General features: G+C 40.6%; 2 protein-coding genes across 2 annotated transcripts; one reads left to right on the forward strand and one right to left on the reverse strand.

Moving 5' to 3' along the window:
• Nucleotides 1-19,319: 19,319 nt before the first annotated feature.
• On the reverse strand, nucleotides 19,320-28,350 carry LOC133262461 (1,25-dihydroxyvitamin D(3) 24-hydroxylase, mitochondrial). Its single transcript, XM_061441656.1, has 12 exons — nucleotides 28,105-28,350; nucleotides 27,811-28,001; nucleotides 27,372-27,465; nucleotides 26,615-26,711; nucleotides 25,347-25,438; nucleotides 24,457-24,568; nucleotides 22,895-23,040; nucleotides 22,400-22,566; nucleotides 22,134-22,212; nucleotides 21,524-21,718; nucleotides 21,302-21,413; nucleotides 19,320-20,445 (listed from the first exon to the last, which is right to left on the reverse strand). The coding sequence occupies exons 1-11, from the start codon at nucleotides 28,324-28,326 to the stop codon at nucleotides 21,303-21,305; spliced, it is 1,506 nt and encodes a 501-aa protein (XP_061297640.1). The 5' UTR covers nucleotides 28,327-28,350; the 3' UTR covers nucleotides 19,320-20,445; nucleotide 21,302.
• A 12,799-nt stretch (nucleotides 28,351-41,149) lies between these two features.
• On the forward strand, nucleotides 41,150-43,769 carry PFDN4 (prefoldin subunit 4). Its single transcript, XM_061441655.1, has 4 exons — nucleotides 41,150-41,261; nucleotides 42,146-42,253; nucleotides 42,896-43,039; nucleotides 43,351-43,769. The coding sequence occupies exons 1-4, from the start codon at nucleotides 41,238-41,240 to the stop codon at nucleotides 43,480-43,482; spliced, it is 408 nt and encodes a 135-aa protein (XP_061297639.1). The 5' UTR covers nucleotides 41,150-41,237; the 3' UTR covers nucleotides 43,483-43,769.
• Nucleotides 43,770-72,089: the final 28,320 nt, after the last annotated feature.

A 72,089-nucleotide genomic window follows, 5' to 3' on the forward strand; every position in this document is an offset into this window, starting at 1 on the left:
GAAAACATGTGCTTCTGCTAGTTATAAGTGAATGATGTAGGCAGCTGAATTACAGGTGAGGATTCTTGGAAGCCAAACCCTTGCTTCAGTCTCCTGCTGGCATTTCTCAGTGTTGGTGTTTAAGCCCAGCCAGTAACTCAGAACCACTCGCTCACTCCCTCCCTTCTTCCTCCCCCTGCTCCCAGAGGGGTGGGGAGGAGAATCGAAAGAACGTCAAACCCACGGGTTGAGATAAGAACAGTCCAGTAACTAAGGTATAACACAAAACTAATACTGCTGCCACCAGTGATAACAATGATAAGGCAAACAACTGGGGGAGTGAACACAGTTGCTTGCCACCTGCTGACCAATACCCAGCCTTACCCAAGCAGGGATCTGGGCCTTCCAGGTGACTGCCCCCAGTTTTTTCACTGGGCATGATGTGCTGTGTTATGGAATACCCCTTTGGCTAGTTTGGGTTATGTGTCCTGTCTCTGCTTCCTTCTGGCTTCTTCTGCTCTTCCTCACTGGCAGAGCATGAGCCTGAAAAGCCCTTGATTGGAATAAACATTTACTTAGCAACAACTGAAAACATCCGTGTGTTACCAGTGTTGTTCTCAGACTAAAGTCAAAAACACAGCACTGCACCAGCTACTGAGAAGGAGGAAAATGACTGCTACTGCTGAACCCAGGACACTCAGTTACTCCATAAGCTGGTGAGAGCTGTAGGCAGATGACTGACAGGAAGGAGCTATTCAGTGGAGTACGTGCAACATCATATGAAAGAATTGTGAAGAGCAATGTTAAGGAAGCAGTATCTGGGGAAAGAATGGAAAATTGGCAATCAGCATTTCTCATTGATGCTGTCTGCTGCAACAGTGACTCACTGGGGAGTGCCTGGAACACTGTGTCTCGTTTGCATTTCACTTTCCCCATCTATTGGATTAATAAGGTCAGCTACGCATTTCGTGGGGTGGCCCATCACAGCTAGCATTTATTATGGACTTGGGGGTTTTCGGATTTAATGATTAGAGTGCTATTTCAGTTATATATATCTGAGTCATTGTTTGGCTCCTTTATATCCCTGATAAGCTGTAGAGCTTATCATAGAATCATAGAATAGTTAAGGTTGGAAACGACCTTAAGATCATCCAGTTCCAATCGTCTGTAATGGCCAGGGATGCCTCACACTAGACCATGTCACCCAAGGTTCTGTCCAATCTGGCCTTGAACACCACCAGGGATGGAGCACTCACCGCTTCTTTGGGAAACTTGTGCCAACGCCTCACCACCCTCACACTAAAGAACTTCCTCCTTACATCTAACCTGAACTTCTCCTGTTTTAGTTTAAAAGCATCACCCCTTGTCCTATCACTACAATCCCTAATGAAGAGTCCCTCTCCAGCATCGCTGTAGGACCCCTTCAGATACTGGAAGTTGCTCTGAGGTCTCCATGCAGCTCCTCCATTCTGAACAATCCTAACTTTCTCAGCCTGTCTTCACAGGAGGTGCTCCAGTCCCCTGATCATCCTCATGGCCTCCTCTGGACTTGTTCCAACAGTTCCATGTCCTTTTTATGTTGAGGACACCAGAACTGCACACAATGCTCCAGGTGAGGTCTCATGAGAGCAGAGTAGAGGAGCAGGATCACCTCCTTCGACCTGCTGGTCACACTTCAGTTTGGCAAATGCCATTCCTGCTGCCACACCTGACTCCTTCAGAACCTCACACCATGCATTTTTTGGTTTGGCATCTCCTTTTTTCAAATGCTGGTGTGTTTGTGAGCACAGTGACCACCACAAATGGCAAAGGTTGAACCATGGTAGTTATTAAGTTATTTTATGATTTAAGACAATCCCTTAATAGAGAATAAGAGATGTTTAATAAGGAACAATGCCTTTGGTACCTAGCTAAAACCATCTTGCTTCTGCCTTGCTTTGAAGGTCTTGAATCATTCCTGGACTCAATGGGATAATTGACTGACCAAAAGTCTCACTTGGAATAGGAATTCTAATGGTCAATCTTCTGTTTGTTCAATAATTTAGATGACATCTTGGTAACTATAGCAAAGAAGAACATCTCTAGCAACAAGCCATTTTCTTTCATGTAATTTCCTCTAATTGAGACTGCTGTATCCATCAGAAAGTTCCATTGTTCCAGCAAGCTTCAATGTTGTCCATTATTTGGTATTTTCTTCCAATCCAGGTTCAAGTTCCCAGAGAACATTACAGTGATTACAATCTGAACATGGGGACTTCTGGCCTTCTCAACTCATCCTGCAGGTATGACTTGGGAAGTTTGTCTTTCCAAATCTGTTTGGTCTGGCTCATAGCTGCCCACTGTGTTTATCTTTGTGTAACTGTTTTGCAGTTAGTTTATGAACTCTGGATTAGAAAGAACTCAATGCCTCGAGTGAAGTCCCATTAAAACCACCAGTTTTTTTGCAACCAGTTCATTTGCTTAATTTCCCCAATGGAAACCCCCTTTCAGCCATATGATGTACTTGACACCAAGCTAAAGGCCACCTGAAATACCAGACTGAGGATTATCAGGAACACAGATTTGGACTGTGTGAGAATTAGGCAGAGGTTTACCTTGCCATGGGATCTCAACTCATTTGGCAATTGGTATAGGGGAGTCTGAAACTAAGTTTGCCTAATCTGTCCTCAAATCTGAGTGTCAGCAAGGGGCTGAGGTTCAGGACATGCTTATTACAACTGTTTCTGGCATCTGTGTCCTGCAGCTTCCATTGCCAGAAAACAAGCCGTCCCCTGCCTTGCCTTTTCCTCATGGATAGCAGGTGTCTTGAGGTAATCAACCTCATTTTTAAGTTTCTGAACATTTCTGTGACTCAAAATGGGGTATTCTTATCCAGTCTTGTGGCTTTCCAGCCACTTCCTCCCTCCTGCAAGAGAATTTTCTATCTGTTCTCTTTTGCCTTCAACCAAAGACAAACATGCCTCATTTTAATTGCACCAGTATGTGCATGTCTGTATGACTCCAACTGGAAGTGATATTTCTACTATTTAATTGCTGACCCTGAAAAAGACTCTGCTTTTTCTTTATGCTGCTACAATGCCCGTAGTTTCCCTTCTGTTATTAAAATAAACAAATTGTGGTGGCTGAATAGAGAGTTTGACTGCAAAAGAGCTGTTCTTGTCATGACATACTCATGGCCAGGTCCATTTTTAGCATCTGTAGTAAAATCGTAAGTCACAGCTGTGAAAATAATAGGTAGGTATCATCAGGTCAAGGACATAATCCTATATCCTTAAAAAAATTAGGTACTCCCCACAGAATGTTATAATTTTAATTGCATTTTAAAAAAAACCCAAAACCCAGGGGAAGCTCAGAATTTTCTTTTACACTCAGCTAACGAAGACTAACTTAAATATTGCTTTACCTGACTGTCAGATTTCTCTCTAGCATAGACTGGACAGGACATGAATGCACCAGCTGTTATGATCAACCCCTTGGGCAGCCAAACTATTTCCTATTCTTCATTCCTTTGTTCTCATTTTGAACAAAAACTTCAATTTAGGAATGAGAAAGCTTCTGAAGATGCATCCACCCCCCTGTCTTGTCATGCCAGGTCCCACTGTGCATAAGCCAAGCCATGACTCAGGCTGTCTCTCAAACCACAGGATTGGCTATGCTTGGTCTGGACTAGTCTCATTCTAAAGTTAGCTTTTTTTCAGATCAAGTTTTTGTGTTGTTAAATTTGCTGCCTGGGGTCATTGAGTCCACGCTGATGTTTTCAGGTGGGGTTAATGATTTAATGTGACTCATATGTCAGAGCTAACTCACTGAGCTCTCACAACAAACCGAACTGATGACTCAGGAAGCCTTTTTATCATTGTATTTAGATGATGTTTGCTTACAGTGCCCAAGGTTTCTAAAAGAAAGAGAAGTTATATATATTTGGCAGGGTTTTTTTGTCTCTACTGTCTCTTTTCAACTTTGTGAAGTGATTAGATAGCCCTTATCAGAAGCAGACCACATCACCCAGAAAACACCAGGTTATGGCCTCCCTGCTGCTGATAGTGGTCTGGGTTTAAAGAGGACATCATGGTTAATGGTTTTGCAGTTAGCATGTGACTTCAGCCAGAGGGGACACACAAGTAGGAAGAGAAAGGGGATCTGGGTATCATGTAACACCATCAGGGTTGCTGAGTGCAGAAGACAGAATCATTTCAGGCCTTATCCAAGCATATTCAAATCCAATAGAAAGGAACCCACCAATTTTAGCAAGCTTTGGACACCACCTCTAATGTGCACGAGGATTAATACCAAGAACATTATAGAATAAATACTGTTGTGTTTTGCAGGCGATGGTGTGCACAACTTTGGTATTCAGATTTGTACTCAAACACAAGAAAGAACGGCCTCCAGCTTAGACGGATCTCAGGTCCATGCCAGGATGAGGCCTTTGCACAGTTCCTTTCACCCTGCTACTGATTTCCCTGGGGTATGGTACAAAAAGGAGCCATAGGCTATTCCAGACGGATGTAGTTACACCTGGCTTGCAGTTTAGATGCAGCCAGTAAGAATTCCAAGCTCCACTGGGGAATCACTTATATGGTTTATGGTAGAATACCTTCAAGTATATTTCCTGCTTAATTTCTGAAAATGAGCTAGAATAACTTTTTCTGGACACAGCCAAAAGGCTATTGAATGCTGCAACTAGACACTGAAAGCTTCCTTAGCACTTATCTTTTGAACAACTACAAAGCAAGAACTTGGTTACAAAGCATTGAAATCAATTAATTCTCAATATGGTGCTGAGTAGGGATTATGGTAGATATGACTGCCATGTATCACTGTCCCTGTTGCTTTGCCAGAGGCAGAGATAGTACAAATAGAAGCTGAAGTTTTGGTCAAAGTTAAAGAATGAGTTTGAAATGTTGAGTTATAATAGATACCACATAGGAAAAGTATGCACACATGGCTGAGACATGGGGGTGGCTCACAAAACAAGACTTCCATAGCAAGTATTAGTAAAAGCTTAAATATTGTGTTATATAAATATAATTCTTTGTGATGCTGGTGAGAGATTGGGAATAATATTATTCCCAATATTATTTTACTGGGAATAATAAAAGCGTCCTTATTGTATTTGTGCATCCTGCAATTTCATATGAAAACACTTCCGAAGGATGGCCTTGATATTTACCTAACTGTGGATTTTTAAGAGTTATAAATAACTGGTAGGAAGTACTACACGTACCACTAGTTTGTGTAATATTTAAACGAGGTCAGTGTGCAATGAACTCTTCAGGTAACGGAGTCCAGTAGACAATTATTGCCTGACACTTCAGTTTTCTATTTGGATAAATTGACCTTTTAATTGAGCACTTAACCTGAAAGTTTACACAGTTTGGGGCCACTTTCAGGGAAAAAAAACCCTCTACTATCTATATTCTTCTCCAGTTTTCCAATTAAAAGGAAAAACAATTGAAAAGTGCAAAGGTTTTCATTTAGCTGATGGCTGGTGTTAAAGCTCATGTGAAAAATACAGGAGTGTTTTTAACTTCAATTGGTGTTGCCCATGTTTTCCAGCAGGGCAGAGTGGGTCACGTACTCGTGTCAGTGTTGGGATAGGCTGCACTCTCTGGCCTTTCCCTTATCGCATGAAGGATTCATGCTGTCTATTTGTTCTGCACACACATAGTAGATCCAGTGTGAGGGGGGTTTGCTGTGCATACACAACATGGCCATATTTCATGTTTTCCCAAGAGGCAATGGTTTCCTGGAAAGACTGGATTTGCTCTGTGTGCGCAGTTCATTCACTCAGCATATTCTTAAGGCCATGCTTGGAAAAGGCTTGAGGAGGCAGCGACCGGGACTGGGCTGTTCCTACTGCCCAGGTGATCAAGCCTGCCTGCAACCTGCTCTCTTCACTTCCCAGACTGCTCCCCAAAAAAAGGCATTTCAAAGACTGGGCTGAGTACTCTTTTAATTGTCTTGATGATCCAGATACTGCTTGCAAGTTGTAGGCTGAGTTGCATACCTAAAGATTGAGACTGGTTATAAAAGACAATTCTGCTGAAAACATTGTTTGTTTAGGAAAGCCACATCTTGATAGAAGAAAATTCAATCCTTCTTGTACTCTCTGCAGCAGCTGGTTAATTTTACAGCTCTTACGGACTGCCCAGGGGGTAAAATGGGTTGTAACTCTATGAAGAACTAACACGAGGTTTCTGACAACTCAAATTCCAATGCTGGTGGTTTTTTCTCACCCTCAATAGTGTCTAATAAAAGATAAAGGATGAGAACCAAACTGTTTTCCTTTAGATCAAGGACTGCTGAAAGCAAGGGCAGTGCTCTTACTCATAAGCAAGCTTGATAATCCCAGCAAACTCATTCATCCATTCTCTGGGACAAATATATTCCAGTTCAGATCATGCAGTTCATTTCTGGTAAGAAGGTGGGACAAACTTTTGCAATAAATTCCTATGAGCTGATCACCTTTTTCTACTCATTTTTTTCCTAACAGGTTGCCCAATAAAATTAAAGGTAACCCCAACTAGACTTTGAACATCACTGACTACCCAATGCTTTCGTTGGCTGCAACAAACCTGGACTTAGAAGATTTCGTGCAACAAATAGGTGGAACGGGTGGTGGGGAGATAACTGAAAATGCAAAACCAAACTCAGCATTTAGGATGTGGGATTTAGGATGCTTCTGCTTTTGGTAAGAGAGGGACAGAGAGAAAGAAGTTTGACACAGAACTAGTTCTAGAAAAAAATTCTCAGTGCAATTCTAAGGAATTCAGGAAGAAATGCTTGTGGAAGATAACTTTTATAGCAGTTCTCAAAACATTGGCATGGCAAAAATAAAACAGTGGCTATAAAGACTTTCATGTCTTTGTTGCCAGTTAGGCTGATTATTTCAAGCATCCTCTGTGCAGTAAGAAAATGGTGTTGACTTAAACCTCCCTGAACAAGGTGTCCACAACTGTCCTGATTGGCAGTTCTAGCTAAAACAACAAGCAATTAACGTGCAAAATTAATGATAAATTCTCTTCTAGAACAAGACTCTTGAGCTAATGGAGTTTTTATGAAGTCTGTCTGGAAATGGTCATTTCCAGCAGAGCCAGACATATCCCTTTTACCATCAAAACCAGGAAAGTAATGTTGTGCATTTGGGATCTTGTATGTCGTCATAAGATGGAGATATACAATTAATGGAGACATAAGCTTTAAATCAAGGTAAATGTAAAGAATCTTGTTTAACAAATATAGCAACTGGAAGCTCCTCCTGCTGTGTTGGTGACAATGATCAGACACATTGCCTTGCACTTGCCCCGTTTTCTTTCATAATAAACCATCCACTAAACCATGAGTGGAAAATAAACAAAAATGGCAGAAAAACACTTTTCAAAGAACAGCACATAGCTACATTCCTTTTTTCACACACCACTAATAAATAACTTGCACTGACTTTGAGTTGGGTTCCTTGGGCTGGATCAGAACAGGCAGTTCTGTCAGTTCTCTGGGTGAGGGCTAAATCAACTCCTGCTTAATTGATCAGAGGTGCAGGAGTTCATATGAGCTAGCAAAGGAAAGTCATAACCTGCATGTGTTTGTTGTGCGGTCAGTCAACCCATTCTGGCTCTAGCATTGCCCTGAGACGCAGCCATCCCAAACCTCGTGCTCCCTCTGTTCTGGCTGTAAGACCCTTTTCACCTTTACCCAAGGAATGGTATCTGTGTGCTCTGAACTGATAAGGTAGAAATCTTGCTCTGGCAGTGCCCGTGAGAAGGAATGTTTAACTTGTAAGAGCAGGGAAGAGCATTCTGTGTGTTTTTATTATTTGTGTCTTAATCCTGTCCAGTTTGGAAAGTTTAAAAGCAAAGGATACTTTATTCCTTATGTGAACACAAATATAGATTAATCCCTCTGACCTTACAGGAAAACTGGGGGGTGCTGAGGGACCAAAAGGAGGGGAAATCCGTATGGGCCTGAAAATACATTAACATTTTTGCAAGTAAACATAATGTGTAGTCAGGTAATAAAAGCTGCTGCATTAGTTCAATATTATTTTTGGAACAGAGTAGCAAACACTCAATTTCTGTTTCTCACTTAACCTTTCAAGTAAAAATAACGTTAGACATGAGAGTGTCATATATTGCTGTGACATAAATGCAGCCCTCCTGGCCTGGTTTTCCTACCCAGATTTTCCTCCTTTCTTCCGAGCTGTGTCACCTGCACACTGACACTGACTCCCACCACAACCCATGGTGGCATTTTTGTTTTACACACATGACCCACAATATTTTTCTGCAACAAGGCATCTTAAATGATCCGGATCTTTTATTTCCTCTTAAATCAGGACTATTCCCTGCTTTTCAGACTCAAACCAGCTCCTGACGCACTTGTATTAGGGCATCTGGGAAAAAACATTCAGCGGAGACTTGTGATCCCTCATCTGCCACTTGTCCCTGCATCCCTGTGAGACATTCCATCCCTGTGCTGCTGCCCTCCTACATCAACAGGCGGGTTGAAGCAGGCAGCTTGTGGCTATTGGCCCCGGTTCTGACTATTGAGGCTGTGGATGCTCGGTCACCAGCCAGGAGGAAGCTTGTCACCCTGGGAGCAACAGCCACCCCCCCCCCTCCCCAGCATGGGGGTGAGTCCTGGCTGCACAAGGCACCTGCTCCTTCTTGCTCAAGCATCCTGGCAGAGCCCTCTATTGTTTTTTAAGTGGGCATCAAGTCATAAGGTTCACAGAAGCAAACTGCAAAGCAGTGGGAATGTATTGCCATGCACTGTCAGACTGGTTACTTATTGAGACCTTTTCTATTAATAGTAAAACACCATCCAGAGGTCAGGAGTGCAAGTTCAGTCGGTGCATTTTTCAGCTGAAGGATGCCAAAAATAGACACACAAAAGTCCAATCCTGATGAAATTTTAATTGTTTTTGGTACAAAACACATACTACACTGACTCCGTGAGCCCTGGAGGCATTGATCCCTGATACTCACTTGCTACTTCCGCGGAAGTTACTGAGTAAACACTACGTTAAAAAAAGCAGGTGAGCATCATCTACTTTATTTGTAATCTCTCTTTTAGTAGTGTTTACAAATTAATATAGATCAAAGTTCATTTCTGCTTTTCATCTGATGAAATCCTCGATGTTAAGTTCAGGGATTTTTAAATGTATTTTATAAACTGCAGTCATTAAGCAACTGTTAAGTCAATTCTAAACCAAGTAAGGTATTGGATTTCAGATTAAATGTTATGAAGCTGCCAAGATTCATCTATGACTGCAGTCACCCCTAGTTTAGCACATGCTGATGTATCTAAGAACCTACCCGTTCCCAAAGATATTCCACTAAGGACCCAAACCTACATTTCTTGAACTTACAAGAAATCTAACAGGCATTTTCAGCATTCAAGACAGGATCAAACACTGCAGTATCTAAAGACAAACCAGACTAACCAAAAAGTTGTTCTCCATATCTGAGGAGCTGTTCACCCTAAGCAGCAGAACTTTCAGGGATTAACAGTGAAGTAGTTAAACCTCCTGTTTCTGGGATGTGCTGAATAGCAAAATATTTGGTATAAGAGCTGCTCCAGATCCCTCCAAACACAATCCTAATTTTTCTCCATGCCCTTCCACAGGGAGAAAGAGTGACAAAAACAAAAAGGAGAAAGGGCTTAAAAGAAAGGAGTCGTACGAGCTATACCCTGTCTCCTCCCCAGCACTTGTAAGACATTGCAGAGATTATGAATCATTGCTTTACCGCCTGTAAATTTCTCTTCTTGAAGCAGATCAGAAAAGATGCTATGTGGCATAGTCCACCCTTTTTTCACATCTCACCTACCGGATGCCATTCATCAATGGCAGCAGGTTCATATTCTTTTGCAGTCGCCCTCCACAGTGTCCTGCTGGGGCAATAGCTGTGCTAAAACAAGCCTTCTGGCCATCCTAAAGTAGCTCAGTCATGGACACTGGCAGAATATGTTACCTTCATTACCCAGGCTGGTTTTGCTCAGCTTGTCTCAATGAAGATAGGGTGCAGGCTGAGAAAACATCACAGGGAATGCTAGGAAGTGGGTAGCTGGGTGGGGATTATCCAAGAGCAAAGGAGAAAGGTGTCTGACAGGCTGAGATAAGCACCGAGGGTGAGAATTGATGGATTCTCCATTTCTATCCAACAGCATGAGATAAATCTCGAAAGGTGCAGCATGAAATGAGTGCTCTGTGGAGACACAAAAGAGATAGCACCTGCCCGCTTTTGAGCAAGTATGGTATTAACTTTCAGTCAAATGCTGTTACCAGAGCTTTTAAAACCTCTTCCTGATTTAAGTCACTAATAATAAAATATTTATGCTTGCTCTGCAAGCAAATAATATTATGAAGTCCTGCTCAGAGTGTTGGAAAGGTCTCAGAGGACAGGTTTCCCCCGTGAATGACACTGCCTAACTAAAGTGTGGTCCTCCAAGGCAGGTGTCACAGAAGCAAAACTCTAGCTCTGGGTTAGCAACCAAAAATAAACTAATTGACTCTTTGTGCACATGCTAAGACAAGAGCATGTAGGAAAGGGAACAATGGTTGTGTATTTCTGAAGACTTCAATGTTATCCACACATAAAATAGATGCACCCTTTGACAAGTCCAGTGTAAAGTTTTCTGATGACTACTCAGTTATTCAATGGGAAAAATCTTTGTCCTGGCATAAATTCTTGTAACAGCCCTGCTACTTCTTAAAAACAATTCTAAGGAATTGTTTTCCCTGGAAAGGAATCTAAAAGTTTCCTACTTCATTTTTATTTAATCCCATTTAAATTTCCAAACACAGAAGAATTTTGTATTTCAAGATTGGCCAAAATAAATATCAATGCTATTTCCCATTCTCCTTCAGCTGCAATGGAAGTCACCAGCCCTATGCAAGATGTAAAGACAAAGAGCTGTCAGCTTCAGGACACGTAGCACGGACTACAATATCCCTCCAGAAAGAAGAATGGAAAGTGAAGGATTTTGAGTGTGGCCAGTGTCAGGCATGTTGTAAGACTGTGAGCACCCTGTAAGACTGTTGGGGAGGACAGCACATGTCCGTGCTTTGCGTAGTGCGTTTTGTTGTGGTTTTACAAGCATGCTCCTTGGCACTGCAACTGTCCCTGTATGTTTGTGCCATGCAGGTCCAGGACCCATCTCCCATCCCTGGGCACCCTGCCCTGGCCATGATGGTGCTGGGAGATGGGAGCTAGGGGATGTAGACCCTGGAGGTAGCTGTGCCCAGCACAAGCACTCAGGCTGCCAAACACAACATCCACTTCCTGTCATAATCCCCATCAGCTTTGTACCTGATCTGTTAGTGACTGCTGTGTGACCTGTCTGAACACCCTCTACTTTAACCTCCCTTATGAGCATGTTGATTCCATTCTGCAGGATTCACGCCTTTGTTTATTTGCCCAGCAGCTCTCATTTTCCCCAGAACTGCCAGTTTCTACTTCAATTGTTTGCCCTGGATCCCACTGACTGCTATAAATAGCACAGTTCCCTTCATGTTCTCAGAAATCTTTTGCCTTTTCCAGTGAAGCACGTTGGGTGTCAATCACAACCCAAGAGGGCTTGGAGGAAACAGTGGCTTCCAAGGGGTCACTGAATATGCAGAAAAACGTGTGCTCTGTTTTCCTAAGGGCACCTGCCAGAACCCTTTTGTTGGATCAAAGCACAGATCAAATATTTGGCATCAGCAGGTAGTATAATATGCTATTTTTTAATATTTATTCCATTCATTTATATCTACACGTAAACAAAACTTCTCTCCCTTCCCGCAGTGCCTGGTGAATATCTGCACACTGCTGGCTCAGAGCTACCTCTTTGATTCTCTAGGACTGAGCTGATCTGGTTTCTCTTTCAATTCTGACTTTGGGCAAGAAAAACTTTGCAGGAGTTATGAGTCAACTGTATTTGAAGCCAGTCTCCTTTCTGGAAAATGTCCTCAAGCACATCTTCCCATGCATTAGTTGCCAGACTTCCTGCTGTGTGTGCCCCTTTGCTGGAAATCTGTTTTGCCATGGTTCAGCAACAAGAACAGCTTTCACAATTACTTCTTTTCTGATTTGTTCAAAACAGAAGAAAAGTTCCTGAGTGAAACTTTGGCATTTAGGGTAAAAAAATTCCATAAACCCCCAAATGAAAACATCCTCCAGAATTCATGTAAATATTTAATAATCTGAGGGGTTGCTTTGAAAACTAAATGATTCAGCATCCGTATTTCTCTTGAGTGATTTTGGGAGTCAACTGCAACTACAGGTACAGTTATATGGTTCTTTTGAGTACTATAAAGCTGTGCTGCAGCTCAGACACAGTGGTCTTGCCCTTTACAGCTCCGTGGTGCCATACCCCAGATACGTGTTCATGACACTTTCCTGCTGTTGACTCCAGCAGTTTTGTAGCTAAGCGGTGAATCAGAGCAGCTCTCTGATCCTACCTGCAAAAAAGGGCTTTGTTTGGATCAAAGTCTCCCGGTTGAGAGAGAGCAGTATACACGGTCATGAGAGGGGTGGATGATGACAACCCATGATTAGTCTGTGAACCCACAAAGTTCTCTTGGGGTGCAACCTCCATGGGGCTTTTATTGGAGGTTAGCTAACCACACCTAAAGATCACACAACTACCCTACCTGCTCTTTTGAATTGGTGTCAATGCCTTCTAGGGACAAGTCCTTTCCATTTTCAGAAGAGGCTGAAGAGTTTTAGCTCTGACTGAGAGCTGATACAATGGAAGCCCTAGATGGCTATATCAATGATGAAAGCATCATTTATAAAGACACCTCAAAAACCTCCAAAACTATCCTTATAATTATGGGCCTGCATTCTTCTTGTAACTCTACTGCAGTTTCTCTCCCTGAAAAGTCTTTTACAGTCTGCATGTAACCAGGTATTTAATAGACAGGCAGGTTGAGCAGAAGCCTCCACAAAGGTGCAGCATTGCTTCTGGACGCAAAGCAATTTTGACAAAGCAATATTGGATTTCACTGCAAATGTTTCCCTTAGTATGCACTTTTTATCAGTCCTTTCAAGAGAAAGCGCTTAGACATGAACCTTGAAATATTACATTTTCTTAGGAAAAGCAAATACCTGCTATGGAGCCAAATTCTAATAATATGAACATAATCTTTTATTTTTCCTCTTTTCTGGAAGTTGTTGAGGAAAAAAATCTTAGAGTTATTCTTAGTCCAATTAACATTTCTTTCTTTTATTCAAGTGTTATAATGGATAAGTCTTGATAACTGAACATCTTCATGGAGCACTGTTTTGAATTGAGCTGGTTGCCATTAATAGCAAAGTGCACTTGGACTCTTGTCGCTTAGAACAATAGCATCTTTTTATTAAATAGATCATTCATGGAAAGAAATTACCTTTTTCTTCATAAAAGTCCAGTATTTATTCTAAAGTGTCTCTGCAGGGATGTATACTTTTGATATGTACCCAGACATGATTTTTTAATATCTTCCTTGATGACAACCCAGCATTATTTTGTGTTAGATACAAATTTCTGTTCCCCCATTGATTTATGTTCTTCAAAGCTAAATGTCAGACACTGCCGTATACCTCCCTTCCTAAAAGCAAACACCCCCAAATTCCTTTACTTTTCACCTCTCAAGTAACATCTTCCTCATTTACTGATGAATAATTTGTATTGGAATGTAAAATTGAAATTTCTTAGCAGAAACTCAGTTCCATAAAGAACTTTATTTGGTCACTAACCTTGCGAAGAAAATATCCTGAGTTTTTACTGAGTATTTTTAGAGATGTTATCAATGCTGATTATAGGCTTTTGAATTTTTTTTTATACACGTAGTTGAAGACCTCCCTGCTTATTGCAGGGAGGAGGGTTGGACTAGATGATCTTTAAAGGTCCCTTCCAACTGAAGCTATTCTATGACTATGACATACCCAAGTGTTTCATTCACTGCGATGACTGAAAAATATCATCAGTGAAACACTGCTGTGAGAAAATACCTGTCTGATTCATCCTGTGACAATATCTAAACAGAGCATTGCATTCAATTTAATTTTCAAGGAGAAAAACTTCTATTATGAAAAATTAGCACCCAGAATCAGCTGTTTAATAAAGGTATATTGCTGTGGGTCAGGTATTATGAGCAATTCAAGTATGTGAAGTATGTTTAAGGAGCAGCTAATTTTTCCTTCTTTGAAGTTATTTAAGGATTTCACAACTCTGCAAGCTGCACAACCTGCTTCCATCGGGTAGAAAATCCAAGATGCTCTGGGGTTTAGTCTTTAATGATTAAAACCAAATTTCAGTGGCATTCCAACCTCTTGTACACTTATTAAAAGGAGAAGCTACAGTGGAAGCTCCTGATAAGGATTTAATAATATGTCCAGGTTGCTCAGTTACTTGAGAAATTTAAATCAGGGTGTTCAGTGACTACATACAAGATATCTCATGGTTTGTTATCTTTGGTTTGGTTGGGTCCTTTTTAGCAGGGTGTGCTTTGAAGCTTTTCACTTGCACTGAAATGAGATACTGAATGTGTGTGTCACAAGGAGCAATGCATATTTATAGCTTTTCTTTTCTATTGCTCTGACTTTCAAACATAGCCAGAGGGAAGACAGACTTGTTCTGGAGTACCAAAACTTGGCATCTCCTGAACAGAGCAAATGATGTGTGTGAACCCGACTACCTACAATGTTATCCTGCCCACAATCTTGCTCCCAAAATCTTCCTTATTCAATTTATGCTCTGCAGGCCGTATTTAAAATGACTAAAACCTGGGTCCCAGCCGAGGCCTCCTCCTGGGCCAGTTTAATCCTATCCTAACCTCAACACAGTGAGTGTGTTGACAAATTGCAGTTAGGTATCTGCAGCCTGTGGTTGAATGCCCCTGCCAAAGCAGCTCCCAGTTTTAGGACTGAGGGTGTCCTTTGCCCATGGATCAAGCTGGCTCTTGGCTGACACACCTGATCAGATATGTGGGTACCTTTGCCTTGAACCAAGTGGGACTGTGCTTGATTCAGGCATTGACTTCATCTGCAACACTATTTGTGATTCCCATTGGTATAACTGAGATAAACAATAAGGTTTTTTTTGTTTTTTTTTTAATGGGAACTTGAATGTCTAGGTAAGCGCAGTCCACACTGCCTGAGCTGTGAGCTTTTCAGACTTCCATTATTTACATTCTTTCATTATTTACATTAAATTTGGGTAACATTTTTCCATTCTTCACCTTGAGCCTACTCTGTGCCACTGGAAGTCCACCTGACTTTAGTTTAAAGTAATCAAGACATGCACCATTCCCCTGCTTCTCTCCTGTCTCCTCTTATGTGGAACACAGTTCAATTGCAGTGTGAATCAGACGGGATTTGTTTGATTTACAATCAAGTTTCTGGGTACCTAAGTTGATAGCGAAAGGTAAAGTGTATCATAAACACGCATACGAGTTGGGGAAGACCAAGGGGTAACTCTCGTACTCAGAGTTCCAATTATTGCCTTGTTGTGCTCCCTGCCAGCAGCAGTCTCCACTGCCTTCCCTTCTCCTCTGACACGTAGTGCCTGGAGTTCATTCAACAGGCTGAGCAATTAGAGGCAAGGAGTTCGAACTTGCCGAGAGGAACATGCTCATGAAAGCAAAGTATAATTTACCCTGATTATAAACTGCATTCCATTCCACACCTGTTTTGACACTGTCCCTTGGAGAGGAAAATATTCTACCTCATAAAGAAGTCTCATCGTTGTTTTCCTTGTCAGGAGGAGGATTGCTGTATAAGTGTTCAGCTCCATCCAAAACCCATGATGTAAAGATTTATAAAATCTCCTTCTGAACCATAATGCTATAGCTAAAGTTTAACTTCTTTTGTTGTTCTAAAGCCACAGGCTACTGATCTTACAGCTGAGACAAAAAATATGGACAAGAGATGGAAGTCACTGTAGTCCTTCCTCTGCTAGCAAAGAATATAGAAATATAGGGGTTTAGGTGCAGATAGGTACAGTATGATGTGATAATGCACTTCTGCAAAAACAGACAAGAAAGAAGTGAGCAGTAATATTCATATGGAGAGTTGGGCTGTCTTGGAAAAAGAACACTGTAATGTTGAGCCAGATCCCAAATGCGGTCTCCATCAGTACCAGTGACACTACCCTGCCCAAAAATTGTACTGATTCTGTCGTGACCAATACCAGTTTTGTGTTAGTTTACATTTCTCAGTGTCAACAAATGTATTCCTGGTTTATATCTCAATGTATGAAAGGGATTTAAGGCAGTGAGATTGCAGCCCTGAGCTACAGTACAAGAGGGCTGAGAGTTAGGAACATCAGCAGAAAGGACAGGACATGTGCTGTTTCTGTGACAAAACAACTCAGCATCTCTCTATTTTTTACTCTCTTGAAAGCTGACGCTCAGAAATACCCAAGATTAAACGTAAGTATAATGCTCAGTTTCATAATATAACATTAATGCTTTTTCCCAAGCCATGCCTAGGAGGACACACCAAAAAAATTTGAATACAGCCACCCACACAACGGTATATCAATCCACAAGTTATCAGAACAATACAGGGCAGGAGATTAATGAGACTGCTTGTAGTTCCAATCTCAACAGGCCCTTCATTTCAATTATCTGAAGTAAAAAGGCAGCTTTTTCCTCTAAAGCTACAACCCTTACATGAATTTTGAGCATGTGTGCCACAAATGACATGCTGGAAATAACGATAATACAGTAAACCCCCCACATGCGCTCATACAGCCTCACTGAGGTCAATGTGATGTTTCACATAGTTAAAGCTAAGCATGTGCAAAGTTATTCTCCTACAGTTTGTTCTAGAATGAACTTTAGCTGTGAGCATCTTGCAGAGTTATTTTTTCAGAGCTTGGGTTATTTTGTCCCATCAGTTAAAGTCAGCATTGACACAGGTATGAATCCTACCTCTAGCTGTTGAGAACAAAGCTTTTTCTCAGTATACAAGAAGGCAAACTAGAACACCTTATCTGTCATCTAATCACAGCACTGAGAGGTGTATGCAAAGACTGACTCAGAGCAGTGTGAAACAGCGAGCTTATAATGAGCAGGACATGTATGAAAAATGCCAGCTTGTCAGTCCTGAAAACTGACATCCTCTGTTCATAAAAATCCCCACAGATAAGTTGGCTCCAACTTCATTTTTATCATTCCCACTAACCTGCCTAAAGCCTGAACAGAATTGCTTTCCTTTGGGATAGGTAAACCTTGTTCACTTCCTTGTTGAGAAAGTTAATGTGGAGGCCAATTAATTCCATTCATTTTACAATCCAGCTATTTTCCTCTGAGGAGTAAGTGTAGGAAACTATAACAGGAAGTAGCTGTGTCATTGTCATTCTCGTAAGTAATTCTGAATGAGCAAACCATTTCAAAGAAGCAAAGAACTGAATGTATCCAGCTGACCACAGATGAAAGGTTTCATGGACATTTATTAATCTCAGAAGCAGCATCCTGGATTTCTGAAATACAAGAAAAAGCAAGCCATATGGGTTTCTCAGTGTTAAAGTCTGGCTTGGTCATTCATTCTCTGTGTAGTTTGATAATTACCTATTTCCTAGCTAAATTGCTTTGGACATTTACTTTGAGGTAGCAGATTAATGAAGTTCTTTGAAAACTTCAGGAACTTGAAAATCTACAAAGCTTCCGGAACAAGATTTTCCAGGTCAGTGGATATTGTACTTTTAGATATCCAGAAGACAGCACACATTTGTTGCTCAAAACCTTAGAGCAACACTTGTGTAGATCTTTGAGTCCACTAAATTTAAATAGTGAAAATAATCAGTATTCCAGTAAGCATGAACCTGTGATTTACTATACAGAAGCAATAAAGGATTTCAAAATAGCTGATAACTAGCCTGTCAAGGTCAGTGCAACTAGGTAACAGCTCTTCTCTTTGGCTGTCTTTAAAAGTTAAACTGTTGGAACATTTGTGTGCAGTGTGATGTGCCTGGAATTGAACAATAGACCTTGCTTTCTGCTAATGCTTGTTTCACATCATTGGCTCAAATCCATTGGCTCTAAGGAGTAATATTCATTTATAATACTATATACTATAAACAATATAACAAGAGACTTAGCGTATATTATTGTTGTAGCACCTGTGTAGATCGTCTTGCACCTTAAGGGAGCTGCCAAAGCTTCCCATTGATCGTGTGAGACCTATGGTCTCCCAGCCCACCCAGTGCTCCCAGCTCTCAGATTAGTTTCAGCAACACAACCCACAGTCACTCCAAAGGACACATTGCAATATGATCTTCAGAGAAGTGACATGCTCACAGAGTGCTGTATGGTTTCTCTTACACCACCACTCACTCAGCCAGAGGCAGCCTTCACTTGGCACAGACAGCACGGTTTTGATAACTGTCAGATTTGCTCTTTGCGTAGCCACCCAGCTGTCAGTCACGGTGCTGGGTCAGTGGCACTTTTTCATATCCATCATTTCTTTTGATCCTGCAAAGCTTCAAACTATTTTCAGCCTTCCTCAAAACTTTATATTGATTTTATCTTGTCATAATGGCAGAGAAATGTAACAGTCTCATCCCTGGAGACCTCAGTACTGTGCCTGCTGGGGAGAAACATGTTCAGACTGTCCTGTGCATGCAGGAAGCCTCCTAACATTATTGTTCATTGAGGTTTCATAGGATTAGGGGTAAACAGGCTGTCAGCATGGATTTAACACTTTCCCAAGTAGTGGGGCTAGCCTAGACTGAAGGAATAGCAAGACTAATGGCACAAAAGGAGTCTGGCATCAAAGCTCCATGCTGCAGGGCATTACATCCCTGCAATTGCTATGCTGGGATCCACCACACCAGAGCTGGCCAGGTGCCTGGCAGTGCACACTGCAGCCTCCTACCAGAACTGGGCTTTGCAAACGGTTTCCCAGCTAGGGTGTCATTACAGGCACAGTGAAGCAGCTTGGGGGTACCATAAAGAGGAATTTTTTCACTGTTGCATTAAAGTAACTGCATTTTGTATAATTTCAAGTCCAAGCCTATGCAGGAGATTAAGCAGAGGAATGAAAGCACCACGGCAACTTGATGCAAGAAGTTACCACAAATGACAAGGTTTTTGTAATGCTACGAAGACTTTATAATAAACTATGGAAAATTATTTATAGACAAAAAAATAGAAATCTTTATTTTATTATAAAATTTACTATTACCAAATTGACTAGAAAGGTTCAGATAATGCACAAATCGCCTTACACATTGTAATACGGCAGCAGCTTACAAACAGCAGAGGAAAACTAAAAAATGCAGGAGACAGACCAACAAATGCCATGAAGTTGTAACATTTCAGAGTGTAAAAAAAATAAAAATAACCATTCATGTCATACATATAAACTGCATCATGGGAAAATACACTAATGGCTGTAACAGCTAACATACAGTATGACATGCAGGGCAGCGACAACTTTAACCTTCAGATACAGATATTGAAATCACCACAAGAAATAGACCTCTTAAAAATATTTAGGATCCTTATTTCCTGTGGTTCTTTGAAACACATATTTTATATTACTCATTGATAAAGTAACTATCCTGTTAGGATAATCATAATTTTAATAGTAGCAGAACCCATAGGATTCTAGTGATTCTATTTATGGATAAGGCCTTTCATGCAATAAAAGACCACTAAGGTTTTGCAATAAAGTAATGATAAAATGGCTTGTGTGGGAGTTGGAGGCATGAAACTCTAAGGGTAAGAGCAGAGTATGCAGCAGTATACTCTGTACTCTATAGTACTGCAACTGTTGGAATCAAAATACTGCACAGGAATGAGGAATAAATCCTGTTATATCCTTTTGTCTTTCTTTCCCTGTTATTAAGGAAGTAAATAATGTTAGGGAAAGTATATTTCTTTGACTATCCTAATTTTTAAGCCCTGTTGTTACCTTTGCTACAGACTGCCATCTTACTTCTCAGTTTAATTCGTGACATTGGCAATTTGATAAAGACTAAGCAAGTTTCTTTCCCCTTAGGCTGACTTCTCAAAGCTCCTCAAATCTGAGCTAACAGGGCCGTTCAGACGGGGCTGTTCCCCAGGTGTCCTGTATGATACCCACAGACTGGAAGCCAGCTCTTTCCAAGCCCGCCTGTAGAACAGCTTGAGGCTATAATAATTTCACTGGTCACTAATAAGAACTGTACATAACACTGCACATCTCACTGTCAAGCTCTACCCTGTACAGTCCCTCTCAGCTGCACTAAATCAGTATATTTGCATAGGTATATGAACGTGCATGGTATTTTTCTTTCCTTTTAACACTGCTAAGCACAGCTGAACTAACTAACCACATTCTCCCAATAAAACAGTATGGGAGATTTTCCTGGTGCTGTTCCTGGCTCAGCAGTTGTTCAAGGGATGTGTGTAGCAGTTTCTCCACTGGTTAGCATAGGCTTTGACTTTCCCAGTTGATATGAGTTTTTTCAGAGAAGGCAGCAGCACGGGTGTCATTTATTTTCTGCAAGCTGTATTCAACAGAAAAAGAATCTACAGAGTGATCTATTATTTAAAAGCAAATAGCTCTGAACAAACTTCAGTTAAAGGAATTAATACCCTTATTCAGATTCTGCTGGGGGATTTTTTCTCCTGTGGTGTTGGCCAGCAAAAAAAAAATCTCTCTCACAGTATTTAAATGTCACTTGCTTTCTAATTTGAGAACTTCATTCTAGACCAAAGACCCACTTTTCCCATTTAGATTTTTACATAAATAAGCTTTTTTATTTGTTTTTTCTTATTTGTATAAGCTTGTGAGCAGAGAAAATCTTGCATTCAAGTTTTTGGAAGCAAAACCTGTATAATAAGTTACACCATTGCACTGCTATTTACAAATGGGTATTCCTTTTCTCTGCCCTTCTGCCTAAAATATTTTTTTCTTCTCAAAACTCTGTTGGTCACTGATGCATTCTTCCTTCACTAGGGTATTTTCTTTTTAATCTGTGCACTGATGCTCAAAATCAAATGCCATTTTCCGGGAAAAATCTTCAAGAAATGCAGTGGAGAAGGTATAATAATAGCCATTATTTTGTTTTCTCCAATGGTATGTACATTTTGATTTCTCTGTTTCTGATCTGCACCATGCACAGAAGACATGCTCTCATGAAGTTTAAAACTTGACAGCAAACTTCAGAGCTGTAAGTACAAAACCTGTGTTCTTAGTGCATGGAATATTTTCTGTTAAAAATAACAGAACGTGATGGTGTTTAATAAATCTCACATTGTGAGAGTAAAGTTTAGACAGACATTTGCTCTGTGATCCTATGAAAATTCTAAATGAGGTTCAAAGAAAAGCCTCCTGCACTCAAGAGACCCTTAGACACATACCTTATCGTCTGTGAAACGCAATGGGAAGCTCCCGGCTGGGAATCAGTATTCCTGAATGGAGTGTTTCTACTGGTTTGTCATCAGTTGCTACAATTTGGTATTTGCGAATGAGCTGAAACACAGACATTTTGGTCAGCGTGCTATGGCTTCTAGATCTTCTCATTAGGTTACTTGTTCAACAACCAGGCACTGTCTATGAAATGCCATTTTTAGAGTATTTACCCAACAAAGAGCCAAGTGAAGCTGTAGCTCTGCGACGCGGCGTCCGATGCACATCCTCTTCCCAATGCCAAATGGAACATGAGAAAATGGATTTATTAAGTTTTTCTGAAACCAGCGCTCTGGTTTAAACTGAGTCCAGCTATTAAAGTACTCTTCATTGCAGCCCAAGGCATGGCTATTTATCATTAGTATGGTCTATAAACAAAGCAATAGAAAGAGAGTCTCATTACAAATTGGCTTCGAGCTACCAAGGGAATCAGTTTGTTAATGGAACAAAATAATTCAACAGTAAAGGTGAGGCAGTTTTCATAGAAGATGTTGTGTAATTCTCCTAGGATTAATTCCAACACCAAAAAGGTCATAATTTTCTAAGAAAATCATGGGAAAATTTGACAAAAAATTTTAAATGGCACACAAAACTATTTTTGTCTAACTGCAAAAGCAGTGCAGGCAGGTATGCTTTTCCGTTTATGGGAATTCTTGGTGCAAATTCCAAGGGATTCGTCCTTGGGCAAAGTAATTTTGAGAATGAAATATGACCAACTTCAGTGGTTTAAGGACAGTAAAGCAATGACAACATATTCTAGTAAGGTGAATTAATTTGACTTACCCCTTTGGGCAACTGATAATCTCCCAGAACCATATCTGTGTCGATGGTGCGAGTGGTAAATGGCACCGATGGTGTTAATCTACAGTGAAAGAAACAAAATGGGTTAAATTTCCAGCATTTTTTCTTCCTGTATTTATCATAGTTTCCCTTAACCAGAAAGGTGAACAAAATTATATATACTAGAAAATTCTTTCTCCCTAGTACACACTGGCTGGTAAAAACCTTTGTGATCATTTTGATTTTTGCAAGTTATTTGAGAACTTTACCTCATGGATTCTTTCAGACATGCTTTTAGGTAAGGCATATTTTTCAGGTTCTCAGCACTTGGACCCTTATTAGCAGCCAACACACTCTGTATTTCCTGGAAAAGCTTCTGCTGAACATGTGGATTGCGTGAAATGTTATACAAAGCCCATAGTAAACTATTGGCCGTCTGAAACAAAGCAAAAAGAAATGCAAGACCTCCACTGGTGGTGACAGAAACATGAAGTTGCCAAAAGTTCAAAGCAGCCTCTATGGCTGGTCGCTGTTTTGCAGTATTTTGCAAGCCTAAGGGGTTATGAGCCATCCCAGTTGTTCTTTAGGAGTACTGAACAGAAGGAAGAATTTAGTGACTTAAGGTAAAAATTTACTTGGACGTAGGCCACCAAAGGTACTACAGGGTGAGCTCACTCTCAGATGTTGTGATGGTTACGTGATGGAAGAAAGCAGGGAGTTGGAAGGGTGCTAATTTTAGCGAGCTCTTGGAAAGGCAGGCTTACCGTTTCAACTCCAGCAATCTGGAGCTCTGCAATGGCAGCATACAGCTCCTTCTTGGAAAGTTGTCCTCCAGAATAGATGTCACACAGGAAATCCTCCTGAGGGTTTGCAGAGTGTTTTTCCAGTCGACAGTCAATGGAGTGCTTGGCTGAGGAGGGAGGAGCAGGTGGTGATTAATGGAAAAACACTATAAATACTGTAATAATAAAAGCAAAAGCATGTTTCATGCAGGATTTTGAAAGAAGATACCAAGCTGTGCTCTTTTGTCAAGCAGTGAGCATTATACTGAATAAATAATGCCATTTTCACCTTTCAGACAGAAAAAAATAAATAGATCACAAAAATCACTTGTGAACAGAAGGAGCTTCTGCCAACTATTAGGAATTCTGCTTTCTTAAATTAGCAATGGAAATCACTGATGTGTTGAGTGAAATATTTAGCAAACAGGAATACAAGCATGTAAAATTTATTAGCTTGGATTTTCAAAGGGGATCAAGGTGTTAGAAAATCAAAGAGACTTAGCACTCACACTCCCTGAGGGGAAATTGAAGCCTTTGATTTACTAAGGGAAGGCAGAAATAGATGTCAAATTTTTACATTTTGTTTGTTTGCTTTTAAATATAGAGGACTAGAGTTTGGCCACCCTTTCTCATGAATATCCCAATTGTTTAGAGAAGTTCCTAGTAAGGAGCTCTTTCTGTCAAGTGAAGGTGTCAAACTGTTTTTTCTGGACAAAACTGGTTTCAAGTGTCCTTCCTAAAGCCCATAAACTAAGAAGCAATAAATAAGTGCATATGTGGCTGGCATGATCAAAAGTCCTGACATACCAAGTACTCAAATACCTAAGAGAAATATATCGCTCAGCATCTCAATCATGCAAGTGCCAAACCCCCTCTCAATCTTCACCTATAACTGTCACTATCTAGAAGAATATTGAAAAAGAGAAACTGAACTTCATATCTGGAGTTAGAGTAATTTTTGTAATGTGAAGGCCAATCCATCTTAGACATTGTTGTCAAAAATGTTGTCAAAAAGCCAAACTGTACCTTAGGATTTAGATTGCTGATGCTTTTAAGAGTTTAGACTATATTCCAGGTTGTTCAGAAAACCTATAATTTCTCTCTTTTTTGTTTTACTGAAGCAAACAGGCTTTTGTTGTATGTAAAATTCTTGTTTCTCAAGAAAATAACTCCCTTTGAGGTGCCTTTGAGAGCAGTCCCTTTTCTTACCCATATACCTCACCTTTAAAGAGTTTATACACTTTCTGATTATTTCATTTTATGACAGATTAAAGTTGGCTCACAGTGTTGCTAGCTCCTAAATTTCTGGGGCTTTCCTGGGGATTGGGTATTGCCCTACAAGCAGACCTGAGTGTTAGTCATAAGACAACAGTATTCTCACGCTTGGAAGACCTTTGTGGTTAGCTCCAGCAAGTGTCTCAATCTGCGCTGAAGGCAGCAATGAACAGCAGCACAGGGCAGTAGAAAGTATGAAGGAAGTTAATTCCACCAAGTAGCAAGCAGAGACAAAGGGAAAGGAGAGAAATTGTGTTTGAGACAATAACCTGTTTTAAATATATCATCCCATGCTTTTGTGTGAGCCTGCCAGACTTTTGTGTTCAAACCCTTGTGAAGTTCTACAGGGGTCACCATCATCATTCCAAAAGTAGCCATCATCTGTGGTGGAGAGAAAGTTTTTGAAATCTCTCTTTAATCTATCTACTTGCAATCTCCGAACAACATTAGACTGCAAAGTAGGAAGCAATTTTTCAGGAAGTCAAGATTCTGGCAGGTATTCCAACCTGAACCAAAAGGATGGGTCTCAATCTACTTGAATCATACCCAGCAGCAGCCAGAGGAGGTTAGGAGACATCTCCAGCAAGTGATTCATCCTCTTTTAGGCACCTGTTTTAGAGTGGGGGAAGCCACTCTTTGGCAGTGCCTCTCTCTCCCTTGAAAACAGATGGAGCCTAATGTTTGCCATCTAAAAGATAGGTACCTGGTCTAGATTTTTAGGCTAAAATCAGGCAGATGCATATCACCCGAGTCCACATTGCAGCAAAATGCACATCAGTTGTGCTTGCAGGAGTGACTAATCTCCAAGCCCAGTGTATTTGCATAATCCCACACAACTCCAGGAGTCCCACTCAACAAACAGCAGTGTTGCACAATGGGTGTCTCACAGGGAGAGGAAAGTTAACCAACCAACCTGACAACTCTATTTCCAGGATTACCCTGATGTCCACACAATATTTTTCCCCTACAGCTTTAGGCATTTTATAAATGAGACTGTCAGATGTTCAGTGCTAGCTTTGCACATATAAGTGTCACCTTGGATGTGCAAGGCTACCAATACACTTGTAGCACAGAAGCTCGAGTTTCTTTTTTTCAGGTACCCTCTCATTACTAATAGGAGTAGAAAATCAAAACAGCCCCTGTAAAGACTCCTTCATACCGTTTTTACTGCCTTGATGAAGTTCAGACTTTCTTCTTCTACATCCTTCTGTAGGAGACCAAACCTCTTTCCGTACAGCACCAGACAGATACCTGTTGTTAAGCAATACTATAATTAAATGATACAAACAGAAGGGTGCATGGTCTCACCATTTCTCATCAAGGAATGGCTTGGATTAGCCTGAAAAACGTTCTATGATATGCACCTACGACAGCAGCACTTCAAAACACCTTCTGCACATTTTCCTCAGACCCAGGAAGCAGTATGTCTAGCTAAGGTGTCCTTACATTAGCAGTTTCTTCACAAAAAAGAAGAACTACATGGATCCCCTCACAAGCAGCAGATCATTCTGCCAAGCAGGGCTGGCATATTTGGCAATGCTACTGAAAAGAACTGAGTCGCAGAAAACTGGAGCTGGAGAAGCCATCTACTCCAGCTTCTTCTAGCCCTTTCCACAGCCAGAAAGCACTTGCGAACACTGGCTGCATCCCACACTCCACCAGATTCCACCTCTTCCCACTTGCTTTTTTCTTGTTTTAAAGCTGTCACTTCCTATTTCTCCCTTTCTAAAAGCAGCCATCACCGCAGAGTGGAAAGAAAAACCACACCCAAACACTTTCTGAGCTCAGTACACAGGTTACTGAGATGAGCCAGCCAAGAGCAGATGTGTCTGGCAGAGCGTTAGCTCCACACTATAACTGACCATCCCTCCCTTTGGGAACCACTGGTGCAGTTTCTTCTGCCCTAAGTCATTCCTGGCACACAGTTCCTTAGTGTACTCTGAAAAGTTTCTAAAGGTGGAGGCTCCCGTCTTGGTAACTTATGCCAGTGCTTCTCAATCCCAATGTAAACATTTAAAAGGGGATTTTCCAACCCTTGTTTACAATGAATACACTTCACTGTTTTGAATGGATTCATTGATCATGTGCTGCTGATAATTAACAAATATCAGATGGCCAAAACCAGTTGAGTGCTCTCTGATCCCACTCGAGAAAAATGAACTGTGATTCCCCCCAGTTTTGGATTTATAAGCCACTTTTATGTTTGAGGTTTTTTGGAAGCCACATAGATGACCAGAAGAAGAGTCTGTACACCTGCTGCTGAATTTTGCAAGTGTACTGCTAGTCCTTGGCTTTTCTGCAACCCACTTCCCATATCGTAGGTGACATAGGAAATGATCAGCCCACACATTTCTCACTGACCATACTTTAACTGAAATGCCTTAGAAGGTACAAAATGCATACTGTTCTCAGGCAAAGCCAACTTACTTTCAAATGACCATTTGTTGAATTCTGAATAGACATCTTCCATTTGTCCATTGTGGTTACAAACATCATCTATTCTGTGCATGAAGTCTTCCAGGACCTAAGTGGTGGAGAGAAGAGAGAGAGTAAAAGGGAATAAAATGACATCAACTAATAAATACCCCGTGTAATTTAGCATTTCATCTGTCTTTTCAATAGATAACAAACTCACATAGGAGAGGAATACTTATGTTCTTTGAACAAGATTCAGTTTCCCTCTGTCTTAATATGTCTGGATTTTACATGACTCTCATGTTATTACTGCTTGTACATTGATGAACTGAGCTTTCCTCCACAGGGTTCAAAGCTTCAGTCTGATGCTGGGACAATAGGAGTTTCACAATAAGGAGGATTAAGCTTTTTATCACAGATGCTCCTCAAATTCAGTGAGGAACACAAAGGTTAAAAAGGATGAAGGAATAAAGGCAAAAAACACAGAATACAAGAAAAACAAGAAAAAACTCTGGGTTTGCAGGTGCCTGTATCATTGTGGAATAATATTGCTATTCTTGGGGAGACAGACAATGTCAACTGTGTGGTCTCACTTATGGTCAGACCCTGATAATCTGTTTGTCTTTCCTGGCTGATTTCAGAGTATCAACTCATGGTTTTACTGCTGTAGTCAACAGCTATCCACGTAAACTGGAACATTTGATCTGCCTTTATTTCCCAGGATTCCAAGGGAGTGGGAATAAAGAAAAACTTTCTCAAAGCACAATACCTCGTTGATTGTGGTATCCAGCTTCGCAACTTCCCTGGGTTTCATCAGTTTCTTTTGAAAGGCAGTTCTTACCCTCTGCCAGTCCTTTCCTTCCCTAGATTGAATTAAAAACAGCCAGGTTGGGAAGAGAAAGGCTAAAAGAAGGAAGAAAGAAGAAAACAGCCCCAAACCGGCAGCATGTGCATCGGGACCTCCCCGACAGCGCGGGGCGCGGATGCGCCTTCACCGCCCCGACGGGAGCAAACTTGACGCCGCAGCCGCCTCACGGGGTCAAGGGATGCAGCCGGCTCCGGGAGGGAGGGGAGCCACGGGCACAGCCACACAGGGGAGGCTGGGGCCGCTTGCTCCCCCGCCCGCGGCATCCACAGGCACCTTGGAGACCGCAGGGAGCAAGCGGCCCTCTCCGCATCTCCGCAGGTGCGCTGCCGACGCCACTTACAGGATCAGCAGCCCGTAGCCCTCGTCGCGGAAGTCCCGATAGGCTTTCCAGGGCTTGATCTCCAGGCGCTGGGGGCAGGCACTCTCCCGGCGGTACAGAGCTTCCAGGAGGCAAGGGGCTGCGATGTGCACTGAGTCGAAAGCCCCCAGCTTCATGCGGAAGATCTTCCCAAACCTCCTGTGGTACTCGGCCTGGGGATGTAGAAGAGACCGAACCCCCCTCCGGTGAGTGCGGGGCGCTCCCGGCTCCCCCCCACACCCCGCCGCAGCATCCCCATCCCTTCGCCCGCCTCACCAGCGTGTCGTGCTGCCTTTTCAGCCCCCCTTTCCAGAGGACGTCGGGCAGGCTGCCCATCAGCGGCCAGCGGGGCGGCCCGGGCAGTGCGGCCAGAGGGTGCCCGCGGCCCCGCGGGGCGCGCAGGGAGCAGCTCAGCGGCCGCAGCCCGGAGGTTCCGTGCGCGGCGGGGCCGCAGGTGAGGGCGGGGCGCCGGAGGAGGAGGATGCTGAAGCCGCTCATCGCCGCGGTGACAGGCGCCCATCCGTCTATAGGTACATATATAGCAGCCGGGAGGCCCGCTGGACTTTCGTCTGGGGCCAATGGGAGCCCCGGGCGCGATGAGGTGGGGCCAGCCCGGCCCGGGGAGGACGCGGGGCAGGCGGTTCGTAAAAGGGTTCAGGCGAGGCAGGAGGGCACCGCGCCAGCGCCGCCCTCCCCAGCGCCCTGCCGGAGGGCTCTCGGCGGCCCGGACCTGCCGACCTGCCCGGGTGTTGCCGCGGCCATGGGGCAGGTACCGGCACCCGCTCCCCGCCGGAGCTGAGCTGCCGGCGTTGTGCGGATGCTCCCCTTCAGCTATTCCTCTTATTTATTTATTTATAAGGGGCCCCGGTCATACCTGCATGAAGCATGGGGGGCTGCGGTAGTCATCCTGCAGTGCGCAGGTGGATGGACAGTTCAGTCTTCCTTCAGCATTTGCACTTTGAAATGATGGAATGAAAACAACACAGGGAGCTGAGCAGTAACAGCGTTTGGTGGTTGGGCTGCTCTTACCCTATCTAGCTGACTAACCACCTATTTATGAAAAGGGCATGTGAGTGCATCCTCTAAGAAGGCAGAATTCCCTTCACTCTTAGTGTTGGCAGCCATTTAATTCTGACAAAAATCAGTTATTTCCAGAAGAATTTTAATCGGAAACTGCACCGTAACCCTCAGAGAGAGGGGTAACCCTCAGATTCTAAGTGAAGACAGGAATGGTGCTAGTACAGAGAGCAGCACAGGGCGGCTGGGTCCTCAGTGCTCTGTCCTCTCCTTGCAAAAGAAGGCAGAGAGGTTGTGTGTGAATCTTGCTGCAAGACAGAAAGCTTCCCATAAACCAGAGGATTTCCAGGAAAGACAGAAACACTACAATGAGGACTTAATTTCTCCCACCCCATACTACCTTTTCTTCACCTTTCCCAAGTTGCATTTTGTGACTCAGCTCTTAATCCCCTTTATCTGTCTGATGGTAAGATGCAGAGTGTGCAGACTGATGGGTATGTTAGAAAAGGGACAAGCAGAGGAATAATCAGAAGATGGGTTTGACATGGATCCTGAGACCCATAAAGGCACAAGTCTCACAGTGAAATTAATAATAATAAAAGACTGAGGTATCAGTGGTCACTACAGAGAAAAATGTACAAAAGCATGACATCTCACTGCAGACTTCTATGATTTTTGTGCGTCCTTCCCAGTTTTGCCCCTCTATTCCAGTGATTTTCTTCTATGGGATCATACTATGCAGGCTACAAGATGAGAGCACTTTTGAGGCAGGCTTTAAAATTAAAGCTGGTACAAAGATTTGCATTATTATTTAGTTGGATTCTTGTTTTGTTTTTAGGGAACCATGCCAAGTGCAAGGTCCTACACCTGGGTCAGAGCAATCCCAGGCACAGCTACAGGTTGGGCAGAGAAGAGATTCAGAGCAGCCCTGCAGAGAAGGACTTAGGGCTGTTGGTCGATGAGAAACTTAACACAAGCCGGCTTCAGTGTGCACTCACAGCCCAGAAAGCCAGCCGCATCCTGGGCTGCATCAAAAGGAGCGTGACCAGCAGGTCGAAGGAGGTGATCCTGCCCCTCTGCTCTCATGAGACCTCACTTGGAGCATTGTGTGCAGTTCTGGTGTCCTCAACATAGAAAGGACATGGAACTGTTGGAACAAGTCTGGAGAAGGCCACAAGGATGATCAGGGGCTGGAGCACCTCCTGTATGAGGATAGGCTGAGAAAGTTGGGGCTGTTCAGGCTGGAGAAGAGAAGGCTGCGTGGAGACCTCATAGCAGCCTTCCAGTATCTGAAGGGGACCTATAGGGATGCTGGGGAGGGATTCTTCATTAGGGACTGTAGTGATAGGACAAGGGGTAATGGGTTCAAACTTAAACAGGGGAAGTTTAGATTGGATATAAGGAGGAAGTTCTTCACTTTTAGGGTGGTGAGGCACTGGAATGGGTTGCCCAGGAACCCCTGGGGGGTTCAAGGCCAGGTTGGACAAAGCCTTGGGTAAGATGATTTAGTATGAGGTGCCCCTGCCCATGGAAGGGGGGTTGGAACTTGGTGATCTTTATGTCCTTTCCTAACTATTCTATGGTTCTATGATTCTGTGAAACACCACAACAAGTTAATATTCTTGTGATTTGCTTTCTTTGAACCAGTTCTACTGAGAACACATCTTGCTGCCCTTGCTGTCCAAGGGCAGTCTGGGCTTCATTCAACGGTAAGTTCCGAGAAACCAGACAGGAAGAGACAATTTGTATGTTCTGTGGACACCTGTCTATTTAAGGAATGAAAATGAACTCATTTGAAGGGTCATAGCTTAGTGTCTGTGAAACAATCTCTGTGGAAGAATCTCAATGGAATAGGCACGTCAAGATTAAACTGGGCACAGGTCAATCTTTCTATGTTCATTGCTGCTATGGCAAAGAATCCACCCTGTTAATACGAAATCTTCACTAATAAGCTATTTTCAAATTACAGAATGGAAAAGGTTTTATTTAACTTCTGTGGTCATGACATAACTCTCTGTCAGAGAAGCTCGGGTATTTGTTGCTCAGCTAGGCCTGGAGCTGGGAGAGCTAATGATTGCCTTAATTTCTGGTTAAGTGCAGTTCTAAGGGCATTTTCAGCCTTCACGACTTTCTCCCCTCCCTTTTAAGAGACCTCAAAACAAACCTTTTAATTTTCACAAGATCTTTTCTTGTGACCTTTAGAACGTATCAAGGGTTTTCTTAAGTATGACACTACAGGGTTCTTGAACTGAGTTTTGGGGGGCATATCCTCACAGGACTATCACTCTACCAAGGCACCTGTACCGGTGAAGATGTCACCCTTGTCCCACAGATGTCTATCAATATGACTTCCCAATATTTTCTGATGACTGTAACAGGCAATGACCACTGTTGAGTGAAAAACCCTCTTCATTTCTGTACCACAGCAAGGTGTACTTTTAGGTCAAAGACCAGGAAATGTGTGAAGAAGAAAACTAAATAGCTTATTATACATATTCTTCTATGCTTCAATTTTGCTACAGAAAAAATGTCATTTCATTTCTGCAGTCTCAGATGTCAGGAGAGAATGTTCCTTGACAAATGATCTGCCAGTCTGATGCTTCCGCAGAAGATCTGACAGAGACTGTTGTAGAGGTACAGAAAGGCTGTATCACAGCATATTTTTTCATTACTAAAATATTTAATGAGTACCTGAAATCCAAGTTTTATTGCTGATTCCTAAGCAGAAGGAATCGCTAGTCCTACCACTTGGGAAACAATAGTTACATATTCTTTAAATAAAGCTTGGAAATCCCATCAAGCTACGAAATCCTTACCGGGATTTAAGAGACTGAGGTGTGCTTGGAAACTGCACCAAAACAGCAGCTGACCTTTCAATAAACACATCAATAGCAGCGAGCGCCTGCAAAGTGAACCAAGTCCTTTGCATACAGCACATTTCAAATACACTAAATATTACCAAAATAACTCCTCAGTGGGAAAGACCTTTAGTTTGGTGGTGGATTTTCTTTCTTAACACCTGTAATTCCAGGAGGTTTGTTTTGTGATATTACACAATTCCCGTCTCCTGACCTCTAGTCTTTGTCCTTGTTGGAAAAAGGCTTTTGCTATTTTGGCTCTAAAATGCTTGTGAGGTGTCCTGCATTTTTTAAAATGCTGCAATGTAGAAGTGCCCAAGGAGAACGGGTAGACTACACAAGGAGAATCTCTGTCACAGGCAGAGAGATTCAGGGGCAAGGTATTTCATAATGCTGGGGAAGACAAACTGAATGCACTTGTAAATGCCAGTGTCAAAACACAAAGTCATTATTCTAGGTTTTTGCTCATGTTTGTTTATACAAAGAGTTTTGTAAATATTGATGAATTTAGCCCAGATTAGAAAATGAAAAAGTACAGTAATTCACATTCTCCAGATGAGAAACTGAAATATATTTGAAAATTGAGATTTCTAAGTTGTTATATAGACACTGACTGTGAAATTAAAGCAAAAGAAATCTTTATTATGTTTTTACTCAAGCACCAGGGTTTTTAACACAAAACTCTTCTGATCTCACTGCATACTAGATGATTGCACTCCTACAGGATGACAGTAGCAGTGTGGAAATAAAGGTCTGCTGAGCAAACTGAGACCAAAATAATCCTTTGAGAGGCATTCAGAAAAACAGAAAGGTAGATGAACAGCTCAGACTCCACCAGCCAAAGAATCTTCTAGCTGGCCATGACCTATTTGGGATATCTTCTTGCAATAAACATTTTGACATTCAACTACTGAAGGAGTCTTTAAATAAGTGAGTACCTGCTTCAAGAAAATTGAGAGATTTCTTGACTTAAAGATAGCTAATGCTTCCCTAAAAAATTAAAATGCAACTATATTTTCTGTGCATAAATACTATCTGCTTTATGTGGCAAAAGCAATGCTCCATGCACACTGCATTCTCTAGAGAGGTAAAACTTACAGGGAGTCAGGGAGAAAGTCATGACCATAGACCAAGAAATTGAGATCCATGAGAAGATATTCTGACAGTCAGCTTGGAAATATGCAGGACTCTACTGGATCTTCCCTTTTCTCCTGATAACTAGAATCACTCTCTGGCCTTTTAGAGTTTCTTGTCTCTTTTAGCAACTTCGTCCTCCTTGAGCAGGGAAGGGAGTTGTTTTAGTGAAGGATTTGTGCATTAGGATGCTGTGAGAACGAGTTACTGCCCCAGGCTGAATTCTTCTCTTTGGACAGAATTGACAGAAGTCTAGAGGCTTTCTTCCCCTTCCACACAGCACTGTGGAAAGCACATTTAGTTTAAAAAGGAGCAGCATTTAGGAATCTGTCAGAATATTTCATTTTTCAGAGCCTTTGATTCCTGTTCAGGGGGTAGGAATTTCACTAGTGGGTGTTCTGCCATGGAAGATGATATTGGAAATCCTGGTTTTCTTTATCATTCTTCAACACTTCCACGGGGAAACTGAGGAAATTCAGAGTGAACTGAATCCCTCTGGATAGCTCAGAAGTACCTACTGGAATAATGATTTTGTGATTGAGCAATAATTGCGGGTGGATAACTTCATCCTAAGCCAGTATAGAACAAGCCCTGCTGCTTCTCTCAGCCTCATTTCTCCCAGATGTCCATAACCCATCTTTTTTCCATTGACACTCATCCAGTCCTCTCTGTTCTGCAGTTATTCACTGGCTTAATGTGCAATCTAAGTATACTTACATTTGTCTTGATGAGTAGGGATGCAATTTGGTTATTTACTTGTAAAATAATTGCGTATTTTTATGACAGTGTAAAAGTATAAGTGTCAATTTATTGCTCCTGTTATCAGCATAACATAGTGTGATGCAAAGGAAATCTTACACGACACAAAGGTAGAATGTAAATAGTATTTTTCTCACCACTTCAACAGGGTGACTTACCCTCTTTCATGCTGCCTAATGATCCATGACATTTAAACACTGTGCCTTTAGATTTAGTCTTTATTTAAACATTTTAGTTTAGCAGTATCAACAAGAGACTATAGCGATATGGATTCCATAAATTACCATTAAACTACTTTATTTTTTTTTTTTGTAATGGGTGTCAGTGACTGTAGATGACGTATATGAGAATCAGGTCAGCTTGCATCCAATTCAGGTTAGACCTGCAGACAGTCTTGTGTAAATATGCAATAGCTAGGTATCTATCTTTATTGACTGATCCTAAAGGTACACAGGGCAGGAGGGTCCTGGGAAGTATTAGGAGGGACTGTGAAAAACTCCACCTAAGGAAGCATGTGGGTGGTTAAGTTATGCCCAAGATTCACGCCAAAAGAGTCTGTTAAAATTTGCCATATCACATGGAGACATGGACTGTTAGATCTCTGTGCAGTTCAAAATTTAGATCTTCAGGCATCCCAAATGCAAAACAATTCTGTAGGTATTTGTGTATTTATGTCTCCAGCTGTAAACCCCCCTACAGCTTCCATCTCTGCCGAAACGAATGTACGCAGCTATCTGCATTCTGAGACGCTAACTCGTGATGACTTTTCCCTAGTGAGAAATTAATCGTGATCATAGCTCTGCTTACAGAAACAATGTACTTAAAATCAATTGTGTATATTAATTTTTATGTGCAATTACGCATTAACCTTCTGCTAAGACATTTTACATGTGCAGTTGCTTTGTTCACATGCAGTTAATGCACAAAGCAGTACTTGTGTTATGGTACTGAACAACTATGAAAATATTTTCAGTGTTAGTGGGACTAACACCTCTACAATGTAAGTAAAGACCAAAACCATTTGCCAAAAGCAAGGAAATCTCTCAGGGGCAGGAAATATTGAGTTTGACTTTATTTTAAACAACAATTGAAATTTAAAATAATGATCTATGTTTATGAATCTGAAGCTTTTAGTCGTGTGACTGTCTTAAATGCCTGGAAAAATAACAATCACATGCCCTCTTGAGAGAATCTGCTAAAGCTGGTTATACAAACACTTGAATGAGATGCCAACTCATGCAATTTACTGGATTTGTTGATTAAGCCTGTAACGTTTGCACAGATTATTTTACTTTCGATCTGATGGATATGTTTCTGCTGAGGTAAAACTGACCTCATACCAAGTCTTTTTAGAAGCAAACAGATGCTTGTTACTCGCTAAGATTTCAAAGGCTCTATTTCTATGAGACAGTTTGTGAAAGAAAAGCCAGCAACAATATTGTTTCTGCACATTTTGCTTACATTTATCTTACAATAATAAATATTTATTGTATTGCTGCACTGACATGTTTTTAAAATCTCATAAAACAGAATTGTGTGAATAGTCTTCCATGTTATTTTTGTATTATACAGTATTGTAATTCTAGAATTAGAGTTTCACAGATATTAATTTCTGGTCTCTAAATTACCCTGAAATACCAAGACAATAGGTGATGCTCTTATGAGGTTAGCATCTTGAACTCTTGCCAGTATATGAGGAAGATGGTTTAGAAGGTTAAGTTAGTGCCTAAGTAAGCAATGCCTTCCCCTAAGCCAATACAGAACTCAGAGCCCCAACCAGCTGCTAGTAGCTTCTATGCCCTTTGCAGCTAATGCCTTCTGATGCCATCTCATCCATGTTTACAGTTTGGTGTTCTCTTAAGTTCCCAGAAATGACAAATAAATAGGAAATTTTAAATGTTTTTGGTACTATGGAGTCCTGCTGTTTCATGCCAGGGAAGGGGTGTGTGAAACAATCCTTGTCTGTGGCCTTTGGAGTATTTTCTGATGAAAGGTCTAATAGATATGTTAAAGATGCTATTAATCCAGCAGTACTTCTGTAAAACCACAATGAGATGAATTTGAACTTTAACTAGTGACTTGCTCTGAAATGAGTGCATTTTGCTTTTATTGTCTTCACGAGAGTCATAAGAAGATATGAAAACTCCATCTCCCTTCACCATTAGTCAGCCGAAAGGCACTTGGGCTATGCTTCACTGAACTCAGTACCCTCTGGGCCACATCCTGGTTACTTCTAGTCATTGCTTTTGGAGGGATTAGAGCTGACTGCATCAGTAGTTCATCAGATAAAGCCCTTACCTGAAATCCTGCTGTTTATTTCAGTTCAAATGCCTGGCTGCAGACCTCTCTAGGGAAGGGTTTAGTTTCCTCAGATGTATGACTACTGAATGCAACTACTGCCCTTGGGAAAACATTTAATATATTTATTGCTCTATTTGGTAATGTATCAAATGAGCACATCTGATACCTCCCTGAGGAAAATTCTTCTCCCAGATTCCATTATGATTCTGCATGCACTACCTTCCCTACCCACCCCCCCAAAAAAAAAGGAAGAAAAAAAGAAAAAAAAGACAAATTTGTGCAGATTAAAAAATGCTGAGTAACACTACAGCCAGGGCATGTTACTGACAGACCTCCTGTGAGGTTAGAACCAGCCTCTGGGTTCAGTGGCAAATAAATTTATAATGCTTTAAGATGTCAGTATCCAGAAGGGTGACAGTTAAGGAGGGAACAGGACTCCAGTCTTCTTTACTTGTATTTTCCAAGAAATACATACTGACTTTTAAAACTGGCCCTGACAGTGCTACTCTTGGAAAGGAAATTATTTCTACCTGTACAGGTGCAACTGAAGTCCTAATTTCAGGTACTTCATGAGCAGTTCTTATTGAAGATGAATGACAAAAGTAAAAAAAGAGCAAGACTGACGCTGCAGTTGTAGGCCCTGTAGAGGGAGTTCCAGTATGGGCCACAAAAAATTCCTGGTAAACAGAGATATTCCACCACTACAGCTGTTTCTGGGAACAGGAGTGGAGCAACAGAAATACATGGCTAATATTTTGGACTCTGGTGTATTCCCTGCTGACACTAAAATGCCAAGTAGAGGTGAGGAAGGGCAAGGTTGCAAATCCAGCTCTTACCTTTTGTTTTAAATAAAACCAGCATGAGGCAATAACTGTTCTGCTGGTCCAGAATTATGGGATTATAAAGCACTGTGTTTACAGACTATCTTGCCACAAAGGTGGAATAACATCTCTACTGTGCTTAAACATAAAGGGATTTCCCAGCAAAAGGGAATTTCCAGCTTCCATCTCAGGCACAAACAGCTAGCAGAAACTGCCCTTAGCTCCATGGATCCAGGTGATGCTGCAGAACTCTCTGCAAAGCACTACAGCAAGGGAAAAGACAAGTTTTCTTCACAGAGGGTGAAGTTTATTAGGATAACTTGTAGAAAGGAGCTAATGCAATTTAATAACTCTAATGCTGGATATATATTAATGTAGAGGAGGGCTTGAATGATGAAGTGGTGATGTTTTTTACTAACAGGAGAGATTTTCTTTCTTTGAAAGGAAAAGGTTAGAAATCTGAGAAAGTCTGCCTTCCTTTTCTCAGACCACAAAGAATGAAAAGTTAAGGGACATTTGTCCTGTAAATACTTAAGACTTGTATACCATTAAGAGCTGGCATGTCTTTTTGGAAAGGAAGAACGCCCTTAGAAGGGGATTTTTCCTTTGGCCTCCATCCCCCCCACAATGCTGGTACAAGAAGTGCAGACATAGACATTCTGATGTAAGGATGTTTATACCGGAGTAAGTCATGTTGTCTAATATTGGAAATGCCATGCTACTTCTACCTTGGAGTCTCCATGATATGGAAGCTGTACCTCTTTAGTATAGTGGCATAGTATACACTATTACCATATACTATGGTATAGTCTATTAAAATAATACAACTTAATGCAGCTTTTGCCAATAGCAATCTACTTTTAGATAAATAGCAATTTATCTAGATTTATCTAAATCCATACAAACCAACCACTTCATCCCCAGTAAGTTTTCTCCATTTCTAATGCATCTTTTATTAACAAACATTAATCATGTGTAGGTATTTCAGGATGTTCAAAGACTGATCAGAGCTCTGTGTAGCTTCAGGGAAAGGGTAAAGAGTTTGGTAATTCAAAACAACTCAGGCAGCAAAGAGCATGGGAAGACTCTTTCCCACTGAGCCATATTGCAAAAGGCTACAGAAAGTAACATGGCATGAAAATGTGAATAAGAACCACAAAGAACAAGTAAGATGAAGGGCATGAGGGTTACACACACCATGGGAGGGATCCCATGGCAGTACAAGGTGAAGCTAACCACACTTGCAACAAGGAGGACCAGTACAAGAAACAGCAAGTCTTTTTATGCAACTGAAAGAGAAATGAGGTCAGTGAGTTCAATGAGTTTATCTTACTCCACCACTAGATGCTTGCACTCGTGCACTGTTTTCACTTTTATTTACATAAGAAAGGTCTACAGTAAGTTACTCTTGGCAACAGGCTCATTCCACAGATCTTGCCTGAGCATGTGGGAGAAAAACATTTATTTTCAAAGCCTTCAAGTCCTCAAATTCTTACGAAATCCTTTTCTTTTGAAGGAAATTACACTGGCTCAGACCTAACAAGAATTATTCAGCTAATCCACCCGTGGAAATAACCAAGGTTTAGGTTATATCCTTTCACAGTAGGATCTTTATGAAATGAGAAGATAGCTGACCTAGGAAAGAGCAGGACAATGACTAGAGGTGAGAGTTTTTTCTCTAAGAAAAAGATACTTAGAATGAGATTTATGTTTTCACATCAGTTAATGATAACATAGTTCTCCAAGGAGAATTTTTGTGACTAATTTTTTCCTCAGTGAGAAACAAGTTATACTTATGCACCAAAATAAAAGGTAAGTCAGTGTGAGGGCCACTCAAAATATTTTTTCTATTCTGTTTTTTTCTATTAGTTTGTGACAGGAGTTTTGAAATGAGCTGTCATTCTGGTCAAAAAAAAAAACAAACCACAAAACCAACCCAAAAAGCAACCCAGAACTTTTTCATTCAGTAAATATCCATTACAGAATATTTTGATATATTAATTGTTAAGCTAGAAACCTGCTGTAATCTTTCCCACAAGTAGTTGTAACTTTCTTACATCTATTCAGCAAAAAAGCAGTTATTGAAAGAGAGCTCCCACGCCAGATCTGCTATGAAATGAAGCTGAATGCTGTTGGTGTAAGCTCCATTTCTGTAAGTAATAATGCAGGAAAGCAAGCTTTTCCTTCTTGAAGACAGCAGGGCTGCTATACTGTTTCCTCCTATGATGGACAAAGTAAAGGCTGAGAGAGAATGGTGTTGGTATATGTGCTAAGACTTGAATGGAGTATGCCATATTTCAGCTCTTAATAAGGCCTAGTTGCAGGAAATCAATAGGAAACTCTTACAATATACACCCATTCTTCTGTTGGGTGTTATCTTCTATTGTCCTTCATGGATCCCCTTTGGAATGGGCTACCATAGAGGATGGATTCTCCCGCAGCTGCTGGATTGGATTCTTCCTCATTGCATAGTGGAGACCTCATAGCAGCCTTCCAGTATCTGAAGGGGGCCTATAAGGATGCTGGGGAGGGACCCTTCATTAGGGACTGTATTGATAGGACAAGGGGTAATGGGTTCAAACTTAAACAGGGAAAGTTTAGATTGGATATAAGGAAGTTCTTTACTGTTCGGGTGGTGAGGCACTGGAATGGGTTGCCCAGGAAGGTTGTGAATGCTCCATCCCTGGCAGGGTTCAAGGCCAGGTTGGACAGAGCCTTGCATGACATGGTTTAGTGTGAGGTGTCCCCGCTCAAGGCAGGGGGGTTGGAACTGGATGATCTTAAGGTCCTTTCCAACCATAACTATTCTATGATTCTATGATTCCTCAGCAGCAAGGGGTTCTAACAAAAGTAAAGACATGCACTGTGTTTCATGGATTGTTCCTGTATTTTTCTTTATAATGTTCATTGGATGACATACAGAGTTATTCATGGTTCAGGCATTAGGAGGGTGGTGGGAGACATGAATTTGGATGCCATCAGATAGCAGGGAAAGGAACATCAGTTTCCTGTATTATCACGTAAGTGTTTGAAGAACAAGGCCATTGTGTGCAATCAGGGCATTAGGATTTATAAAGCTTAACTTGAGAAAGAAAGGTTATAAATTTTGCCTTCAGGAAATGGTTTTGATCTTTGGACTACAAACTGGTCTGAGAAAAGGTTCAACAGTTTTGGCTGCCTGAGACTGAACGTGCTGCCCCTAGACACCTCTCTGGTCACAGCAGTTGTCTTTCTGGAGATCCAAACTCTCCCCAGACACTGCTCAATGGGCTGCAGACTTTACCCCAGCTTTCCAAATTCCTTTCAAAAGCCAGACACATTAAAAACACACCAACACAGGGCCCTGAACTCTCTGTACCCAGGTACTTCCTTTGGGTCTAACCTCACAGCTCACAGAAGGGCATAGCAGAAAGATGAATCACAGCAGAGTACCTGAAGATGTTTTCAAACACCTTTCCGACTTACACTGCAGGCTCACTGCCATCCCCACCTGGCAATGGCACCACAGCGCATCGCTCAGAAAGCTTTGTAGCTGAGGTGTGTTTAAATACAGGTACTGGAGATGCTGATCGTTCCTCAGGAAGGTCTTGGCAGACCCAAGCATGGTCTCAAGGAGTCTGAGCCGCTGTTGGCAGCAGCTTGGCCAGCCTGTGGCAGCGCCTGTGCCTCCAGCAATCCTGCCAGTGGTGAGCCCTCCTGTTGTTCAACATCCACATGTGCCTGGGCTCCAGGCTCTTGGACCGTGGGCCCTGTACGCGCTGCAGCTGGATGTCAGAGCACACAACACCCGAGCTGGGAGATGCGATGACCTGCTTTGGGTTTTCTTTTTGTTTTGTAGCTGTGAGAAGCTAAATACAGTTCAGCATGTGAAGGTAATCATGCAGCGTAAATGCTAGCTACCCCTGTTCCTGTTTAGAAACTGTCAATCAGCCTTTTCAGAAAAAGAAAATAAAAATTGAATATTTATTTTTGCTTTAAAGCCCCTCTGCAACGATTTGAACTTGAAGGCCGCTCACACCTCCGTTTCCAGAGAGGCGGCTGGTTTGGCTGGTGAGGGCTGAGGACGGCTCACAGGAATCCCGTGCTCAGGGGCCGCCCTCCCTTCAGGAGGCACCTTGTACCCGCCCAGCCGCCGCTGCAGCACCGGCCCCGGGCCAGGGCCCGCCGCCCTTGTGGCATCACCGCGGGCGGGAGGCCGCTGCAAGAGATCCGGCGCGCCGTCCCATGGCTCCCTCTGGCGGCAGCGCTGGCAAGCCGCGGCCGCAGCGCTCCTGTGGGCAGAGCTGGGCCTCTGCCCCTTTAAACAGGCCGTACCAAGCGCGGGGGGATGGCATGAGGTTTACTGTGTGCCCTGTGGTGCCTCCGAGCAGCCCGCCGGCATGGGGCGGTGGGGAGGAGGAGGAGAAGCGCCGAGCCGCGGAGGGCCGCTGCCGCTGGGAGCTTTCCTTCGTCTTTTCTCATTTTCCTAAGCCCCCGCTCCTCCTCTGTGGGGAAGGACGAATGGGTCCGTCCTACCATCATGGCCGCCACCATGAAGAAAGCGGTGAGGGCGGGAAGAGGGAAGGGTGGGTTTTCGTTTCTCGGCTTCTCCCTGCCCCGTGGTTCCGAGGAGGAGGAGGGTCCGAGGAGGAGGTTCCTCCGAGCCCCTGTGCTGCCCCCACGGGCTGGGCGGGTTGACCCCTCTCTCTGTGGGGGGCCGTCGTCTCTCCGTGTTAGAGCGGTGCGGCCTTGTCACCTCAGCTCTGTCTCCCGCCCCTCGCTCCGGCACCGCAGAGGTGCCCGTCTGAGCGCCTGCCCCACGTTCACTCAGCCCCGGGCGGCAGGGCCGTGTGTGTGTGTGTGTGTGTGTGTCCTTTTCCCTAGGCCGCTGCCAGGTCCGGCCAGCTCCGGGTTAGGCCACGCCGAAAATGCCGTGGTCGCTTGTGTGTGAATTAAGGTCTTGGTGTTGTGAGCTTGGCTCTATCGGTCAGGAGTTTGGCCTGTTCAGTCTAGAGAAGAGGAGACTTGAGAGCGAATCTTGTTAATGCAATTCAATATCTCAAAGGAGGATGATGCCAGACTCCTGTAGCACTGCAGCACATCACTGATAACCAGCTAGCATAAAATAATGTTGCTCATGGATCTCGTTAACATGTTACACTTAGCCCTGCAGTGATCGTGGAGCAGAGGTGTCCGCTTCAACTGTCGGTGCTGTCAAGGAAACAACAATTTGGATGCCATGGATAGCTGGTGTTTTAATGGGCTGTTACTACAGCCTCTGCCCAGCTAAGTGTGGGTATTGCTGATGTCCTTGAGGATGCTTTTGAAGAAATCAAGTGTATAAGCAGAATCTAAAAGTATTTTTGAGAAGATCTGTAGGAGTAATCTTGTCGTGAGATTCAAGTTAATGTAAGAAATAAAGTTTATTTTGACCTCTCCTCCTTGCAGGCTGCAGAAGATGTCAATGTTACTTTTGAAGATCAACAGAAAATTAACAAGTTTGCAAGGAATACTAGCAGGATCACAGAGCTGAAAGAAGAAATAGAAGTGAAAAAGGTATATTTGCTTCAAGTATTACTTCCTCATTGCCCTAACTTAATATTTCAGCTGTAACACAGAAAACAGGGGCAGTGGAATACTGTAAGTAATGCTTTGGTTCTAATATTGGATTTCTGATATTTTGAAAATAGAGAAAGTTAAAGTGGGGAAAAAAGTCATGAGAAATAAAGGCCGCCAGTATATTTCTGCATGCAGTTCATGGAACTCCTTAGTTGTCACATACAAAGCATTGTCTCTATACAATGGCTGTTTGTAGTGTTTGTAAAAGTTCTTGCCTGTGATTATTCATATTTATTTTTTCTTGAACCAGTAAGGCAGTTGTATGTTACGTTCTTCCTTTATGCAGCGACAGAAATTGAGCATCTGTATTTCCCTTGTCTAGACAGTTAATTACACTATTAATGGCAGATAATAAGTATTGACTAGAAATTTCTACTGGTAGAATGAATAATACTTATGCTAAATTACAGCTCTTGAACTATACTGTTAAACATGTTGATATCATGCTGGCAGGTAGGATTTTTGCTCACAATACAGACTCGCTGACTTCATTTTACTTAACTGGTAACATGACAATGTGTCCATTGAAATAGTTTATCCAGTATGAAGTGACCACCTTTCTTATATCTTGATAAATAGAAACAACTTCAGAACTTGGAAGATGCTTGTGATGACATCATGATGCTTGATGATGATGACTCACTGCTGATACCCTACCAAATTGGAGATGTTTTCATTAGTCATTCCCAAGAAGAGACGCAAGAGATGCTGGAGGAGGCAAAGGTTTGTCTGGGCAAAAGGGAGCTCCTATACTGTACTGGCTGCTGTGGTGCGATGAGCACTGGAGTGGGATAATCTGTCTATCCTTCAACCTCTTACTTTCTAAAGTTCATGTTTGATTTGTGATTTGAGGAGGGGAATGTGCATGCATGGCAAGTCCTAATTGCCATGTCAGTATACAAAACCTTTGTTTTGCCTTGTAATGAATCTTACAGCCTGACTTAGCAAAAGGTTGTCAAAGAGTTTATGTGTTTCAGGCAGACATGACTCAGTTTGGTTTAATGTGACTGGTTAATTTTGTTTTTCTTTTTCAGAAAAGTTTACAAGAAGAAATTGATGTGTTAGAAGCCCGAGTGGAATCAATTCAGAGGGTCTTATCTGACCTGAAAGTACAGCTCTATGCAAAGTTCGGAAATAACATAAATCTTGAGGCTGAGGACAGTTGAAGGTCTTCTAAATATACCATACAACTTTCCTTGATTTAATAAATATTTTGAGATCATTGTTCCAATTATATTAAGAACAAAATCTGACACTACTTTTTGTTGTTTTGCTTTGTTTTTTTTTTATTTTCCTCACTTGGGTTCCATCTATTTAATGAGAGCTTTCTTATTTTGGTTATTGCAGTTATTTATTTGTTCAGGAAAGCATTAGCTTCATTACTGATGATAAAGCATCAAGATTGGGATATTTGCATTGTATATTAAAGTAATAAAGTCAGGCACATATTGTAGTTTCCTTGGTCTTGTTTTCCACTCATGAAAGTGCTTAGGTAGAAAACCAGTATAAATAGGGAACTTTTGATTTGCCCTGTAATGGCTGTTTGATTGTATAAGAAGTTTCTCTTATATATGATTCATGATTTGGCTGTAATGCTATTTATTATAATTTTATTTATAATGCTGGTTTTAGCTGCACTCTTGGAAATACTATTCTTTGTCTTTCAATCTTAGTTCAGATAGCATACACACTGTTAGCTCAGTGCACAGCATGGCAGCAAGTTGACAGGGGAGAAAGGAGATCTCCTTAAAACCCGCATTGGTACTGAAGAAAAGCTTTTGGAGTCACATTCAGTCATTTACTACTTTGTATTCGACAGTCACAAAAGATGCTGTAACTCAGAATGGTGAGTCTTTAACTTCTAATTTTCTATATCAATATTTTATATATCAATAATGTTCTAAATCCACATTTATATACCATATTAGTGTCAGAATACTTCATAGATGATGTTGCTGTGTCAGCATCGGTCCCTGGAGCTACACCTCCATCACTATGTGGAGTTAAAAGTAATTTTTAAATGTGTCTTAATTTGCTGACTCCTTACATCCTTCAAATAATTATGTACTGTCTCACTCTAAAAATCTGCTTTTGGACTTTCGCCTGCTGATAAATGTGCTCTTCCATGGAAATACCTGCTCTTTATGCCTTTGGTCTTAAAAATTAAATCTTAGCATACTGGGAGTGTTGGGATGGGTTGATGCCCACCTACCCCAGCACATCTATTTCAAAGCTTCCTTGATCTGCATGGCAAATCTACCAAAGCAGCAATTTCCCTTGACCAGCTCCACCATCTTCCAGTAGACCTGGCCTCCCAGATCGAGTCCCATGTTCTGAATAACCAAATCCCTGACTATGGCAACACTGTTCTAACCATATTTATAACCTGCCAAATCCACCTGGCCTTTTTTCAAGGTCCTCCCTTTGGCCTGGAGGACTGGTTAAAAAAAACTATCTGAGCTCCAGAGCCCCTAACCACATCTCCCAGGGCACCGTAATCCTTAATGATTCCCAGGCTACTGCTGTCAATACCACTAGCAGGACTTACTAGACCAGGCAGCTTCTCTAATCTGAGCCACTGGTGGGCAACAGACCTCCCTCAAGACTGGGTCAGGCCAACAGATAGATGCCTCTGTGCCTTTCAAGGTAGAGTCACCTGCTACTATGACCTGCTGCTTTTTCCTCGAGACACTAATAGTAATCCTCTCTACTGGTGCATCAGTAGGATGTTCATTTGGTGCAGTGGGCACTTCCTTGTTAGCCCACTTCAGAACTGTGAAGCGGTTCTGGGTGGAGGTGTCGGATTATGGAGGAAGCCCCTTTCTTTTAATTGTGCTCTTCCTCTTTTTGTTGTATGTTTTTGTTATTTTGTTTTTTTTTTTTTTGTTACTGGTTCCCAGCTTCTTGTATTAATGCCCTCCTTCTTTTCTGTATGCACTGTGGTGCACGCTTGTGGCCCTTGCACAGGTTGGGCCTGGAGCAAGCAGTGCAGCTCCTCAGCTTCCCTGACACCTTTCAGCTACTGACAGTCTCCCCACAGCTCAGCCACCTGCTGGAGGAGGGCCTCCACCAGGGTGCACCAAGTGCACTCTCTCCGTTTGTACACCCTTGCCTCAAGAGACCACTTGAGGTACTTTCTACACTCCGAGGTCTGTGCTGCAGCTTCCCTTCTCATCAGTTTTGTCTGGGTGCTGATGCTGTCCCTCCTGGTGCTGCCCCCTGTGAGTCAGCTGCTCGCATCAGCCAAGCTGCTAGTTCCTGGGCAAGTCCTGTCAACGACTTGAGGCTCCCTTGGTGGCTCTTGCCTCTCAGAATTGAGGCTCCTGGATGCTGTGTATCCCTCGCTGTGGTGTTGAAGGCATTTTCTCTGGAGCTACTCACCTCTGCAAATGACTTAATATATTTGTTCTTAATATAAATAATCAGAGTATGAGATTAGTATATTTTCATGAAGTGATTAATACCTACTTATCATGTGTCAGTTGCGTGGCATCTTCAAACAGTGTAAACCTGGAGGAAGAAAAAACAGCACATGCTTTCTCTACTATTGAAGTAGTTTTAACAGGGAAGTGATACTGAACTTGATCTTCAGTATGTCTGAACAGGATCTCACCAGTGCACTGTTACTTATGAATTACAGCATTATAACTTACATAGCTGTTTACATAAATTTGTTTAATGTTGAATAAGGTTTAGCATAGCCTTAAGAAAGTACTGGTTTTGACAGGGGAGATCTAACACCTCAGCACAATCACCTCTGTTGCATACAATGTGTATCAACTGGTGGCTTTTAAGTTTCAAAAGCTGTGCTAATGTTCTGTCTTGCTTATCTGGCCCTGGCATTTCCCATGTTTCTTTTTGGTAGCATTTCAGTGGTTTATATGCTTCTGCTGCTGGACATGTTTACAATTTCCCTGGCTAATAACTGTACAGATTTTTAACTTTCTGATTGTGGTTTTAATTCAAGTCTCTGCCTCAGGAAAGAGATCAAGTTTTTTGTTACTTCCTGAGTGAACACTTCAGTTACTCTTAGGTAAAATGTGGATCTGGTAGCCATGGCAACTGTGCTGCTCTATCTGCCAGCCAATGCTTTTAGCAAAACAATGTTGGGCCTTCAAGGAGACACAGGTGTTCCTTTACATAATTTCTGAACCCTCCATACCATTTCCTGTGTTAGGCATCAAACTGCTTAGAGGAGTTTTGGGTTGACCCAGAGTTGTTATTTTAGGCAATAAAGAGAGAAGAAGGTGGCCAGTTATTTGATAGAAGCCGATGAGAGTCTTGCGGGTGACTTGTGTGAGTCAGTTCTGCCTTATCCTCCTTTATTAGATACAGCTCTTAGTCCAAAACTGTGAGCAAGATTAGTCTTAGGAACTGTTGGTATGTTGAGGTTTTTTTTTCTGAAAAGCCAAACCATTCATTTTGTATGTTAAAGTAAACCATCCAATGCACTTGTCGTATAATTACAAACCAAACAAGATGTAAAAGACTTTGTCCAGGTGAGAACTGGACTAGTGATGGAGTTAGACCCATAATGAGAAGCATCCAGCAGATGGCGTCAAAGAACGCAGAAGCCCTTTTTAAGGAGCCAGTGTCTCAGCCCTGAGTGCCAGTGCTGATGTTAGTAGCATGAAACTTTGGCTACAGTGATCCCATTCTCGTTGATTGGTTGGTACGCTTTAAAATTCACTCCAAAATGATTGTTGTGCCAGCTCTCCTGTTGTGAGCATGCTCATGGCTGTTCAGCCTGCAAGCATTTAAAATTATCGTGGTTTCCAGAGAGGCAAATAGTATGGATGTGGCTTCATTATGGAGAGGAAAAAGGCAGCTAGTAAGGCTTAACCATGATTCCAGTGGCAGCTATAAGACTGATGAGCACCTTAGTACAGTAAAGGACCCAAAGGGAGAATGTTAGCAAGGTGTGGAGAGCTTGCATTATCCCTGATGTTCTTTGGTCTCCTATAAATTGAATTGTCCATATATGACAGCCCTGGTGTTTAGGGAAAAGAGGCCTGTTAAGACTATTCTTATGAATGCCAAAGGTCTTTACTCTTTAGTGCTGGATTTTGGCCCAGTGGGGTTTGTTTTGTGACCCCACCCCTTTATTTTCTTCCTTTTTTTACTGGTTATCATAATGTTAGTATATTTTAGACAGTTTCACTAGGCCTGCCTGCACTACTATAGTTTAGGCTTTTATGTTTATGATGCATCTTTCCTGTTTGCTTGGTCCTTACTACAAATTGTATGTCCATGCAGCCTTGAAAATGTAACTGCCTTTTTGCACATGCAATGTCCAGTTTTCTGGTGTGGTTTGGAGAGTTGTGTTTGCAAGTCAGGCAAATAATTATCGAACAGACTTTTTCAGATTAGTCTCTGGGTTTCTGTAGTTTAGAGAACTACTATCCCAGACAATCATTTGCTATTTTTATATGCGTAAAATAGAACATGCAAGAAACTTTTTTTTGTTCTTCAGTTGTCATTGTAGAAGTTAATTTGCAGATCATCCATCAGTTGCTTGGAAGTATTTGACAGAGTCCTAGTTTTTTCTTTTAATAACCTTTCTCCTCCCTAGGGAATACATGCAATTGTTTTTCAGTCAGTATTTATTCTGTTTAAAGCCCCATCTTCTAAGTACTTTTTATTTTTGGTAGATTGGAAATTTCTCTTATCTCTAATGATGTTTGCCTTCAGATAATATAAGCCCATTAAAACCCCCTGTTCCTCTGTGCACCTCTGTAAATGTCATAAATCATTTAGCTGCACTTGACTATAGATTTTTAATATTGTTGTCAGAACGCAAATAGTTTACTGTCATTCTCTGTTTTGTCAAGGGAATGACATTTGTAAAGCACTTGAAAAATTAAATGCACTATAAAAGGGGTTTAATTTTAATCTAAGGGCTTCATGTAGAGTGTTGGGCCAATGATCTTTTATGATCTCTTAGCGACTGGATTAGCTCCATCATTGTATTAGAATACCATTTCCATACTGGTTTTGTTTTGTGAGTCGTATAGTGGCTGGCTTCTCACTTGGTTGCAGCAGTCAAAGCAGGTGAACTGGGAAGACTGCAGTGAAAGAAAGCTCATTTCAGGAGGTCAAGGAGCTTTAACTTACCAGTTTTCAAAGTAGCCTGCTAAAAACTGTTAAACATAGTCATTATCATCATTATCATCATGGCTTGACTTTGCAAATGAAGATTTGGGAAGGGCTTACTACAAGTGTGCTGATGACTAAAAAGGCCAATGTGAGATAGGCAAATACGGCTGCAAAAAGTACAGTGAAAGGTCTCATTGGGTGGTATAGGTGGGGTGCGATTCTTTCTACATTGTCTTTTTCTCCTTGAGACTAGTTCTGCTTGAGTTCTCAAAGGAGTCAAAGGCATTATGTATGGTGTGTCTCCAAGTCTCCTGATTGGAGGCCAAGGTGGACCACTGATGGTAGTCAGTATGACCAAGGCTGAGGTATTGTTTCAGGGAGTCCTTATGTCTCTTCTTTGGGGCACTTCTCTTGCGGCTACTGGTGGCAAGTTCACCGTAAAACACGATCTTAGGGAAGTGGTGATCCTTCATCCTAGAGACGTGCCCTGCCCAGTGCAGCTGCAATTTCAGCAATATGGCCTTGATACTGGTGACCCCTGCCTGTTTGAAGACAGTAATATTTGACACATAGTCAGTCCAATGAATGTTTAGAATTGCATGGAGGCAGCACTGATGAAAGCGTTCGAGGAGTCACAGGTGATGACGGTAGATGACCCATGATTCAGACCCATATAAAAGAGTAGACAGTACAATGGCTCTCTAGACACTGATCCTTGTACTTTTCTTCAGGTGTTTATTGCACCAGACTCTTTTATGGAGTTTTCTGAAGGCTCCATATGCCTTTGCTATTCTGTTGTCTATCTCTTTGTCAATCGTGACATCTGAGGAAATAACGCTTCCCAGATAGCTGAACTGCTGAACTGACTTAAGCTCTGACTCGCCAATGGTAATGTGGGGATGGTGATCATCTTCTTGTGGTGCAGGTTGGTAGAGAACTACTGTCTTCTTCAAGCTGATTTCCAGCCCAAAAAGTTCAGCTGCCTCTGCAAAGCAAGATGTTAAACACTGCAGAGCTGCTTCTGTGTGGGCAGCAAGGGCGGCATCATCAGCAAAAAGCAGTTCACAGACAAGATGATTTAGGGTCTTAGTGTCGGCCTTCAGTTGCCTTAGATTGAATAGGGTACCATCAGTACGATATCGAATATAAATGCCGTTTTGTTCATCGAGGTCTATCGTAGCCCTTTGGAGCATCATGCTGAAGAAGATTGTGAATTAAGTTTGTGCAAGAACACAACCTTGTTTCACAGCATTGGTTATTGGGAAGGGCTCATAGAGTGCATCGCCATATCTGACTTGGCCTTGCTGATCCTCATGTAACAGAATAATCATTTTGAGGAACTTAGGGGCACAACCTAATTGTTCCAAGATCAGCCACAGGCCTTTTCTGCTCACAGTGTCAAAAGCTTTGGTGAGGTCAATGAAAGTTACATGGAGCCCCTTATTTTGTTCTCTACACTTTTCTTGCAGTTGTCTGAGAACAAATACCATGTCTGTGGTACTTCTATTAGCTCTGAAACCACACCGACTTTCAGGTAGAAGTTCTTCTGTGATAGCGGGCACTAATCTGTTCAATAGTATTCTTGCAAGAATTTTTCCAGCAATGGAGAGCAGAGTTATACCTTGGTAGCTTGAGCAGTCTGACTTTACACCTTTTTTCTTATACAGAGTGATGATGATTGCATCACGAAAATCTGATGGTAATTTACCCTGTTCCCAACAGTGCACAACTAGCTCATGAAATTTAGCATGAAGTGCTTGGCCTCTGTGCTTCCAGATTTCAGGTGGGACTCCTGTTGCTCTGTGCAGAACTCTAGTAAGAGGCGACTGTTATCACTGCAGCTGCCAACACCGTGCTTGCCTGCTTTCCAGGCTTCAAAGTTCTTACCTACTCAGGTGTTGAAGTCACTAAGGATTATGATCTTATCTTCTATAGGAACCTTTTGAGTGAGGTGACGCAGGTCGGAGTAGAATTTTTCTTTTTCTGCAGGGTCAGCTTGCAGAGTTGGAGCATATATGCTGAAAAGAAGAACATGTTGCTTATTGTGTAGTGTTAAACATAGTAGAACACAATTATATTTTCATGGGCTTGTTTGTGATTCTGTATCTTGTCAGCTGATACAAAAATGTTTTCCACATGATGATCTCTAGCATAATTTTCTCCTGTAGAACCTTCATTGCTTTTATATAGAAGATCCTGGGATATCATTGCATTCCATAATATAAATGTGGTTGATAATTATTCAATAATTATAGGAAGTGATGTGTAGCCAAAGTACAGAGAATTTTATGGTATTAACTATCACAAAGAGCAAAAAGAAATTGAATTCTGAATACTGAAGCCATATTTTTCTGTAGAAGCAACAGAATTAAGTAGTTTGGTTTGCATGAGTCAGTAGTTCAGATAATTTATCTAATGTTATTCTAATAGACTGATTCATGTAAGAAAAAACAAGGGTATATATAGGCATGATAAGGCTTGACAGAAACTATTTACAACCAAGTTTGTCTTTATATTGATTCTATGAGTCATACAGAAAACCAAATTATTTTGTAATTAAAAGTTAGCTGCTGATGGGAGTTCACAGAATGTGGCGCACCAGAAAGGCATAAATAGTTATGAAGGATTTCCCTCAGCAAGCAATGAGACAGGTTTACAGTTAAGGGGACTGTTAACTGCATCCAGCTGTTAAGAGATGTAATAAAATACTATAAACCTGAGTAAATACATGCAGATTTACAAAAATCTTTTGTTTGCTGTTGCTCTCCAAAGCTGGTTGGTATCCTGTGACTCTGATCTCCATTTATGATCTGCAGGTATCATTAGGTGGCTGTCTATACTCAGGCCAGCAAACCCCACCCTTGGGGGATGCTGAGTGGTGAGGTACAGGGTTATAATGTCAGTTCATCAAAGGATTGCTTCAGGGTAACCATTGTGGTCTGGTCTGGCATTTTACAGGGAAGACGAGAGACAAGATGGACTTGGTGCTGAAATAGAGGCTTGGCCAGTATTGCACCTGGCCATTTCCTTAAGATATTTGGAAAATTTCCTGCTTGCTTTCTCAACACAGCCCAGCACAAGCGAGGAAAGGTGTTGTTTACTTTTCCCACTGACACAGACAGTAAATCTGGTAGGCTTATTGGAGCAAGGTAGTAGTACACAAACACATATAGACTGAGCAGATGGGACTGTGTTGGTAGGCTATGCACTTTGCTGAAAATGCTGCTACAGCTCATATGTACACAAATATAAATATTAACAATGACTATTTCTTGAAAAAGGAGCAAAATGGAATTGACTGTAGAAGTGTTCTGTCCATGATTACACATTTTGTTGTGGCCATGGTCTGTGATTGTCTGAAAGTGGTAGCTAAAACAACTGTAGAGTTTATTTTACTAATTAATTTGTTTTACAACATTTGATGGAGCTACAGCTGAGGATGTTTTTCTTTCTGTTCTCTTCACCACACAGCTTTGGACATTAGTGATATGCAGCAGCTCTCTGCTTGTGGTTTTTACTGTGAGATGACTGTTGCAGAGGTTTTGCAGTTATTCTCTCCCAGATTATCCTCCTTGCAGTTCATTCTTACGTGAGGTAGCCATCAAGATTAATAGTGAAGGAGTGCATTATAGCAATCCTGCTTACCTGTGCAGTCACTTCTCTGGCATCTCATTATTGCAGGTACAAAGGACCATGGGATGAAGGACCCATATATCATATATCATACTCTAGAGGCAAGTATGGGTTGGTTGGTTGTGGGTTTCTTGTTTTTTTTTTTTTTTTTAAGTTCTTGAAGAAAAGGCAGCTAGATACCACAAAGCAGGATGTTTTAGTCAGCTTTGAATTGGATACAGTAGCTGTCAGTTAAAAAAGCTGGTATTTTATCTATATGGTATTGTTACTTTCTAGTAACAACCTTGTTCTCAAATGAGACATGGAACTTTGATCTACTTCTAACACTCCCCAAACAATACTTTGCATTTCAGCCACATGTACTGTGACACTGAGCTGCTGCTTTTCATTTTTTTACATCCAGCTTGGGCTTTGTATTCTTTCACTTCTCCAGACAGCAGACTGCTAAGTAGCTCAATGTATTTATAATGCTGTTTGGTGACATCAGCATAAGAATTTCACATCAGGTTGACTCTTATTTATTGTCACTGGCTAGAACTTCTTGACACGTAATTTTATTGCCGTTATATTTGATATGACAAACATCTAATAAAGTGAATTTCATTTTATATCCAAGCAAAGATTTATTTAATATCATCATGAAGTTTCAACCAATGCCCGTTGCTATGACGATATGCAGTAACTTTGAGGTTAGCATAGGAATTATCTCAAGAATTTCCTGAGCTTGATGTCAAATATGAATGGCTTGCAAAGCTTTCCTTGTACTAGACAGGACATGTGGGTGAAAGATCAGAGGCGCTTTCCCTCTGCTTCTTAAATGCTGGTTTCGATTCCCGTTTATTTCAAAGGTGAAGTTCTTCTTGATGTCAAACTTGACATAAAAGTTAGGAGACTTTTCAGAGTAATTTGTCTAACCTGCTATTTTCATTTGTTCTTTGTACTGCAGTGAAGAATACAGAGTTTGCTTTTTATTCCACAGCAGGTTTGATGCATTGATAGTGAGCTCTGGATCAGGCTTTTCTATAGTTCACACACTTTCTAGCATGCTGAAAAATATGCATTTAGGCTCTTACTTTTTTCTGCTTCCATGGTGATCTGTAGCTTCCTGTTGAAATGTTTGTATTTCAATTAATGGAAGTGTATAGATGCTAAAATAATGAACACTATTCACAAATTGTAAAAAGAAATGAATCAGTCCATTAAAATGAAGAAGTGATTAACTCAGAGCCAACAGAAGTCAATTCCCCTTAGCTGTAATGAATTCTGAAAGGAGCAAATAATAGAGATTCTCTGTAAATGTAACTTCTCTGAAAAATCTCACTATGGAAACAGAAATCTCAGCTATGAAGAAAGAGTAACTAAGTTCATTAATGTGTACTTCTAAGTTTATTCCATACTATTTTTCAAAGAAGGCCACAAAGTTGGTTGTTATGCATCAGTGTACCCCTTACACCTAGCTGAATTACATGAACCAAATTGTATCACATTCTATTCTGTTGATCACCATAATGGAGGTAGAAAGATCTAGTTCAGCTTTGAAAATGCTGCTATCTTGGTCTTTTGGTTGTGCAATAGAACTGAATTAATGAGCTATGGTGGTCTGCATAATTATACAGGAGCAGTTGATTTAAGGCACAAAGCAAACATGGAAATTTGGAACAACTCAGAAACTATAGAGTCATTTCCGTTTCACAGCTATTATGGTTCATTTGGAAGCAACAGGGTAAGAAAGATTAAGAAACAACAGCTTGCAGCGAGAAGGTGACACTAGCAATGTTTGAAATGTCTGTAGTCTATTTTATAGGCAGCAGAAGTGCAGTAGGGCTTTCTGTTCATAGGGCATTAATGAGTTCCATTCCAGCTTTTTTCTAAAGGGGTTCTGAGCACACCTGGGAAAACAAACAGTGCTTTGGAAAAACACCTAAGTTTCTTTTTTGTGTATACTTCTGCAGAGTTTCTGCATTTGTTGCTGTTGCATTTGTGTAAAATCGCTATGTGTGGAACTAGGGGTGGAAACACAGAATAGTTTCCTGTCTTGTCTATGGGGTTTTTGTATCGATGTTAGTAGATTTATTAAAAGTCACTGATTTTTATGGTATTGGGATTTTCTCCCACACAAAGCAAGCTGTAGCACGCCCTCTATATTCTTTCTTTTACTAGATGTGGAATTTGACAGAGTTTATAGGGAATCATTTGATTGTAGTTGGGAACAAGAAGAGATGATATGTTCAGACATCCAAGCCTTTTGTATGTCTGAAACGGGTTTGCTGATGATCTTGGCCATGACAGAAACAGCACTGCAGAGCAGAAAACCCCTCAACAATATGCCCACTTTTCCCCACAGTTAACACTTCAGTTCTGTTGAAGTATTGGAGTTGACCCTTGTCTGCTAAACCGTTACTGAATGCCCCAGACACATTAGGCTAGAGGAAGAAAGCAAACTGAACATAAGCTTCAGCACTGTCTATATTATGGTGAATGTAAAACCACACATGCAAAGAGCTCTGCTGCAGTAAAAACAAATGTCCTCAACTCAAAGTCTGCAAAAGTTAATGTGATTTGTGTTAATCAAATAGTTCGCATTTTTCCTAGACTTTGTATTAAAAGTGACTCAAAATCAGTACTAAAGTCTGTGAGAAATGCTGCTTTAGAACAAAAAGCAGTAATTGGCATTATCTCTTAAGAGAAAAGGCAAAAGCAGAAATTGAAAAAAAGCTGACTGGCATAAGTGTAAGTCTCTCAGTGTCTCTGCAATGTAGTTTTCAAGATTATTATGTATTTCAGAAATGGAAAATCTGAAAGCACATTACTTGTATTTTCTTCCTACCCTGTGGCATAAAAAGGTGTACAATCAGTAGGCAAGGCAGCATTACTGTGAGAAGAAAGGACACAGCCACTTTATAAAGAGTAATGAGATGAAAAGTAAAAGCTATAACTGTTCTTTCCTTGATTATTGATATTGAGCTTTATTAGAGCATTTAAAAGCTTGGAAGGGATTATAGTCATAGTACTGACTACCATGGAAATGCCACTTTAAATGGTAAACCCCTTAGAGTGACACTGGTATTTCAGAGGATATCACAAGTAATTATTCAGGAAGAAGTGAATTTAGGAATTTATTTCTTTATCCTCCCCCACCTCATTTTCTCCTGCCTTTAAAAAAAGCTAATTGTATCTCATCTCTCTTCTCTGTGAAGCAGGTGTTTGGAATGCTTATTTCAGCTTTCCAAAGCAGTATGCATTACAGTCATTGCAGCTAAGAGCACACCTATCCCTAGTGCCTGCAAAGTGTTAAAGCAGAAAAGCAGGATTGTTTCTTAGTCCCTAAGGAGAGGAAAATTGTTTTCCTGTAACTTGTAATAGTATTAATGCAATAGAGCCTGGCAGCTGTGATGTCCAGTCTGTTGTAGCTAAAGACTTAAAGTGCATGTAGTTGTCCTGGTTTCAACTAGCCATGTGTCTGGCCTGATAAAGAGCTGGCGATTTGAATGCCTATTTTTTAGCCACAGCCTCCTAGGCAGAGCAGTCATTAAAGAGAAAGAAAGGTAAAGACATGCTGACATTTATACACTAATCCTTTTGGGTTTACTTTTCAGAGGAGGTTCAAATTGTGTTATACTGTGTCTGTACTAGTTCATAAAAGTTGAGGACAGATGAATATTCAGGTATGCAGAACATCTGTCTTTCAGTACAGTGTGATTTATAACTTGAGAGAAGTTTAAGCTCCATAATTCTGCTGGTCTTCTTTTAGAGATTGCTTCCATTATTCTCAGTTAATCATAAAAAGCCTATCTTTTACATAAAAATCCAATCAGTGCTAGAAGCTTCACTGAAAGTATAAAAAATATTTATTCTCTGTGTCTCAGGGACATCACAGCAACTGTTCCAAGTGTTTTGTGAAGCTACATATGAACATTTTCCAAACTGAGAGGTAATAATGAAAAGTGATTTTTAGGCCAGAATTGCAGTTAAGAAAAAAAAGAATCTAAATCCATTGGAAGTATCTATTTTACAGTAATTTCATGTAGTAATTTAGGTGGCTTTGGGTAGAAGAGATAAATCTTATTGGAGGGACTTGCTTTCTGCTATCAAACACTCTGCTTGCAGACTAAATGTGGGACTGAGAATTCACCACTGTACAGAATTTGGAAAATTAAATTATGGACATGAACATCCTCATGGAAAGACTAATAATTCCACCATTACATATACAATAAAACCAAGACTTGAACTCCTCGAAGTCTTATGTCTTCAGCAGAGGATGAATTCCAGCCATTTAAAAACAAGCAGGGATGGATGTATTCTAAAACTTCAGCAAGAGCTTTGCCTGGCATGTATTGATGTAGCTTTCTGGACAGTTTACCCACAGATGAATCAGAAGTGTTGCAGATGCTCTTCCTTATCACATAAAGTATTTTCATTTTGGTATATTCACATTGGCTATTTCAATGGAGACTGCGTAGCATGACAGAAGACTTTAACTTGCTTCTTCAGTTATAATGAATACAGAATTGTGTGCTGTTTTAATAATGTGTCTTTTAGAATTGACACAGGTGAAGAAAAGCAGCCTCATGCAAAGACTTACTAGAACTGAATAAATAATTCACAATGAGCAGTTTATTCAAACCCATTGTTTCCCATTCTGTTCACAAATTGGCCACAAATTGAGTGAAATTTTGATCAATTATTCAAGAAATTCAGTTAAATAAGTTTTGTTCTCAAGTGCTGTCATATCAGCTTTATTAAAAGTAAGAGAGATTTGTAAAGTAACCTGTTTAGTTGGATGCAAATCTCGTACTATGGATCTTGTTTGAATGAAGGGACTTGGTTTAGTGGTAGACTTGATTGTGCTGGGTTAGCAGTTGGACTTTGTGATCTTAAAGGTATTTTCCAACCAAAATTATTCTATGGTAGCAACTGATTAGAATCTGGGCTTTACTTAAAATTACTTTGCTTTTTCATCTGATGTTTGAGTTTTGTATTTGCTTTGAATTTGTTTCTTATAGCTACCAGTATTCCTGAAAATAATATCATTCACAGTGGAACACCAGAGGACCACCACCAAATTCTGTGAGATAAGAGTATTAGAAGTGGAAAAAATAAGACAAATTCCCAACGAGACCACAGAGTTTACTTAATATTAACAGAGTCATGCAACTGTTACCCTAAAATTCATGTTTTAAGGCATAAGCCAACCATTTACACAGGAAAGAGAAAATTTCTCTCCAGTAAGTTCAAAATCATTGACTGAAGATTTTTTTATATTCTACATACAAATCACAAAAGTAGCACCTCTGATTGAGGAAGTCAGGGCAATAATTCTTCAGGCTGAGGGGCTACAGAAAGAAAACCACTGCCATGGGTTGGTTCTGTTCACATAGCCACCTTTGTTTTGACCACAGTGGATTACTCTCAAAGGAATGATATGAGCTAGAATGATTTTCAAGCTAAACTGGTGTGGCCTTTCTGACACAGGGCATTTCAGGATAGCATTCTGACTCACTACAGCAATAACTGTTGATTTTGATTGAATGCTGTGACAATATAAATAAAGCTTACTTTCTAATTTTTTGAACATTTAACCAAAATCACTATGCTCTTGAAAATGTTTGATTTTTCTTCAGATGAATATTCGTCCAGTTCTTTTTCTCCTCCTCAGATAAGCGGGATGCCTTTACTTATCCGTCTCAGTTATTGCAAGGGTGAATTAGTCAATGTTTTCAGAGCTTTCTAAAGCATCATGTAGGTGTCAAGATGTTAAGTAATCTCTCAAATAACATTTATCACTATATGTAATAGGCTTTCAATTAGGATGACAATTAAAACTGATTTGTTTTAAAGAAACAGACATTTTTAATTACAGCATGCACATTCAGACTTGTATTTAATTGCAGCAAGATTGCTGAGATGGTGTCTGTATTCCTAGATGCGCAAGGACAAAGCTTTCACTCAATGCTCTGCAATTGGGATGAAGTAGGAATATTAAATCATCAGGTGCAGAATAGCTCCGAAGGGAAGAGCTGAGAAGCAGGTTTCTGTGGCCCTGCTGGCTGAATGGCTGTAGTATTCTAGAGAACAGCCCCAAAACAGGATCTGATTACCACCATTTATTGTGCTAATATCTGCAAGCACAGCTCAGGAAAACCTGGAATTGTGATAGCTAGAGCCCCCTCTCCTACTGCAGAGCTCACCATCCTGTGTTGAAGCTCTTCACAAGAAGTACAACTAATACCTCATGGAAGCAGCACTATTGCAGATGATGCTGGGGCTGCTAATCGTCCCATAGTCTACACAGTGTGACTTTTGTGTGACCATAAGGGCACAATGCTGTAAAACAAGAGAAATATTCATCTTGTTCATCTGGGGCTAGCATAATCTGTGTCATGCAAGATGCTCTTGACCCTGCTGGAAGGTAATGGTGGACTATGAGAGTGCTGAGGCACTGGCACAGGGTGCCCAGAGAAGCTGTGGCTGCCCCATCCCTGTGTTCAAGACCAAGTTGGACGGTGCTTAGAGCAACCTCGTCTAGTGGAAGGTGTCCCTCACCATTGTCCAACCCTGTGATTCTATGACTGGAGGAACGGTTTAAATGAGACTACTTAGGTTATACCGTATTGTGCCCTGGGGGCAAGAAGGGCAGGTGCCAGCCCTTAGATTCTAGTCAAACAAAGGCCTGAAGAGTGCACAAAATCCCAGCCTATAAGCAGTCTCAGTGAAAATAGGAGTATACAAATATGTCAGAAGCTTGATAACTGCAAAATGCATTCCTAAGTCTGGTGTCTAATATGCAGTGTCTACAAACTAGAGCCCATGTTGAGTATTACTTCCTTTCCATCATGCTCTCAGATTTCACTTTGCAAGTTCTGTCTTTTACCTTGGAACGTGCTACACTGGTATTAAAAGGTCTGGTTTATATTTTAGGGTTTTTTTGTCCATTTGTAAAGCACATTGATTCTTAATATGTCATCTAGCAGCACTTTAAATCTCATGCTTCTAGATACTCTGGTGTCAAGGTGAATGGCAGTCTTTGTAGTTTTAGTACAGTAATCCCCTTACCAGTCAAACAAAAGATTTTCAAGGTATGGATTTCCTTCAGTTTTCCAGTGTTATGACTGCACAGAAAAGCTGTGCTTCACTAACTAGTTAGAGGAAATGCACCTCTTGTGAGACTTCTCACAGCTAAGGATGTTAAGTGTAGATTTGGAATATGGCATTATAAATAGCGATGCTGATCACTGGTGTGATCTGAAGTGTCCTGTAAAACTAGTTAACCATCTTCTCACAGACATTGGATCCTGAATTTGTCCTAGTGATTTATCACTTGTCCACTAAGCCAGGATAACTATGCATGGCATTTTCCAACAGCAAAATAACTCATTAGCTTAAACCACCACAAAGCTTTCACTACCCATCATTCACATTAGAAAATAGTGGCTAAACACTGAATTCATAGGTTCTTAGAACAATGCACAGCATGACAGTACATATAGTAACTGTAATGGTACCTCCATTCCCACATGAGTATTAAAGTACCTCTTTTCCAGAAGATCTGAAGTCAAAAAGTTGAAGATTGAAGTCATTTTGAAGCAGAATGTGACAAATGTCTGGACTGTGTGCCATTTGCAAATGGAACAGAATAAGCTTCTCAGCCACTTCTATAATTAAAGTAAACAAGGCTAAAATAAACCCAGAGTGGAAAATAAATGGAGCTGGGGATATGATTACACCTAATTTTCATGGGCTTCATGTCATTCCTCATTCATAGCATAATTCCTTTTTAGCAGAATTGTAAACATTCTCATCTGGTCATTGATTCCTCTTATCCTAAGGAGCAACTTCGTCCATTAGCATCAAGTAGAATATGAACATCCAGCCCCTCTCCATGATAAATGTCATACTTTCAGGAAAAAGCTGTGTTTGAATGCTTTCTCCCCACTTCTATTATATTCTTGGCACATGCTCCAAATTTGAGCAAAAAAGATAGACCTAGTCTTGTGAGTCATTTTCTTGATTGATCTAATTTACCTTGAAGGTTAATGTATTCTAAACTAATTCAGAGATTAATAACCACTTAAAGATATATGAAAGACATTTAACTGTATACCAGACAAGTGGTGTAACCTAGTTTATTATCTCTTCAATGACTTTGGGAGTTCATTTGATGAGATTTAAGAGTTATTTGATTGTTTGATACACAGAGTGGCAGGCGCAAAGGAAAAAGGTGTTTTCAAAGCTCACTAGTTAATTCTAAAAGCAAGGATGTAATTCAGTTTGCTTATCCTGCATAGTTCAAATGAAACATTTATGTTCAAGGTGATAATGATTTTTTCTTATGGCATTCATTAAAATTCTTTCAGTGAGTCAATAATTAGTTGGACTAGGACAATGCTGGACCTGTCCATTCTCCAGCCTCCTTTTGACTTCTAGGACAGCAGAATTGTCCAGTAATTTTCTGAAGAACTTATGTCTGACCTGATAGAACTAGCAGATGGAAATGTGAGACAGTACTGTGTGTGCCCAGGAGCTCTCAGTGGGCTGACACATGTTCAAAAGTCTCATTTTCCAGTGTAAGTGGAGATGTTAGTCGTTATTTAGAGGTGCTGAAGATCTCAATATTAAATCCAGCTTTTGTGTGAAGCTCTGTACATCTGCACTGCACAGAAGCATTCATGACTGCATCAGATTTAGTGTGAATGTAAAATAAAACCACTGCATATTTGCAATAAATTTAAAGTTATTCAAAACCCTGGACAGAAATGTTGTATGCTGGGGCTGTAACAGCCTGTGTTTGGCCTGGCTGCTCTCAGCAGACCAAAGCTGAGTGAAGGCTGAACTCTATATGTCATTCTGGTAGTCCAATTCCGGATTTCTTCCTATCTGAGGGAAGGAGCATTGGCTGCTTAATCTGTGTTACACAGATTATGTGAGAGCTTTACACATGAGCTTGTGGCCTAGGAACTTCCCTGAGTTGTGTTAAGGATCTGCTTCTAGACCAGAAACCCTGTTCTGTATCAACAGAGAGTGTTGTTTGATATTTACAAACGCTGAACGTCATCAGCTGCCAGAAACTGGTGAGAGTTGCAAGTATTAAGCAGCAGCTGGGAACAGATCAGACAAACAGTGACTATTTACTCTTAATATTTTGGTTTGTACTTACAGCCAGATAGGTACCAAAATTGTCAGAAAGCCGGTAGGTGCATTATTTCCTCTGAATATTGTGTGTGTGGTCCCATTCACTGACCTTTATAAATAAGAGAGATGATATATAAGGTGTTTTGTTGCCAAGAGAATAGTATCCTACTGCTTGTAGATCTTTTATCATGTTCTACCTGGGTTTTTATCTCAAGCCATTGTTGAATGAACAATGAATGCACAATGAGCCCTGGCTCCCTGATTTATGTCTGCAAGCTTCTCATGATTTCATAGCTCATGAGTATCACAGCAAAACTGAGCCCAGATTGATTTGTGAAGGGGCATCAATAAAGAGTGGAAGAGAGGAACTGATCTAGAATCAGGGCTCTGTATGCAATAGTAGGCTAAAGAGATAGGTATGCAAGTAAAACCTATTTCATACCTAAGCCAAGCCAAGCAAAGAGAGTTATAAAATAGTTATAAATGAAGAAAACCCACCACAGGCTTTGTGGGACTTCAGGTAACATTATGGGGATCTATGCATAAGTTCTATAAATACAATAGCTTTTAATATTAAAGTTCTGCTGGGCCGAGGGAATAAAAAGCCTCAAAAAGAGGTATGTTCAGAGTCTGTAAAAACCTTGACAAATACTAAGAACGAATCAAGTGAATGAACTGATGAATAGATACATGAATCTATTAGAAAATGCAGTGTACTGGTATCTCGCTGAAGGCATATCCCGTCAGCAATCGCCATTAGTTGTATGTATCCCTTTGCTTCCTCAAACTGGTCTCTCAGGGCTTGCTTTGTCCCCTCAAACTGGAAAATATAGGAAAGGCAGGATTTCAAAAGTGCCATTTTCATTGCCATTAACAATTAAAGGAAAACCAGCAGAAAATATCCTGTCTTGAACAGCAGTCTGCTGGAATATTTTTCGAGAAGAATGTAGTCAATACATGCTATCTCATTCATGATGTAGCTGAAAATGCGGAAGAGATGCAGTCAGTTCTTATCAGTAGATTTGACAGAAGCATTTGACACTGTCAAGACTGGGACATTCACAATGACCTGCAAGTTCGGCTCTCCAAGAGAAAAGTGTCCAAACCAGCTGTAAAATTCCTTCAGAGGCCTTGAGGTTTTAGCATGCCCCAAGAAGGAGTGGATTGTTTCTCAGACAGAGACAGAATCAGATGCAATCCAGGAAAGCGTCTGCAACAAGTGAAGCTAAGTAGCTGTGACAGTATCATGAGATTGCTCTGTGACAGAAAGCCTGGCAGATGGTGTAAGATTGTCCTTGCACCACTGATAGGCCAGCACTGTGTTGTGAACACAGTTGAACAGACTGTGAAGTTTTACAAAGACTGAATGCCCCTGATCTGCTGATAACTGCCCCATGGAGGTACGCAGGTACAGAAAAAAAAATGAGCTTGGTTTTGAGAGGTATTTACTCATAGTTGACTTGGTGGAAAAGGACATTATGTATGTCATTTTGTATCACAGCCTGTCATTAGTCATTTTCGTTCACAACATATGTTAGCAATGAAAATGTTTGCTATTTTGGAAATAACATTATTGGAGGGTGTTCTCTTGGACAAAGAACTGTCAAATATCGTTAGCACAGCCTGTCCATCTTTGGTGGGGTTGTTTTAAGAACTAAAGCTTAGAAGCAATATGGTATCAGTCTCTAGATTAAACTAAGGGTCTGCAAAGTGGATACTTTATCTAATTTTCTATACAAGAAGGCACAGATTTGCTACTGACCATCCAGCTCAGGAGAGATTTCATCTGCTTATCACACTGTGCATTTAAGGAAGGAAGAAGTTTTCTTTTAACTCATTTTAGAGCATAGCAGTCTTCCAGGGAGCTGAAACTGTGATTGCTATAGCACACTTCACCTGCCTGGTCTTATACCTGGAATTGAAGACAACAGTTTGGGAAGAACGCTGAGTCAGATGTTATTTGTTGAACTAACAGATGGAGTATATCAGCAGGGTAGTCAGATGAAAATCTTCCAGGAAACAGTGAAGCACAACCTCAAGCAATATGATATTGATATAGGGAATTATTGACAGCAAAGAGGGTGTGCTGGTTTTGGCAGTTTATGTTGGGATGGTTTGATCTGACCAGCACCACATAGCTAATGTCAAAGCAAATGACACTGAAACTCGACAGGGTCACAAGGCAGAGGTTCGAAAGTTTACTGACTTGACTTACACCTGATCATGGAAAGGAATGAATGCATTTCATGCACTGGGATTCTCAGGGTTTGATGAGCCAAGATGCAACACAGTGATTAAAAAATACACTGTGATGTGAATAAAAAATACTTATCACTATAATGCCATTGATTACTGCAGCATCTCAAGATGCAGCAAAATACAATATGATGCTTATCAGAGAAGAGGTGTTCCTTAAGATGCATCTCTGAAGCCTGAAAGAAATCTCCCATCTTAAACACTTCTAATTTTTTTAGTCTTACTGTAACCCAGCATTGCTCTGCACTTTGAGCTTCTGTTCTTCGCTTTTGTGCTGCTATCTTGAATGCTAATAGCAACAACTGTAATAACTAGGTAGAGGATCAACTCAGTAGATCTGCTTCCAGATCATGAACAAACATACAGTTTTTGTTGTCAAAACCATCTTAATTTGTCACTTTTATTTTCCCTCATAGTATCAATTTGTTTTTGATGGCAATTAAACAAGAAGCAGTCAAATCCATTTTCAGAGTGTAGACTGTAGAATTTAGCTGGATAAAAAAAGTAAACCTATTCCCACTGTCAATAACTGGATTAGGTTATGTCTCTCATCCTGTCTTTGGTCAGCCTCCAGATCAGTTTCATACTTTTAGATTCTTTATAACAAGCTTTTAAAGTTTTTATGAACAAATCACTTTTCACTGATAAAAGGGCAACATTTTTTTGGAAAAAATGAGATCTATTTTTGCCCAGTTCTAACAATGTGATAGTAGCTGGTGGCTTAATTATGAAACCAGAATATCATTTGTTAAGCAATACAGACTAACAAAGACTTTCATATGCCACTAACAAATGTGCTGTAGTAGCACATGAAATGAGACTTTCTCCAGTGTCTGTGGACTTTGGCTCAGCTATCTTATTTTTACTTTTCCCAAAATAGTCCATTATATCCATGTGCATTATATCCATCTTTTGATATATAAGTTGCAGTTCTGACATTTCAGCATTAACACTGAACATTCTTGATTATCATAGCTTCTAGTTTAAGTTCATTAGTTCACAAACTTTGTAACATTTATTTCCTTGGTACCTGTAGTCACTTAGCAAGTTCATTGATGGGTTCAGACCACCTGCAGATAGGATTGATATCCTGCTTGAGGATAAGTATTTTAATTGCCATCTTAAAAATCTGTGGGTTTTAATGTCTTTTTTTGGGTGTTCAGAGCTTTAGAAAAACGTAGCCAGACACATATGTCCATTTCTTGAGTTTAGACGATTGCGGTAAGTCCCTTAGCCACTTTAGAATTGTAGATGGACAAATTGTAGCTATTTTGTTACAGTGTGCACACAACATTTAGCAGCACAAAGGTGATATTTGCAGGATCTCTTATTTCACCATTGGAGCTGATAGATTGGTTGAAAAACACATTTTACATTTCCTATAAAACAGAAAATTACTTCTTTCCTTTCTCTTTCCTATTTGATTTGCTTCGGTATCTATGTCCATTACATTTTTTTATCTAACTTACCAGAGTGATTCTGTAATTCTTATTATTAAATGTGCAATTAAGGCTTAAGCACTATTAGCACAAAGGGTTTGGAAATTGGGATGAGATTGAAACACTGACATCAAATTTAAATGTCAGCATTACTGGAGTAGGAAGCGTGACTTTCATCCTTCAGATAAGAGCTATGTAGCTCTGCCATGCATATTGCTAACGGGTATAATGAATGATGAGGCATCAGGACTCAATGTACCCAGCAGCAGTACTTAACAGACCCATAATGGATTTACCCATGGTGGTTTTTGGATTTTTATGTATGCTGACAGCATACTAATGATGAAATGGGGCAAATTATATTATTTTAACCTGTTTATCAACTTGTCATCATCACCCTTTTTTTCAGTGCAGCAGTGTAAATCTGACTCATGCAGAGAAAGTCACAAAGATGCACTGGCCTGTCTAGATTTCCAGCAATATTATTATGAGAAATACATTAATTTGTCTGTTTGGAAAGGGTTTAAAGGTTGTTGCATTCATTTGTTACCAGAGACCCAGCACTTAATCACACAGACTCAGTTCACCAAGAAAATTATCTCTTCTTTTCAAGTCCATTAACAGTATTTTTAGAGTCTTGAGAAATGTAAGTATTGGAGGATATTAATGAAGATGACATCTATACCTGAGGTATTGGTGTCCAAAAATGTGATTAAGTGCCCTGTTATTTAACTTTTTTTGCTATGTTACTTGTAAAAGTATAATCATTTTTTAAAGCTAACTGAACTGCCTAGAGAAAGACCAGTGGGCTGACCTGGGTGAACTGTTGTTCCATCAGTGACTTCATCATACACACTGTATAAAGCAAAAGCTGAAGGGAGTATTTTATTATTACAGCAGTGCCTCCATGAGCACTCCTCCTCTTCTGCCACCCAGCAAAATTTTGTTGCAACAGTGAGAGAAAAACCTGTATTTTCCTTTTAAAGACTGGAATTTGAGGCATAGAAAAATTACAGGTCACCAAAAAAAGCATGCGAAGATCTCCCATTTAACAGTGATGTATTTCTTGTAATCAGTACAGTGGGAGTGGAGCTGGTTTGAAATTCTGGCCCTCAAGAGCTTGGGCAAGAATGCTCAGAGGAAGTACGGCATAGCTGGGGACTGACCTTGGGCCTCTTGAACACAGTTTGTAAGGCCACTCTTCTCACTAGGAGTTATCTTAAGTCTATCTCCTTACCTCAAATGGGCTTTTAAAAAACAAGAGGAAATCACATAGCTCCAAAATAGCATTTTCCTTATGAGATCTTTAAGTTCTTGACTGAAACGATTTCCAGTGAATTAGGTGGAAGCTGAGTGAATGTAGGGTTTGCAGGGTCAGGCAGCAAGATGCCTGTCTTCAACAGAGTTCTCAGCTGGCCCAAGCACAACTCAGACTTGAGGAAGAAACCCTCTGACACACTTTACATTATGGAACTAATTATTATGCACAAATCATTGCAGTTTCTCCCACAAGTTTGCCTGACCTCTGATCACATGTGTCAGAGTTCTGTTAATGGGATTAATTCTGGTGAAAACACTGGTAGTTTTTCCTATATTACTATGGAAAAAAAAAGCGCAAGATCAGTGCCTTTAGAAACAGCCCTTTAGTTCAAGAAAGTAGAGAGAATAGCATTCTGAAATGTATCTTTTAGAATAGCAGTTCATTCTCTTACTTTGGCAGCTGGGTTTGCTATTTAACAGTGAAATATTAATTCCTGATAGCTTCAATTTTTTGGAGAAGCTTCTTGCCTTGAAGGAAACGCTCTCATAGCAGTTGTAAAAAATTATCAGCCCAGCATTGGAACATAGTTCACAACCAAGGAGACATTAAATTCACTCTATTTCACTGCATTTGCATTCTGCAGTTATTAATGAGTTAATGATCTGTACAGTTTTAATGAATAGAACATAAATGGAGAGAAAGGATATTAGAGTGAGTGAAGCCAGTGAATGAAGGCTGTAATTACACTCCCATCTTCAGGTCATTAGCTGCATAACTACCTGTGGACAATCTGATAATTATTCTATCATGGCACTAATGAATTTGTTTTTTGTTTGGATTGGTAAAAATGTTAATATCCTTTGTATGAACAATTAAACTTTCTGGCATGAGGCACATGAAGAACTGAAGTCAGCATACTTGACCATATTCTGCATGTCTTCCTTTACCCCTCATGCTGCTGCATACTGGTTATAATTAAACCAGAATGACTTCCAATTAATTTCACGGCCATTTGGATAGCAAATCTTTGCAGTGCTTTGCAAAATGACAGGTAGCAAGCATTTAATTTTTCATAAGTGTTCTGACAGAATTTCTAGATACCAAAACTGGTTACGTTATTGTTGAATTTAAAAGGTACCTGCTTAAGGCTTCTCCCCCCCCCCCCCCATAAAAAGTAGGGGTATACCTCATGTCTTCTTTTTGGTAGTATAAAATGTGAGGACTACATAGGAACAAGGTGTCTTCAACTTTGAGAATACCAAGGAGTAACAGTCATATGCCAAACATATGCTAAAGCACGTTTAAACACTGGATAACAAACACCTTGTTACCTGGTGCAGATTAACAAATACTTCAGATGTATTTTTCTCTATATTATTGTTTAAACATTGCTATATGCCTTACAGGATTCTTAGGCACAAAACAATTTAGCCCAAGTAAAAAAAATAAAAGGTCATAAAGGCATCAGAAGCTGGAGAATCATTGGACTAAGGACTTTGGGGTCAATTTTGCAGACCATACAAAATTTCAATAGCTAAATCAACAAAGTTTTTGGAGCTTGAAAGTAGCAACACATCAGGATGCTCAAAAAAGAGCTGGTAAAAGCAAACTATCAGCTTCAACCTGTTGCATTTATAAATATACTGGAGTATAATTCTGCTTCTCATAAATATTATGTGCTGTGTACACCAAGCAAAAATTCTTAACACTCTTTAAAATAGCTTCCATGCTATGGAAGGCCTCCTTTGAACTGAAAACTAGTGTTTCATCACTCATTTAACAGGCATCAGAGTTGGAGACATATTTCACTAGCCTTTGATCTCACGTTGGATCTGTTTGTTAATTTATAGATTAGAAAGGACAGGAAAAAGGCAGTGATTAATCAAAGCAGGATCACTACAGTGTTTGGAGATGAACTGATAGGGTTGTATAAGTCATAGGAGAGCATAAAGAATAATGTGGGATTAAATTATTAGATGCATTGATCATTTAAAAATACAGGAGAGAACCTTGTGACATTTTTGCAGACTAGTGGCTTGGGTCCTGTTAACAATGGAGCAGATTATTGCTTGTAGAAGTAATCCCTGTACTGGAAAAGAAAAGACAACACCCAAGTGTTATTTCTAACCTAGAAATTGTCCTGGCCAAATAGTTCTTAGTCTGAATTTAGAAGGCGTACGGACATTTTTCCTGGAGCTATTATGAATCTATTTTACAGTACACTTGTGTTTGAACCAGAGCCATTACAGTACAGTTAAAGCAGAAACCTTCCCTCCATGTATTTAAGGTTTTATATTTTTCCTTTTAAAAGCCCTTTTCTGTTTAAACTAGTAGTCTGCTTTTTACCTAAGCATTTTGTAACAGAGCTACAAGTTACTCATGCTGAGTGTGTCAATTTTGACTGCAGTTAATAAGGCATTTGTGTAACCCCAGTGACTCAAACCAGGAGTCTTACTGTGCCTGCTACAATTTACACATACAGAAAAAGAACTCCTCAAAAAGGGAAGTGACAGAATTAGCATGAACTTAAGCAATTAAGCTGTATTCAAAAGAATTGTAAATTTTGGTGGCTAGCTTTTGACCCTGAAGTTATTGATCCTAAAGTTGCAAAGCTGAACCCCCATCTTTGTACTTCACTGGGGCATTGGGCAGAGGAAGGAGATGATGCGGCAGCTGTTGTTCAGCAGGTTACTGAACTGATAATCCATTTGTTACATGAATACTGGCAGCTCATGTAAAAATTTAATATATACTTTCTTCCATAACAAATATATATTCATAGATAATCCTGATATAAAAAGCCCAGTGTGACCAAATAGCACTTTTGTTCTTGTGAGACTTTGTTCTGTGTAGCATTTTTATGGTTATGACAAGCAACCAGCCCAGACAGCTGTCTTTCCTGACCAGTGTGGTTTGAGTCTGGATATACTTTTCCTGCATATCATTTAGCTTTTCTTCCTGGAAAAATAAAGAATACCCAAGAGTTTCTGGCTGCTATAAATTTCATAAAGGTTTAATTCTGTATTAACTCTCTAACTTATCAAATACTTAAGAACACAACCAAAACATTGAATAGAAGATTATACCCTTTCTCAGGGAAACCTGTAGGCAGTGTTATTTTGAAATTCCATAACAATTATTGAGCCTGGGTTTGTAAACCAGAACAGAAAAGTTCCAGAGAGCAATTTTAAAATTTATTAGGAAATTAATATATGAAAAACAAATTAAAAGAAATGCAGAAATTAATGTCTTTAATTTATGTATTTGATTGCTCTTGGGGTAAAGCCAGTTGCATTGTACAGACATACAGGATGTAGCTGACTACAAAATAAAGCTGTAACTGCAGCATATAGATATGTAGCTGTCTTCTGAATCTGCCTAACATAAGCTAGGCAAGTTTAACCCTTTTAATTCATGGAGCTGTCACTGAGAAATGTAGACTTTGATCAAGAGGAGCTTGAAAACAGTAAAGAAAATTACCCTGAGATGAAAATACCTATACACTTGTGAAAACAGTGAGGTTTTTAGTTAGTGGGCTTTTCATAAGAGATACATTGTTCTGGCCACTATGATAAAGGAATATAATCTAGACATTTCATATTTTTTATTGCTATAATAAATTCAGTATATGTGACCAGATCACTAATACTTAGACAGGTGGTATTTACAGCCAGTTCCTGTAGTTACCACATACTGTGAAAGCTCAAATGTAAGCTTTTATTACCACTGGCTTTATTAACAAATAAAACCAGGAAACAGTATATCTAACTGGAGTTTAATTAAAGGAGTAGTTAATTGTTCTGAAGTTAGTAGGTAATTCTACTGACCCTTCTGTTTGGGGTCTGCTCAGTCACAAACTACATCTTGCTATGAGGAGGACTTCCCAAATCTCAGTCAGAAAAGATAGATACAGAATGGCACATCTCCAAGAACCAGTTCAACAGTCTTCACATGACAGATAAGTAGAAAAGCTGAACCTCCTGGCCTTTGGACCCCTCTCCTACTCCTTGGCCAGGATGATCCTCTTCCCCACACTGCACAATGAAGATAACTTGGAGATACTTGATTTGATGAAAAAGGAACAAAGACATGTCTGTGAAGAAGATTCACTTGAAGTAGATTCACTCAGATAGGAATATTATTTGAGTAGTGAAAAGCTATCAGTGAAAAAAAATAAGTTGCACTTTTGGCTTCTTTTCTGTGATTTTATACTGAATCTATACTATAGCTTGGTCTCTTTTGTATCACTGACATGGTTCCAGCGATTTGTTTAAATGGGCTCTGTAGGCACGTAGTTCATCTGTGAGTTTAAGTGACAGATGTTTTGAGTTGAGCTATTTCTCACCTAGTTAAGCATCTAAAATACTAATGACCAGGCCCGTACAAAGAAACATGATGTGACTCAGTATTCTAAGCAATATTCATGAGTTCAATTTTCAGATCCATTTCTGCAGACCAATAGACTAGTAATTGTTTCAGGGCATTTTGAAATGCTAATGGTGACCCAAATAAATGGTTTTCATTAGTGCTAGAGAACATTCCTACACTGTGAATGAAGACAAAAAGTGTGAGAAAAAGCATCACTCGGGGAGCACAGCATCCAGGATATCAAATATCAGTCCAAATACAGGTTCTTTTGCCCAGCCAAATTATATGTATACTGGGTGATCATACAGGATACTTTCCTAGTTGCCTGTGTTTTTTTTTTTTCCACCTCTTATTGAATCTGCAAACCCAATTTCTAGTTCATACCCAAGGAAGGATGAAAGGCTGCAAAGTCACCCACCCTACTGGCAATTATAGTCCAAAGAACTCAAGCATCCCCCAGGTAACAATGCCACTGCCCCACATGCACCCTAATTACCCCAAAGCTGTTGTGGGTTTGTTTTCCATCACAATACCTCATTTGTCTGAAGCAGCCAAAGCTTTTTGGAGCTACTTAAGCTTCTTAGTACAGCAAGATCTGTGCAATGTATAGCATGTATTAAATCAGAAGTGTTTACTACAAAAAAAAGTGAAGTCAATTTTTTATGTCATAGAATAGTAATTTATCATAGGGTCTCAGTTCAATGGTTTAAAACACAAAGTAAAAAAGTACTAAAGTATTCATTGTATAAAAAACAGCCTTGAGGAGACATGAAATTAAAAATTGGACTGTGGAGTAGAATGAGTTTGTATAAACTGATTTAATTTTATTAAATTTGTTTTTTGTTATAATCAAAAAGCAATATTTAGATTTATCAAAAAGCAAGCATAACATTGATATGAGCAAGCAGCTGCTTCAGCATTGTAAAATGCAGTCCTGGTTCAGTGATAAGAAACCTGAATGGCAAAAATATTTGGGAAAAGTATGACCCAGGAAAAGTCATGTAAGCACATATGTGATCACACTTAAATGCATAGTTTAGGATCATCAGCCTGGTCCCCTTAATAAAAAGCAGAATATCACACAGGTTGTCTGAAGTTGTGAGATGGAATTAATCCAGACTGTAAAACTTCAGTAGACTTGGTTGCATTATTTAGTAGTGCAGATCAGTATTGCTCTAAAATGTCTCTAAAAGTCAAATGAAACATTCATGTTTTGACCAGCACTAATTGTTAGGTTTTGCAGCTGAAGTCTCTATGTTTTTAATCCCTCTGTGCCCAAGAGAGCACAGTTCTACACTACTGCCTTACCCAGCAGACGCCAGACTAGCATCAGATCCTATCCCCTTCAATAATCATATTGATAATCCAGTACTCCAGTCCACTTAAGTGATTGGAGCAGGGCATATTCAGCATGCTCATGCAGCATACTGACCTATATTTAATTCTGTGGAAACACAACACTCTTCTATGCATAGAAGAGTCAGGGTTCCTTTATTTTCATTAAAAAAAAAACGCTTGTATCAAGAGGTACAAGTATCTCTTCATACAAGTATCACTGCTGAAATGAGAGGTTAGTTTTTTCTAGATC

The sequence above is a fragment of the Pezoporus flaviventris genome, unplaced genomic scaffold (assembly GCF_033815535.1).
Source record: "Pezoporus flaviventris isolate CSIRO_AGI_PZ_B2104156 unplaced genomic scaffold, CSIRO_AGI_Pfla_v1 ptg000213l, whole genome shotgun sequence".
In the NCBI taxonomy this organism is placed as follows: Eukaryota; Metazoa; Chordata; class Aves; order Psittaciformes; family Psittacidae; genus Pezoporus; species Pezoporus flaviventris.

Coding starts and splice junctions, on each gene's coding strand:
- PFDN4 (XM_061441655.1), top strand. CDS start 41,238: ATGGCCGCCACCATGAAGAAAGCG. Junction 42,254..42,895: donor AAGAAATAGAAGTGAAAAAG/GTATATTTGCTT, acceptor CTTGATAAATAG/AAACAACTTCAGAACTTGGA. Junction 43,040..43,350: donor AGATGCTGGAGGAGGCAAAG/GTTTGTCTGGGC, acceptor TTTCTTTTTCAG/AAAAGTTTACAAGAAGAAAT.
- LOC133262461 (XM_061441656.1), bottom strand. CDS start 28,326: ATGAGCGGCTTCAGCATCCTCCTCCTCCGGCGCCCCGCCCTCACCTGC. Junction 27,466..27,810: donor GGCTACGGGCTGCTGATCCT/GTAAGTGGCGTC, acceptor AATTCAATCTAG/GGAAGGAAAGGACTGGCAGA. Junction 22,567..22,894: donor AGATTGCTGGAGTTGAAACG/GTAAGCCTGCCT, acceptor GCTTTGTTTCAG/ACGGCCAATAGTTTACTATG.